We start from the raw sequence: 72,089 nt of genomic DNA, 5'->3' as shown, positions 1-72,089 counted from the left end.
GTCCAGTGTGAACCAAGCTCGGAAAAGGCTGCAGCTCCACACCAGAAGCATTGTTAGCCTAGCCATCCACGGCCAGCTCGGAGGTTGATGGTGAAGTGGATCTGCTCGGCACTGCTGCTGTCAAGTTCAGGAAATCCTCCACAAAAGTGGGCCATCCATGATTTTCAGTGTGGCAGGATAGAGTAGGAAAGATTCAACACTTTTAGCTCGTGCCATGGACATGGCCTGGGAGAAGACCAGGTGTCGCTTCACCATGCAGTTACTGTAGTTGGGGGTGAAGCAGACTGTTCTTCCATCAACGATGAGGAGCTCTTTCTTATTAGCTTGAAGAATGGCTTGGCATGTTCAATAACATAGAACACTGAAAATCAGAGTGTGATTTTCCCCTCGTTTAGTTACTGCGTTGCTGTAGATCCGGTGTGCAGAGAGGAGAGGCATTGGGGTATGGATCGTGAGAGGAACTGGATAGCATTGGCGCCCTCGTTACCCTCTCAGCCCAATAATACAGATGTTACATCTCCTGTTCAAATCTTCATAATCCGCTAGCTTAAGCTCCACTGACTGTAGGGCTTTTTCGTGTTTGCTAGGAGCACTGGATTTGCTCTTCAATCTCGACTCTAGCTTGTTGATTTTTGTGTTTATTATGTTGATGCTCATTGTTAGTGTGTCTAGATTCATCTGAATAGTGTTTAGCTTAGCATTTGTGTACCCTTTCATTTGCTGTATATGAGCGAGGTGTGGTTTAACCCTCTGCGGTCGACGGTGGTGCCGGCGCCACCACTTGCAGTTTTTAATGATAACAGCGAAAAGAACATAAAATGCTCCGTCTTTTTTGATCGTACACATAAGAGTAATACATCGTTTGAATCTGTAAAGGGTCTATTTTTATTTGTGTACACTCACAATATCAACAAATCATTGTGCTTTTGTAAAATAAAGAAAATATACAGGGTGTGCTTTCGGCCATCTCAGTCTCCGCGCATTTCTGTTTGAAACGCGTCACTAAAATGAACTGAAACTCAGCGAATACTTGACACACAGAGATGAGAAATATATCTATGGAAAGCTTGAGGTGTCTACTTTTAAATTAAGCGAGTCAAATCGAAAACAAATATTCTCAGTTTATGTAATCCATATGAAACCAAGGAGAGGTACAGTCTTTCCGTCTCACTTCGCTATTCAGGCGAGGAAGCTCGACGAACGGTTGCATTTTGAAGAGCGAATTGATCCAGTTGAGGATTTTCCTGCAAGTTGTTACGATGAGCAAGTCCTATATAATTCCTATTCTGATAATATAAAAGAGAAATCATTTTTCAGACTTTGTTTTGCCTAGTTTTGGCTAGCTTTTGGCAGCCTATGTGAAACATTGCCTTTCAATGTCAATTACAAATGTCCGCAAATATCTGCTCAAGTGTAAATTTTTGTAATGTGGTACGTTCTAAACATTATTATTTCTAATAGTAGCTTGCTTTTACAAATATCTGCTAAAGTGTAAATGTTTCATATATTTATACAAATTATGTCCGTTTGACGGCGTTCGCTAATGTCTCAGGCGTAAATGTTTGAGATGCACTACATACGTACAGTCTATGGCCCATCAACAGATATTTGTCACCTATCAACAGATATACATTGTGCGTTCAGTTTTCAGTGCGATCGAGAATCATACTGAGTAAGTGTACAGACATTATATTTTATAGATGTAATTTTGTTATATCATCATAATACAAAAAGTATATATACTTGCATGATATTACTAAAACTTGTGTCTTTATACATGGTCATTAGTGATTGATTGATGATAAAAACAAAATACAATAGTTTCTTTTATTGTGTTATCAGCATGCTCATGTCTTTTTTTTTTTTTTTTTTTTTAAACAACAGACATGACAGTGAAAATGATCAGCAACCTGTTTTAAAGAGAGCAAAGGCAAACAAACAGGCAAGATACAGGCAGTCCACCACGGCATGGAAAACACAGACTGATGATGACACAGTTCTACAGACTCTGCGATTCCTGCCCGCACGAGAACCTGGACCACAACTGAGGTCTGCTGACTCACATTCTCCCATGAGTCTATTCAAACTGTTTTTTTCAGAGAGTGCTGTATCAAATGTTTGCCACAACACCAATGCTCAGGCTGCCAAGGCAATTGCAAAGGGACACAAATATAAATTGACAGATGTAAACATCAGTGAGATGTACTGCTACATTGGCCTCATATTTTACATGGCCATGGTGAAGTTGAGCTCCATCAGGGACTACTGGTGACAGAGCAGTATTTTCACAGTACCTTTTCCAGCTACAGTTATGCCAAGGGATAGATACCAGACAATTTCATGGAACGTGCACATGAGTCACCCAGATGCAGACAAAGAGAATGACAGAAAGAGGGGCACATCTGAACATGATCGTCTGTTCAGGGTTAAACCTCTTATGGACACTATCCGTCAAGCTTGCAAAGCCATGTATCATCCTAAAAGAAATTTAGCTATGAGTGAGAGAATGGTGGCATGCAAAGCAAACACTGGAATGACACAGTACATGAAAGCCAAGCCAACTAAGTGGGGGTTCACGTTGTTTGTTCTTGCTGATTCCTCAAATGGATACACTATGGACATTTCTGTGTACACAGGAAAGAACAACTATCCCACAGGCCACAGACTGTCATATGATGCTGTGACATCTCTTTGGACTGTAATGTTTTAGGCTCTGGCTACCATGTGTACATGGACAATTTCTACACAAGTCCATGTGTAGAATGAACTTTGAGACAACAGGAAGGACTGCCCTCGGAATGCAGATAATTCACTCTCTAAAAAGTCTGCTAGGGGATCCATCAGGTGGATTCAGGATGGGCCTCTTGTATTTGTGAAGTGGATGGACACACGAGAGGTATCTGTCTGTTCTACCATCCATTCTGCGTATACAGGAGACACTGTGCAGAGGAGAGTGAAATCACAAGGTACATGGAGGACAAAGACATTTCCATGTCCTGCACCTGTGACTGCATACAACCAGCACATGGAGGGCATTGACCTGTCTGATCAGCTGCTACAGTACTACACTACACAGCACAAAACAATGAAGTGGTACAGAAAGATTTTTCTACACTTCTTGGACATTGCTGCCACCAATGCTTTCATTGTGCACAAAGAGCTATATAGTGACTTGTCCCATAAAGAGTTTATGGAACAACTTATCACAGAGCTTTGTGGTGTCTCACAGAAAGTAGCACCAAAACGGACCAGTAGTGACCATGTACCAGTTCCAGGAACTGACCTGACCTCAGATGCCAGGAATGTTGCCTCTGCTGGTCGCAAGAGCTGTGTGCATTGCAAAGCAGTGCATTGTAAGAAACAAAAAACACCATGGAAATGCCAGGCATGCGATGTGCACCTACAACTACATATTTCATGTGTAAATTCAAGTATAGTACATATCCTGGACATTTTCAGCGAGTAGGTTATGCATAGGGTGTAAGCGTGGGCTTTTACAAACCTTACACCCTTTTTTTTACCTTGCACTGTTTTACCCTGAATGTTTGTTTTTGCACAGTTTTGCCCTGAATGTATCTTCTGTACCACAGTTTCATGTGTAAATTCAAGTATATGTCTTAAGTTTTATGTAAAGTACATGTATAAGACAACTCTTTCAGTATGTTTGCTATGTGTAGGTTTATATACACTCCTGTGTTGTTTTTTTGTTTGTTTCTAATAAACTGTTTACATGCACTCACAAGTGAATCTCGAGTTATTTTGCCTGACAGTTAAATATATAATCTAAATAAACTACAAACAAAAAATATATTTCTTTTGTCCTCACATTCTTTCTTGTAGCACTTCCCTCTCAGTCGCATACCTGACTGAAAGGCTCATTATGCAGCTTAGGCGGGTCTTTGTCTTCTCAGGTGTGAATCACTGCATTATGCATGATCATTCACGCCTCCTTGCATATGGACTTTCTATACAAAAAGTGTCTTAGAAAATTTAAATCAATATATTGTTTTCTCTGAATGAGTGAGCAGGATGATTTTCACATCATTTTGAAGCAAAAACTCTAGGCTACAAGATCCACTTCTCAAAAGTCTTGGGGACAAATGTTTTGAATGAGTTTTATGGCCTTATTTCAGTAACTTTTTTTTTGTTTTTTCAATAACCACGCATAACTTTTATTTTCTCCAAAATACAAACTTGTACATATATGCTGCTCACATATTATTGTAGCCCAGTTTGTGCTGATTACAGTGTAATCAGACTTTACCCATTTATATTTTTATAAGCAAATGAAAAATGCACAAATGTCAGGGCATGTCAAAACTTCTCCAGGGCCCCGAAACACCCTCAGACCCCAGAGTGTGATTACACAGAGTGACACCTACACTTGAGCTTAATTAGAGCTATAATCTTTTATCCTGTTTCAGTGATGTGTCCAGTATACGTCATCAGCTGTCATGTTACCCACGCAGTCGTGAGTGTAATGAACATGACTGAGATGGATTATTTACTCTCTCATCATTTTTCTCTAGAATGTGTTTGGAGGAGAAACTAAACATTTGTTTCTAGATTGAGCACACATTGTCTAATCAAAGTATAAATTACACAAAAGGACAGATAACAGAACTGTAAGTTTAGTGTTTTTTAGTTTAAACAAAAGAGTTGACAGCTTTTCTGTTTACCTTATTTGCTATTCAGAGGAAACGCAGCATGAATCCAGTCAAGTATTACGGACACAAACCACTAAACATTATAAACCACTAATGAAGCTGCCCATCTAATTTAAGAGAGAAAGAGAGTGTGTGTGTGTATACCTCAGGATCTCCAGTGTACAGTGTGGATTCTCCAGTCCAGCAGAGAGCAGCTTCACTCCTGAATCCTGCAGTTTATTGACACTCAGGTCCAGTTCTCTCAGACTGGAGGAGTTTGAGCTGAGAACTGAGGACAGAACTCTACAGCTTTCCTCTGTCAGTTTACACTCACACAGGCTGGAAGAGAAATGATGAAATATCAGAACACTGATCTCAAACACACAAACACAGCCATAACACAGCTAAAGTTTAACATGTAACAGAAATGTCAGTGTGTTTCTCTCACACACAGAAATCAGAGGACAGGACACCACATCAGCACATTTACAGGAGCAGGGACGTCTTTCTGCACTCCACAATCTCTCAGCTACAATTTATTATAAGACCATTAGGTCACATACATATCACACACATGTGAGAGCCAGCAGCCTACAAACAATACACTCTGATCTGTGTTCAAGTTTCTACAACCAACACTGCAGATATAGTGCATTTTATTACAGAAAATAAAGAATTATAGAACTGTACACTACCAGTTAATAACATGCCAAAACTAGTCGCACTCTACAGTGAGTTATATGTTGAACTTCACAGAGACGTTACAACAGTTGGTGTGTGTTGTTCTCTGTGCTCATACAGTTACAAATCTGTCACCTCAAGACCTCTGATTTTACACAGACACTGGTTCAGGTGTTTGGTGTGGACTGTTCGTTTGATCTGTCCAAACAAAACAAATTAGGTGTGAAAGTGTTCTTATTCTCTCACGCGTCCCTCAAGTGCAGATAGGGCTATGTGAAATGATGATACATATCATAGGATGAGAAAACAGAATAATGAAAAATGTCTATTGATAGATATTTTCCTGTATCATCTGTATCAGCAATGTCATAAAAGCCACCTTTTGGCAGCTGATTTATGTCACTAAGGTCAGCACTAGGAGCTACTAGCAGTGTGCTAGTAAACAAAGGCTCCTGAGTGGCACAACAGAAAAGTGTTCAGCCTATTTTCCAGAAATTGTGAGTTCAAATATCGACAATGCCACAGACATCAGTGGCCTGGGAGTCCAAGTAGGAATCAGCCACGACTAAATTAGGGAGAAAAAACAAGCATGGAGGAGCAGGACAGAGTGAAACTCCCCACAACACTGTCACACAGAACAAAAGATGAGCAACTTGTACCTAAAAGGTACATGAAGGGAACTAGTGTTTTAATATTTACTTTTTACATTTTGTATTCATATTGTTATGTTTTTCATGTGTAGCCTGTGGGACCAGTGAGGGGAAGATTTGTCTTTTCTTGTTTCTTTTGTTTTGTCTCTCCTTTCATTTTCCCTTTTGCGCGTCACTAATTAGCCAGCCTATTGAATTGTCTGGAGCACAGAGGCAGGCATATGTATAGATTCCTTGGGCTCTGAAAAGGTCCTTTAGCCGCGTGTTTGTGTAGCAGCATTTGGTGTGTTGGGACCGGAGCCGAATGTTGGAAGGAGCTGTATGAGTGAGCTTGAACAGCTGTTGGGGCATGGCTAAATTTATTTAAATTTGCGAGTGACCTGACTGGCGTGAATATCCTGGGATTAGCACACTGATTTCCAGCTCAACCACCGCTGCGGGTATGTTTAAATTACTTAAGGGGTTATTTAATGTATGTGGCGTAGTTTTTTTATGCTATGTACTAGCTATTGAATGGACCTGTCATGCTGAGGTATTTCGCCTATTAGTTTTGTAGCTGCAAATTCCGTCTCTCTATATATAGCTATTTTATGCTTGTACTTTTATGCCCAGGCTGGTTTGGATGACGTGCACTTTTTACTCTGTGTGTGTGTGCGTGTGATGCATGCGGTAAATTGTGAAGTTTGTGTTTTGTTTTCTTCCTTTTTGTGTCCTTTCTAGATTGAAACAGCTTTTTTTCTCGTTGGCTGCTGCTCTCTGTACCCTCAGGTGTATATGTGAAGTTTTATTGGGGTGATGCTCTATAGATTTTATTGTTGAACTTCCTTCTAGTCTGTTGGCTATAGGTTGTATGAAGTATTTAGTATTAAGGAAGTGTGAGCCATTGGCCACAGGGTTTCATTTATTTTTTCAAATTTTTTTACTTTTCTTTGTCTTGTTTGGTAAACAGTCAGCGTAGGTGCTGGTTGGGCCAGGGGTCTGGGAGGTTACATAGTGGCTGGTCTTTTTGGAAGTGTATTCATGTGTGGCAAAAGCTTGCTGTGCAGGTTTCCTTTATATCACTAGTATGCTATATGTTCTGAGTGATGGGCAGTGTAGTATGTATCTGCAGCACTTATTTGTGTATTACGACCTTAGCTGCTGTTAACATTTCATTCCTTCTGGCTTTTCTGGCCCAAAGGTCCATGGTTATGTATTTGTGATTCTTGTATTTATTTATTCATTTATTTATTCATTGATCTATCTGTGACATAGACCCGAAAAGGGTACTCAATACAGATTGTATTTTTAAAATTTTTCTACAACCTTGCATCTGTCAGTGTCTGTTACAGAGCTCCCTTTGCTCTGGTCATCATCTAAGGGGTGGCGTAGTCACTTTGTAAGATGTAGCGGGTGCTACACATGTTCTCATTTGTGAAAGTTCTCTTCAATGTCACTTTCAAATAAAAGGAGAAAAGAAAAAGTGCCTTTCACTGGTGTTTAGTTCAGAAATGTGTTTACATTTACATTTATTCATTTAGCAGGTGCATTTATCCAAAGCGACTTACAAATGAGGAAATATAAGCAAAGCCAATTTTTTCTTTTATGATTGTTTTTTTTTCTTATAGTGGGGACAAGTTATGAGTTAGTTAAGTGTTCATGGAAGAGGTGGGTATTTAGCTTTTAGTTCTTAAATGCATATATATATATATATATATATATATATATATATATATATATATATATATATATATAGCCCAATCAACAATAGGTCCAAAATCATTGGTAGTGAGACGGTAAAAACTCTCCTGAATAGTGTCAGTGTTGTAGCACTCGCATCCTTCATCAGAGGTGCTATTCCTTTAAGAGCTTACATGCGATTTTGAAAGTAAGTTGGTTCATAACGTAAGCTGTTTTTGAATGTATTTTGTAACGTAATTTTGAAATGTGTATGCACTTTTGACTCGGTGGTTGTTCTTTTCTGGTAGGAAAAGCCACTACTGTTGTTTTGGTTCTGTTTATGTTTATGGTTATCCTGTCATAGGCCCCAAAGATTGTGCTGTATGGGGGTCACTTGTTACTGTTGGGAACTCCAAGTTTTAACTAAATTAATGCTAACTCCCACCCGGGTTAGTCGGGGAATAAAGACCCACAAAATTATAAGAGCATTGTGTGTGGTCCCTCTTTTAACACCTGGCTACATACAGTTAGGTCCGGAAGTATTTGGACAATGACAGAGTTTTAAGCAAAGTACTTCCATTTTCATGGGCTCAAAGGTATTTGGACAAAGTGACATAATTGTAAATATAACTCAAATTCTGTTTTTCCTTTACACCTCAGAATTCATCTTGCTACTTCTGTCAGCAGTCACATCATCAATAAACACCAGTGAGCCCGTTCCATTGGCAGCCATACATGCCCATGCCATAACACTGCCTCCACCATGTTTGACACATGATGTGGTATACTTTGGATCATGAGCTGTTACTTTCTTTCGCCATACTTTTCTCTTCCCATCATTCTGGTACAAGTTAATCTTGGTTTCATCAGTCCAAAGAATCTTATTCCAGAACATGGGATGCTTTTTTAGATGTTTTCTGGCAAAGTCTAATCTGGCTTTCCTGTTCTTGAATGTTAACAGTGGTTTGCAGCTTGTTGTAAACCCTCTGTATTTACATTCATGAAGACGTCTCTTGATTGTAGATTTTGACAATGATATGTCTACCTTCTCCAGAGTATTCCTGACTTCTGTTGATGTTGTGAAGGGGTTTTTCTTGACCAAGGAAAGGATTCTGCGATCATCCACTTTAGTTGTCTTCCGTGGTCTTCCAGGCCTTTTGGTGTTGTTGAGCTCACCAGTGCTTTCCTTCTTTTTAAGAATGTACCAAATTGTTGATTTGGCAACTCTTAAAGTTTTTTCTATCTCTCTAATAGGTCTCTTTTGTTTTTTCATCCTAATGATGGCCTCCTTCACTAGCATTGAGATCTCCTTGGACTTCATATTGGTAGCTCCAGTCAGACACCTGCCAAATGCCAACTCAATACCTGATATCAACTCCAGACCTTTTATCTGCTTCATTTGTCTTGAAGTAACGAGGGAATGGACCGCACTTGGTCAATTAACTTCTTGTCAGTCAATTGTCCAAATACCTTTGAGCCCCTGAAAATGGAAGTACTTTGCTGAAAATGGCTGTAATTCCTAAATGGTAAATGCCATATTTTTGTGGAACCTCTTAAAATAAAGCTCAAAGTCTACACTTCCATCACATCTTGATTGTTTTATTTCAAATCCATTGTGGTGGTGTATAAAGGCAAAATCACAAAAACTGTCATTGTCCAAATACTGCCAGACATAACTGTGTGTGTGTGTGTGTATATATATATATATATATATATATATATATATCTAATATATATATACACAAACTTTCAAGATGTGAAATTATCCATATCGTGATATAAGATTTTGTCCATATCACTCAGTCCTCAGTGCAGACATAATGTGTTAGTATAAAATTTGTTTATTTAAAGATGATTAAAGTAAAAGTATTAATCCAAACAGTGCAGCTCAGTGTTACATTAAAGTAACAAATCATGCAGTAATACATTTATAAATAAAAATACTCACACAGCTTTTCTGGAGGCTTTGACCACTGGCAGCAGCCTCAGAAGACATTCCTCTGATGGGTCATATTTCCTCAAATTAAACACATCCAGCTCCTGTTCTGAGTTCAGTAACACAAACACCAGAGCTGACCACTGAGCAGGAGAGAGTCTGGTTCCACTGAGACGACTGTAACCTCCTCTGTTCAGGTAAGTCTGTACTTCCTGCACTAGAGAATGATCATTCAGTTCATTCAGACAGTGGAACAGATTGATGGATTTCTCAGGAGATGGATTCTCCCTGATCTTCTCCTTGATGTACTTGACTGTTTTCTGTTTGCTGTGAGAGCTGCTTCCTGTCTGTGGCATTAAGCCTCGTAAGAGAATCTGATTGGACTCCAGTGAGAGACCCAGAAGGAAGCAGAGGAAGAGGTCCAGGTGTCCATTCTCACTCTGTAAGGCCTTGTCCACTGCACTACTGAGGAAATCAGACATGTTTGACTTTCTGAAAAGATCAGACAGACCAGTGGTTTGTTGTTCTGTTACATTTTTGCTGATGAAGGAGAGAAATGCGTATAAAGCAGCCAGAAACTCCTGAACACTCAGATGTACAAAGCTGAACACCTTCCCCAGGTGAAGCCCAATCTCCTCTCTGAAGATTTGGGTACACACTCCTGAGTACACTGACACTTCTATGACATCAATTCCACACTCTCTCAGGTCTTCCTCATAGAAGATCAGGTTTCCTTTCTCCAGCTGTTGGAAAGCCAGTTTTCCCAGTGCCAGGATACTCTCTCTGGTCTGCTGAGGATCAGGGTCACATTTCTGATGGTACTTTTGGTCCTTGTGTTTGATCTGAAAGATCAGGAAGTGTGTGAACATTTGAGTCAGAGTCTTGGGGATCTCTCCACTCTCTGTTTCACCCAACATTCTCTCTAGAACAGTGGCTGAAATCCAGCAGAAGACTGGGATGTGGCACATGATGTAGAGGCTTCTTGAAGACTTCATGTGTCTGATGATTTTATTGGCCAGGTGCTGATCACTGATCCTCTTCCTGAAGTACTCCTCTTTCTGAGCATCATTGAACCCTCGTACCTCTGTTACCTGGTCTACACACTCAGGAGGGATCTGATTGGCTGCTCCTGGTCGAGAGGTTATCCAGAGGAGAGCAGAGGGAAGCAGATTCCCCTTGATGAGGTTTGTCAGCAGCACATCCACTGAGGCTGACTCTGTCACATCACACAATCTCTCATTGTTCTGGAAATTTAGAGAAAGTCGACACTCATCCAGACCATCAAAGATCAACACCACTTTGTAGGAATCTATTAATTGTAGTTTTCTCATTTCTGGGAAAAAGTGATGAAGAAGATTCATCAGACTGAGATTTTGCTGCTTCATCAAATTCAACTCTCTAAAGGGAAGTGGAAACATGAAGGTGACATCCTGATTTGCTTTTCCTTCAGCCCAGTCCAGAATGAACTTCTGCACAGAGACTGTTTTTCCAATTCCAGCAACTCCTTTAGTCAGCACAGTTCTGATGGACTTGTCTTTAAAGAGGTCATTACATTTGATGGGTTTCTCCTGTGTTGCTGGTCTCCTGGACGCTGTCTCAATCTGTCTCACCTCATGTTCATTATTGACGTCTCCACTCCAACCCTCTGTGATGTAGAGCTCTGTGTAGATCTCATTCAGAAGTACTGAGCTTCCATGCTGTGAGATTCCTTCATTAATTCTTTTACACTTCTCTCTCAGGTTGGATTTCAACTTTGTCTGATACACAGAGGCCACAGACTCTAAACAAAGTAATAACATGTTTTAATGCAAAATCCCTGAACACAATATAAAATGTCAAATTCTTTCAAATGCTGCTGTTCATTCCTGATTGATCTACTAAATATTATTAAAGGAACAGGACCATTGTACAGAGTAACCACAAGCTGGACCACAAACAGAACAGAAAAGCACCAGATGTACATGATACTAAAATCAAACTTAAAAATAAAAGTGTTAATATCTAAAACAATTTCCTCTCTCTAAAGTCAACCTGATGGAATAAAGCCATGACTCAGAGCTCTTACTGTTCTGCAGTGTGTTAGCGAGATCTGTGTGGTTCATGTTCTTCAGGACGTGCAGTGTGATCTTCAGCGCTCCCTCTCTGACACTGTGCAGGTCCTCCTCATCCTCCACCTCCCTCTCAGTGCATACTGGGTAATCTGGACTCAGGAGCTTCCTAAACCTCTTCAGCTCATTCTTTATCAGAGTGATGACTTTGTGTTCCAGCTCCTGGTTAGAAACACACAGTAACAGATCTAAATATTATAATGTTACACAGAGAGAGATGCTTTTATTTTATGAAAAGGAAAAACTCTGTCTATTACCAGTTACAACTGTCTGATTACCCATAATTCTGCTGCACCTCGATAAAACAACACAAGTCACACACACCTTGAATATGGACTCCAGCTGATTTCTGCTGTTGTTTGATTTCTTCTTTTGTGGTCTGTGAACAAACAAAACACATCATGTAATATAGACCATATGATGATAATGATGATAGAATAACAGAATAGTGGGGAAATGCATAATAACGAGCAGTTGAGTAGTAAGAATAATAATACACAGCATAAATGTAAGACACTGCAGAATAATAAGGAAATGATGATGATAAAGTGAAAAGCTTCCTCCAACTGACTAGCTCGTTTTTCAATTTTTCTTTTTTGATTTTGTTGCACTTGACACCTCAATGCTGGACAACGCTGGAGCTCATCTGTGGTTCTCTTTTACAGCTAAAACACCTTCACTAGCTGTTAACAACAGTGACTAGCATGACTATTCTGGAAGAATTTTCTTAATCAAAGTATGATTTAAGTATGGTTATCATATAATCCATCAAGTATATTCAAGAGTTAAAATACTTAGAAATGATAAGAGATTCAGTGCATTTAGAGAGTGACTTTATGATTTTACAAGGATATTTCTGTGTATGTGAATCAAGAAACCTAAAACAAACTGGTGTGACTTTGCAGGTGGACTGTGCTTTTGGGAAAAACAATAAGCACGCAGTTCTCATTCATAAATTGTATCTTCTTCAGTCCAGATGTGCGCCGTCATATCTCATGGGAAGGTGTTTTTCTCTCTACCAGATGACTGAAGCGCATTGTTGAGGTTGTGATGAATGTTAACTTTTTTAAAAAATAAACTGACTGATCTCTCGCCACGGTTAAAACTAAGAGTGTCAGTGAAATAATTGTGGCAAGAGGCAGGCGTGTGATTAAAAGAAAAAAAAGAGAAGACTTCACTTAATAAGATCCTTGTTCTAGAAGTGTATAAAAGCATGAGCCACGACTATGTAAATCAGATGATCATCAAACTCTGATACAGTATTCAGCATCCAAAACCCTTTGACTTTGGAAAGTTATTTTTGTTATTCTGATCTGAAGAGTTTTGCCACGACACTATAGGCTAGTTTATATACAGGATGGCTGAGTGAATTATTGTCTAATCATGTTACACAGGTACTCTGCTTGTTACATCAGTGAGCTTCAGAGCTTCGTGTCTCCAGGTGGCTGATATTAGGATTTTAACATTTAGCTTTTGCTCACACAGCCAAAAGCAGCATGAAAGCCAAGTTATAGCCCTAGAAATAAGTGAAATTCTCATAGTGATTTATGAGGATGGTCAAGAGTGCTTTTATTGCACCATCGTTTATTTATAATGAGTTCTCAGTGTTTTTTCAGCTAAACCTATTGCTATTAGCATTGTTAGCATAGCTATTTTAGGATCTGAAGCGAACAGGCAAGGAAAGCAAAGAAGCCATAAAGCTAGGAATCCTGCTCCCAGACTTTGCAGACCCAAGTTAATTACCGCTTGTTTACTGATTGCTGGATTTCAACTGTCCTGTGAACAATCGGCAACTGATAAAACATCCTTGACCAGAGGACGAACCCTCTTAGCCAAGAAGAACCTCTGTAAAACTTATTGATCTAGACCATTGGCCAAGACCAGATGGCTCACCCAACATGATGGTAAAACTGATAACTACAGAAAGGGGGGAACTCACCCAAGGACCCTCATGGAATGAGACCTTTGTTCTCCCCAGAAACACAAAGTTCACCACCCTTCACACATTCCACAGAACCCAGCTTTAACAGACTACATAAGGCTACTTTACATCTCCTGTAAGGACAATGACTTTTAAGATGAAGCACCATAGTTTGAAAACTTGTTGCCTCTTTTGAGGTCATTTCGTATGTGTGTCATGCTTCTAGCCACCAGGTCATTATGATGCTTTTGACCATTTAACAGGTATCATAGTGTTTGTGAGTGTATCAATAACAGCAGGTATGTCGTGTTTGGTATGTGTGTGATCACTATTGAATTTCCTAAGGGTTGGTATAACGTGAAGTTGAGTACAATGTATTGCATGCATGTTACCAAATTCCTGACCAAAGTTGTAACTTAACCTTGTGCAAAGTTTGCAAAACACATAACTCAGAGACCAGAATGTTAATTAGTATCAGAGGAGGAGAATACAGTTTACACCCTGCCCCAAGATCCTGCTGATTGGAGCAAGCACTTTGGGGTTGGCCCAACTGGAAAGGGTTAAAACCCCCTGACACAAAGGAAACTCTGAGTCTCATCCAACACATCTTTGCAAGAGTCTCATCCAACACATCTTTGTGAGAGTCTGGTGGAATGAATGCCACTACCCTGGCCCGTCTCCAGTTGGTCCAAAATGCATCAGCAAGACTCTTAATGGGCCTACGTAAATTCACCCATATCACTCCTGTCCTAGCTTCTCTGCATTGGCTGCCTGTGCAGTTTAGAGTGGAGTTTAAAATCCTTGTTTTTGTTTTTAAGTCTTTAAACAACTTAGCTCCCTCATATTTATCTGAACTGCTTTCCTTACATAACCCTGCTCGAGCTCTTAGATCTAGTAGTCTTAGATTGCTCACTGTTCCTAGAGTAAGAAAAACTGTTCCTAAAGAAAAGGGGGGAACGTGCCTTCGCTGTTGTAGGCCCTAAACTCTGGAATAGCTTACCAGTTCATGTTAGATCTGCTCCTACTTTACAGGTTTTTAAATCTCTACTCAAAATGCATTACTTCTCCATCGCTTTCAATGTCCCTTGATGTTTCATCTCTGTTTTCGACTTGATGGCAATCCTGGTTCTATTTCTTATATTTTGTTATATTTTAAAATGTTGATGTAATTTGGTTTTTAGCTTTGATTTAATTGATTTTATCTATTTACTTTATGTTTTATTTACTAATTTATTTGATGCTGTAAAGCACATTGGTCAGCTGCTGCTGTTGTAAATGGTGCTATATAAATAAATTAAACTTGAACTTGAACTTGTAATAAAGTCTCGTCTGTTTTTTAAAGGCCAGTGTCTTGTGTCTCTGTGCTTCAAATTTACTGAATTAAACTGCCGATCTTGTTACTGTGCTCTTAATATAGTGTTTCACTTTAATTAGGATATTATTAGTATATATATTATTCCCATACACAATTAATAAATACACTCATTTCAACTTATTGCTGGATGAATAGTTGATCAACTATTAAAATATTAAGTTTACAAATTTCCCCTTCTGAGCTGATCTGCTAATCTCCTACATATTTTGGTGAAGAATACATCAGCTTAACCTAAATAGCTAATTTCCTTACACTATATACACTGCTCAAAAAAATTAAAGGAACACTTTTTAATCAGAGTATAGCATCAAGTCAATTAAACTCCTGGGATATTGATCTGGTCAGTTAAGTAGCAGAGGGGGCTGTTAATCATTTTCAGCTGCTTTGGTGTTAATGAAATTAACAACAGGTGCACTAGATGGGCAACAATGAGACCACCCCCAAAACAGGAATGGTTTTACAGGTGGAGGCCACTGACATTTTTTTCCCTACTCATCTTTTCTGACTTTATTTTCACTAGTTTTGCATTTGGCTAGGGTCAGTGTCACTACTGGTAGCATGAGGTGATACCTGGACCCTATAGAGGTTGCACAGGCAGTCCAACTCCTCCAGAATGGCACATTAATACATGCCATTGCCAGAAGGTTTGCTGTGTCTCCCAGCACAGTCTCAAGAGCATGGAGGAGATTCCAGGAGACAGGCAGTTACTCTGGGAGAGCTGGACAGGGCCGTAGAAGGTCCCTAACCCATCAGCAGGACCGGTATCTGCTCCTTTGTGCAAGGAGGAACAGGATGAGCACTTCCAGAGCCCTACAAAATGACCTCCAGAAGGCCACTGGTATGAATGTCTCTGACCAAACAATCAGAAACAGACTTCATGAGGGTGGCCTGAGGGCCCCACGTCCTCTAGTGGGCCCTGTGCTCACTGCCCGGCACCGTGGAGCTCGATCAGCATTTGCCGTTGAACACCAGAATTGGCAGGTCTGCCACTGGCGCCCTGTGCTTTTCACAGATGAGAGCAGGTTCACCCTGAGCACATGTGACAGACGTGAAAAGGGTCTGGAGAAGCCGTGGAGAACGTTATGCTGCCTGTAACATCGTTCAGCATGACCGGTTTGGTGGTGGGTGAGTGATGGTCTGGGGAGGCATATCCATGGAGGGACGCACAGATCTCTACAGGCTAGACAATGGCACCCTGACTGCCATTAGGTATCGGGATGAAATCCTTGGACCCATTGTCAGACCCTACGCTGGTGCAGTGGGTCCTGGGTTCCTCCTGGTGCACGACAATGCCCGGCCTCATGTGGCGAGAGTATGCAGGCAGTTCCTGGAGGATGAAGGAATTGATACCATTGAATGGCCCCCATGCTCGCCTGACCTAAATCCAATAGAACACCTCTGGGACATTATGTTTCGGTCCATCGCCGCCAGGTTGCACATCAGGCTAAGTGATGCCCTGGTTCAGATCTGGGAGGAAATACCCCAGGACACCATCTCTCGTCTCATTAGGAGCATGACACGATGTTGTCAGGCATGCATACAAGCACGTGGGGGCCATACAAACTACTGAGTACCATTTTGAGTTGCTGCAATGAAATTTCAGTAAAATGGACTAGCCTGCTGCATCATTGTTTCACTTTGATTTTCGGGGTGTCTTTGAATTCAGCCCTCTGTAGGTTGATAGTTTTCATTTCCATCAAACAATGTGGCATCCTTTCATTCCTAACACATTACCCAGTCCATATCAGTACAGATATCCAGCATGATATTTTTCCCCAGCTGATGTGTTTTCAAAGTGTTCCTTTAATTTTTTTGAGCAGTGTATTTACCTAACATTACAATATCAAGGTGTTTAAAAGCATTTATTTATTCCTTATCCATGATAAAAATCTATCTACTGGATTTGTTATGTAAAGCAGGTCACTGAAACAGTTCAAAGCTTACAGATTGTGTTTACAGACCCATCCAGGAGCAACATCACTAATTCCCTGTCCAGCTTCATTCCTTCATCAGTAATAAAATACTCCATCTTGGAAAAGCACTGCTAGCGTTTATCCTGGTGTTACTGCATTTCTTCAGTTTTTTTCCCCTGAAGCACAGTGTGTTTGCACAGTTCAGTGCAAATTAGCCTGATAAAATCCCATCTATTCTTTTATACTGAAAACTAAAATGATTAGATAGTTTTAATTGGTCATTTATAAATATTTTACTTTACATTCTATACATTGGTCACTTTACAATTTAAAAAGAATAAATTAATAACCATACAGTCTATCCAATATATTTTAATCCATGGATATATTTTAAGTATTTTACTTAAAAAAAAAACAGGGTCACCATGTCCTTTTTCTATTCAGTAATCCACACAGTGTTAAATCATTATTCTTCTATCAGTAAAAACACAACTGTAAATCCATAGAAGCAGGAAAATGGTTTAATGATATGTGCCAGTGAAAATCTCAGATAGACAGACAACCTGAAAGCATATCACTTATTTATGTATGTATTTATTTATTTATTTTGGGGAGGGGGTGTCCCTTATTTTTGCTCATTGAAGGTGGCAACCCTAGAGCTTACAGACTTTACTGATATTTCTTTGATCGCCAAACAAGCTGAGATGGGGGCGGAGTGAAGGGACATTGGGGAGTGTCTGTAAGATGATTGACACGAGGCCTGACCAAACACTTCCGGTCTGGAAGGCAGATTTCCAGACGGGTTTTATTTTTTCAGCCACATAATACACTTGTGCTGAAGCCAGTTTTTTTTTCATGTTCTGCAAATTTCTAGGTGATGTGTACATGTAAAAATCAATTACTGCACCTGTAACACTCTCCTTTTAACACAATACACTGATTTCAGGATTTCCTAACTGACACTAACATATTTAGAAACAAATGTTTGAAAGAATGAATGAATGAATGAATAAAATAGTTATACTGTCATTAATTTGCCGGGTGTAAATGTTCCTCTGTAGCACCACAGACCCTCCAGCTCAGGGACTGCAGGCTGAACTGAACTCTTACAGCAGTTTTCCTCACTGCCAGTCCGAGAGCTGCAGCACTGCACAGTTTAGTGTTTTACTGCTTCAACACCTGATAAAGCTCATGAAGGGCTTCATAATGAGACGAGTGAGTTTGATCAGGTGGAACACTGCTGTAAAACACCTCACTATACTGACCTCACATCAGTAGAACTGTCTCTGCCTCTGAAGGTAATTGGCTGTCCCATTGACCAGTCACTCTTCATGGACACACAGCTGGGTTCTGGTGAGTCTGATCTCTTTCCCTCCATCATTCTAGAACACAGATATGATTAGATCTAAAGATTTAACAAAAATATGCATGCTAATATAACATTATAGATGATTTTATATTGACTTTGAATTACTGTTGCATATGACACATTAAAATATCTGGCATATCCAGCAGTAAATCACATAAGACAGAGAAATAATGAAACAAAGCCAAGACAGAAAAATTGTGTGGAAAAAAGTGATTGTTAACATCTGCTTCACAATTTGTCGAAAAATTATATTCCATTGTTGAAAATTAAATGAGGATGTAATCCTGTAATGAGACAACGAACAAGACGTGCTATGACTCTCTGTCTCCAGAGCAGATTTTCATAAGGCAACATATAATGTGTGGCAGAATTACAACAGAAATATCAGGTGTCATGGATCACAAAGCTCTTCAGGCAATTGGATTGAGATTGGACGTACAAAGCTCTACCTCTCCTTACACACTAGGCTGCAGCAGAGGTAGTAGTGAGGGGGAAACCTAACTGCCTCAAAGCATGCTTACTTATTAGTCCAAAAAGTTAAGCTAATCATAAGGAAGCGTTACGGCACAAATCCTGCAGCCTCGTTTCATTTGGCCTGCATGAAGGGACATTGGGGATTGTCTAGGACCAAACAAACACTTCCGGTCTGGAAGGCAGATTTCCAAACAGATTTTTTTCAGCCACATAATACACTGGTCATTACCATTGTATTTTCTTATCATGTTCTTCAAATTTCTAGGTAATGTGTACCTGTAATAATCAGTAATTGCACCTTTAACAGTATCCTCTTAACACAGTACACTGATTTCAGGATTTCCTATCTGACACTAACATATTTAGTAACAAATTTTTGAATGAATGAATGAATAAAATATTTATATTGTCATTCATTTTCCAGGTATAAATGTTCTTCTGTAGCACCACAGCCCTCCAGCTCAGTATAGTAAGTGTTATTACCTAATAGTGCATACAGTTTCTGTTAGCCCTACTTTTCTGAGAATCATCCTTTTCTAATCTCAGAGTCTCCTCTGTCATCTCCTCTTTTAGTGTATCGTCTCATGCCTAGTCTTAGCAAGTTTAAACAATGTGTTCATCATTACACACAAATAATTCCATCTTTTTAATTCAGCTACAGTCTATCCAAAGTGTAGGATCTGAAGTGAACAGGCAAGGAAAGCAAAGAAGCCATAAAGCTAGGAATCCTGCTTCCAGACTTTGCAGACCCAAGTTAATTACCACTTGTTTACTGATTGCTGGATTTCAACTGCCCGGTGAACAATCAGCAACTGATAGGACATCCCTGACCAGAGGATGAACCCTCTTAGCCAAGAGGAACCTCTGTCAAACTTGTTGATCTAGATCGCTGGCCAAGACCAGATGGCTCACCCAACACGATGCTAAAACTGATAACTACAGAAGGGGGGGGGGGGGGGGGGGGCACTCACCCAAGGACCCTCATGGAATGAGACCTTTGTTCTCCCCAGGAACACAAAGTTCACCATCCTTCACACATTCCACAGAACCCAGCTTTAACAGACTGCATAAGACTACTTTACATCTCCTATAAGGACAATGACTTTTAAGATGATGCACCATAGTTTGGAAACTTGTTGCCTCTTTTAATGTCATTCCGTATGTGTGTCATGCTTATAGCCACCAGGTCATTATGATGCTTTTTTATTGTTTAACACGGACCATAGTGTTCGTGTGTGTATCAATAACACCAGGTATGTCATGTTTGTTATGTGTGTGATCACTATTGAATTTCCTAAGGGTTGGTATAATGTAAAGTTGAGTACGATGTATTACATGCATGTTACCAAATTCCTTAACAAAGTTCTAACTTAACCTTATGCAAAGTTTGTAAAGCACATAACTCAGAGACCAGAATGTTAATTAGTGTCAGAGGAGGAGAATACAGTTTACACCCTGCCCCAAGATCCTGCTGATTGGAGCAAACACTTTGGGGTCAGCCCAACTGGAAAGGGTTAAAACCCCCTGACACAAAGGAAACTCTGAGTCTCATCCAACACACCTCTGCAAGAGTCTCATCCAATCCATCTTCCAAGAGTCTCATCCACTACATCTCTGCAAGAGTCTCCATCCACATCTGAAGGAAGTCTCATCAACCAAGAGCTTTAGAAGTTCATCACGAGGAGATCACGCTTGCTCCGAGACTCTGCATCCAGACTGGTTCTTGCAAAGCCTCCAACTCTCGCCTTCGCACCGCTGTGAACCATTCTTCAAAGTTTTGCAGACTATGAGACTCTGCCGGGTTCGCGCCTCACTCTGTTTATCTTCCTCATTGGTCTTTCGAGACGCTACATAAGGCCAACCAGACCGCCGACCAATCAACATCGCCGGAAAATCCTTCCAAACAACAACGCAACGAGGGAATCCCTGGCAACACAAACGCAAGTATAGTACCTCCAGATTCTCGCTGAAGTGGTGCATTTAATACAAGTTTAAAGCCCTTCTAAACGAAGCGAATGTTAAAATAACTGATAAGTTGATGGTTCATTCAGGTCATGGTCTGAGAAACTGCTTAAAACTTGGAATTTCATTCACTCTCTTTTCAAAGCCATTTTCACCCCTGTTTATGTGTGTGTGTGTGTGTGTGTGTGTGTGTGTTTGTGTTAGATTAGTTTCTGTGTTGTTAGAATAGTAATAAAGTCTTGTCTGCTTTTATAAAGGCCAGTGTCTTGTGTCTCTGTGCTTCAAATTTATTGCCTTAAACTGCCGATCTTGTTACTGTGCTCTCAATATAGTGTTTCACTATATTTAAGATATTATTGCCGGTGGCCACGGAGGTAATATCCCATGCACAATTAATAAATACACTTGTTTCAACTTATCGCTGGACGAATAGTTGATCAGCTATTAAAATATTAAGTTTACAAATTTCCCCTTTTGAGCTGATCTGCTCATGTCCTACTTATTTTGGTGGAGAATACATCAGCTTAACCTAAACAGCTAATTTCCTTACAAAAGTTTTCATTATAAAACGACATTCTTATTTCAGAGGCTTTTATATTTATTAAATAATTATTCTGTCAGTTCAGAGGTTTCTATCGACATGCAAACCTAGACCTTTCCTATTTATTTATCAGAGGTTTTATTTAAACTTGCAAGTATTAGCCTCTTATATTGGCTTGTCAGAGGTTGCTTTCAAACATTTCTAACATACCAAAATTTTATCTAGGAAACTATTTCTAATAACCGTACTAATCATACTAGGCATGGACTCTTAATGAAACATATTTTCATACAGAAGAACTACTGAGTATTTGGAGATAAAGTAATGAATGGGTTTATTGTACAAAACACTAATGCACAATATACAAAGAATAAAAATGAAGAGAACTTACAGAGTCAAAGGGCAGAGTTGCGGGCATAGGAGGCTTGATGGTAAAGCATCCCTCTGATGGAAGAGCCTCCCATTACATTGTATAATGCACACATTTTTATACCCCTGAGCCTCTTTGAATTGAACAATGACCAGAGTACCAAATGGAAGAGACACCATGTATTTTATGGCAGGATGGACCCCCTGCCAGGTAGCTCACCCTAGTGAACTGTATGTTAATTAGTTTCCTGATTGTTATATCTTTATATGTTTTTGTAGATGAATAATGAGACGACATGGACACCAGGGCTGTAACCAGGAGGTTCAGACTCTTTACTGAAATTGACTGTTGATGAAGTCACCATGTACGGGTAGCACACTCACACAAAATACATGACATCCCTTCTCTTAAGTTTAGAACTATCCAGCTTTTAAGTATTATTGCTCAACAGCAATCTATAAACAATTTTTTTTTGTAAACAACTATAGGTATAAACTCTATCACACAGTATTCTTAATTAAACAATTATACTTACTAAATAGAACTTTTTAAACAAATTATTCAAAAGAAAAACAAAACTCAGGTTGGTGCAATAAAGATTTGTAGTGTCAACCACTGTTCAGTCTTTGTACCTTGAGGGCATATTCACTTGTCTACCTGACCTGGTAATGCATCCATGTGACTGCGACTCCGGTAATTCAGTGTTTTGTGTTTCTTTGTCCATTGTAGATGATTTATTGTCAGTGACATGCGAGTCCATCACACTATTAGTGTCATTGACTGTGTTGTCTGTTGCTGTTGAGAAACCTTTCTCTCCAGTCTTGAGAAGATGTTTTCTGTTCCTCCTGTATGTTCTTCCATCTGGAGTTTGTATGATGAAGGATCTTGGTTGTTCATGTTTTTTGATGATTACTGCAGGTTGCCAGACATCTCCTCATTGTACTCTCACACTTTCTCCTATGTGAGAGACTGGAAGCAGTCTTGTTTGTCTGTCATAGTAAGCCTTTTGCTTGTCCTGTCTTTTTTTCAGATTGTCTTGGATCTGTATGTTGCAGTGGTGGACAGTAACGAAGTAAATGTAATTCGTTACTGTACTTAAGTAGCTTTTTCGCGTATCTGTACTTTACTGAAGTATTTCCATTTGGGGAGACTTTTTACTTTAACTTCACTACATTTCAAAGTCAAATATCTTACTTTTTACTCAACTACATTTAGCGAAATCAGTCGTTCCTTTATATTTATGAGAGGATAAAAACTTAACTGGTCGAGCACACGGCAAGCCGCCAAACAGGGTACAGCGCGCACTCTGTTTTGAACTTGTTTTTGTTGCCGCTTGGTGGTATCTACTTAGCGTGAATACAGTTCAGCATTAGTGCAACAGCATAACATTTTGAGAGTGCCAGTGCCTTCATAAATGATGGAAGAAACTCCTGACTCTAACTTGCCACAACACCCGTGGCCTTATTTGCGCTATTTTTTTGAAGTCGTTGAAAAGAAGAAAGAGTCCTTCATTTTCAGTTGCCTTCTCTGCCTGCCTCGGCCCTGTAAAATTTCTTCTTACAAGAATTCTCCTTCAAATCTAAGGAAACACGTAGAGGTAAGCCATTTTCATTCTGGTGGTCATTTTTAATTGAGTAATCTACCAGTAGCTTGCAGAAAACGGTTTCATTGTGTATGTTAAGTTAGTTGTTTTTACCGAAGTTTGCAGTTGTTGAAGCTGAGTTGAATGTTAATACTTTATGTTGGAATATAAATTCTATTCTGACCTAGTTTTGAATGCAGCATATGATGCTTAAACAGTTGGCAGGTGGAGTGGAGTGCTCCTTATTAACCGAGATTGTTATTTTTTCAAATGTTCAGCTTCCAAAGACTGTGATCTAAGCCTGTGCTGAAAATATTGTACTATGTTGCTTACATCTATGACTAGAACCACATTATATATATATATATATATATATATATATATATATATATATATATATATATATATATATATATATATATATATATATATACACATTAGTTTATATTTATCAAGTTATTTTATTTACCAAGCATCACCAGGTCATCACATTCCGCCTGACTTTGTGGAGAAATGCATGACTGAAAGAGTTTTGTACACATATGCAGCTGTGACTGGCAAGTGTGTTTCTTCTGATACAAAAACTAGTTCCTGTTACAGTAAATCTGATATGGCCAGTTTATATTTATGCACAGAGACATTCAGATACAATACAGTAAAAGAAAACTCATGTGAACCTGTGTTTAATACAAGTTTTTATTAAACTTAAACTTGCAACTATGTTACAAATAAACTGAAAACTTAAATTGAAACTGCCTGCTCTGAAATCCTGTTATTTCATTTGATTCTAAAGAAAATTGATTAGCTTCAAGGTTTTGAGCTCATGATAATTTTAATAGACATAAGTGTCTGACTAGTTAATATCATTCTATTAATAGATCGGTGTGCTAAGAGTAACATTAGAGTCTTTTCACATATTGTTGATTAAGCAAGAGTCTTGTGACAAAAATGATAAGATATTATAGCCATAATAAATCATAGAACTTTGGATACTTAAGTACATTTGAAGGCAAATACTTTTGTACTTTTACTCAAGTGAAAGTGTAAAGGGAGCACTTTTACTTCTACTGGAGTAATATTTTACCTAGTGTATCTCTACTTTAACTCAAGTACTTGGTTTGTGTACTTCGTCCACCACTGGTATGTTGTTTTCGGGTGACAATAAAGTGACTGAGGTAGGTATCTTGGATTTCAACCGACGTCCCATTAGTAACTGTGCCGGCGAGTACCCAATGCCATCCAATGGTGTGTCTCGGTATTCCAACAAAGCAATGTAAGGGTCACTTTTGCCACTCAGATTTATTTAACAGGTTTTTTATGGTTTGGACTGCTCGTTCAGCTTGTCCGTTCGACTGTGCGTGTCCTTGGCTTGACGTCACATGTTCAAATTCCCATACTTTCGCAAAGTTACTGAACTCTGTGCTGGCATACAGTGACTACAGTATCTGGTATCCCATGCCTCATGAACATGGACTTCATGGCCACAATTACACTCTGAGCAGTTGTATCAGACAGTTTGCTGATTTCTGGGAATTTAGAGTAATAATCTACAGACAGTAAGTATCCATTGAAATGGAACAGATCTGTGCCAATTGGCTCTCCTGGATTGCTATTCTTGTGTGTATTGCACACAGGACATTGAGAAACAAACTCTTCAATTTGGGTTGACATGTTCGGCCAATACAGAACATCCCTGGCTCTTTCTTTACATTTCACAACTCCTAGATGTGATTCATGAATTATCATCAGCATTTCTTATCTCAATTGGCTTGGAACAATGAGCTTTGCTCAATGAGAAGTCCTGATGTGAAGCTTATTTCTTCTTTGAATGTCCAGTAAGCCTGAATCTGTTTTGGAACCTCACTTCTTTCTTTAGGCCATCCATCCATGGTCATTTTGCACAGTAGTTGCATCTCTTGATCAGTAGCTGTTGCCTTGCGAAAAACACTCAGCTTTTCCTCAGATACAGGTAGATATGTCGTTATCCAGCACAGCTCAAGCTCTTGACCAAGCAAGTCTTCTGTATGCTCATTCAGGTATGCACGACTTAGTGCATCAGCCATGTGCATCTCTTTACCTGGTTTGTAAATCACCTTTAGGCTGTATCTTTGAAGTCTGAGAAGCATGCGCTGTAATCTGTGGAGCTTGGTGCAGTGATTTCTTGAAGATACTTACCAGTGGTTTATGATCACTTTCAACTTCCACCTCCTTGTTGTAGACGTATTCGTGAAATTTTTCTCATCCATAGACTATGGCAGGCAGCTCTTTTTCAATTTGCGCATATTTCTTTTGAGCATCCGTTAGCGCACGTGATCCATAAGCCACTTGCTTTTTATCTTGCAGAATGACTGCTCCGATCCCTTCTCAGCTGGCATCAACTGAAATTGTCACTGGTTTCTGTACATCAAAGAATTTCAGTGTTGGCGCATTTGCTAGTAAATTTTTCATTTTTGTGAAGCTTTTTTGTTGCTCTTCCTCCCAGTGCCACTGAACATCATCTTCTAACAGCTTTCGAAGAGGAGCACTGATGTCGGATAGATTTGGAATGAATTTGGACAGGTATTGTACCATACCCATGAATCTCACGAGTGCTTGTCTGTTTTCAGGCGGTGGCATTTGCAAGATTGCTCTCACCTTTTCATCATCTGGCTTGAAACCATCTTCTGAGATGATGTGTCCTTAGATATCTTATCTTTGACATTCTTGTCTGGCATTTGCTCTTGTTTAGTTTTAGATTCCATTCTCTTCCTCTTTCCAGCAGCTTGATGAGTCTGTGATCATGTTCTTCGGTTGTTTGTCCCCATACTAGGATGTCATCTATGACGTTTATCACACCTTCAAGACCTTCTAACATCTGTGCGATTGGCTGAAGACACACCAAACAGTAAGTGAAGAAATCTATACCTTCCTATTGGCGTTTTAAATGTGCAGAGTTTCGAACTCTCATCATCTAGTTTTATTTGCCAGAATCCCTGATTAGCATCCAGGACAGAGAATATCTTTGCATTTGGCATGCTGGATACCACTTCTTCCATTGTCAGTAGAGGGTAATGTTCACGCTTTATTGCTTTATTAAGGTCTTGTGGATCCATACATACAGTCAGGTCCATAAATATTGGGACAGTGACACAGTTTTGGTAATTTTGCCTCTGTACACCACCACAGTGGATTTGAAATGAAGCAGTGAAATGAAGATGTGACTGAAGTGTAGACTTTCAGCTTTAATTCAAGGGGTTTAACAAAAATATTGCATTAACCGTTTAGGAGTTACAGCCATTTTTTACAGAGTTCCTCCATTTTCACAGGCTCAAAAGTAATGGGACAATTGACTGATAAGCAGTTTCATGGCCAGCTGTGGCCTGTTTCCTCGTTATATCATGATAAATTAAGGAGATAAAAGGTCTGGAGCTGATTCCAAGTGTTGAATTTGTTGATGCAAGTGAAGGAGGCCATCATTAGGCTGAAAAACCAAAACAGACCTATCAGAGAGATAGCAGAAACTTTAGGAGGGCCAAATCAACAATTTGGTACATTCTTAAAAAGAAGGAATGCACTGGCGAGCTCAGCAACACCAAAAGGCCTGGGAGAACACAGAAAACAACTAAAGTGGATGATTGCAGAATTCTTTTCTTATTGAAGAACAACCCCTTCACAACATCTAGCCAAGTCAGGAACACTCTGGAGGAGGTAGGCCTATCATTGTCAAAGTCTACAATCAAGAGCCACCTTCATGAATGTAAATACAGACGGTTTACCTCAAGATGCAAACCGCTGGTAACACTCAAGAACACAAAGGCCAGATTAGACTTTGCTAAAAAACCTCTAAAAAAAGCCTGACCAGTTCTGATGCAAGATTAACTTGTACCAGAATGATGGGAAGAGAAAAGTATGGAGAAGGAAAGGAAGGGCTCATGATCCAAAGCATACCACATCATCTGTCAAACATGTGGAGGCAGTGTTATGGCATGGGCATGTTTGGCTGCCAGTGGAACTGGGTCACTGGGGTTTATTGATAATGTGACTGTTGATAGAAGTAGCAGGATGAATTCTGAAGTGTACAGAGCTATACTTTCTGCTCAGATTCAGTCAAATGCTGCAAAACTGATAGGACAGCGCTTCACAGTACAGATGGATAACAACCCAAAACATACTGTGAAAGCAGCCCAAGAGCTTGGAAATTAAATGTTCTTAAATGGCCGAGTCAGTCACCTGACCTCAACCCAACTGAGCTGCTTTTCACTTACTGAAGGCAAATCTGAAGGCAGAATGACCCACAAACAAGCAGCAACTGAAGATGGCTGCAGTAAAGACCTGGCAAATCATCTCAAGGGAGGAAACTCAGCATTTGGTGATGTCCATGGGGTCCAGACTTCAGGTAGTCATTGACTGCAAAGGATTTACCTCCAAGTAATAAAAATAATCCTAATATTTATGATTATATTAGTTTGTCCCATTACTTTTGAGCCTGTGAAAATGGAGGAACTCTGTAAAAAATGGCTGTAATTCCTAAACGGTTAATGCAATATTTTTGTTAAACCCCTTGAATTAAAGCTGAAAGTCTACGCTTCAGTCACATCTTGACTGCTTCATTTCAAATCCACTGTGGTGGTGTACAGAGGCAAAATTACCAAAACTGTGTCACTGTCCCAATATTTATGGACCTGACTGTATATGTATCTTGTTCGGTTTCACTACTGTTACCATCTGTTTGCTTTGCTATTACTCCCATACTTTCCATCTTGTGTAGCTCTTCAACTATTTTGTCCTTGAGGGCTACAGGAACCTGGTGACACATTGGGGTCTGTTTTAATGTGATGCTCAATTGGTAAGCAACCAAGGCCAGAAAACAGGTCATCAAAGTCTTTCAGGGGGTCATCTTCAGCCTTTATTTCATATATTCTTCTCACCATCCCTAACGTTTCACAGGTTATGCGTCCAAGAATTGCAGGTGCGTTGCTGTCGACTACTTGAAATTGGATGTTGTGCTTTTGTTTTCTGTAGGTGAAGGTAAGTTGTACTTGTCCCACAGGCGACATCTTGTTGCCAGAATATGTAATTAAGTGACAGGTGGATTTTTTTAGTTTTCTTTGTGTTTCCAGTGACTTGAACACATTGTGGGGTATTATATTACATTATGTGGCCCCTGTATCTAGTTTAAACATGACACTCTTGTTGTTCATTCTCAGGCTTTCAGTCCATTTGTCCTTTTGACTTTGTGTTTCAGTGGTGACCGTGTGCACATTTTTCATTGTTTGAGTTGTTTGCACCTCAATGGTTCCTACAAAGAAGTCATCTTGTTCATCACTTTGTTCACCTTGATCTATTGCCTGTATTTTTTTTGTAGAGACTTGCATTTTGCACATTTTTGCAAAGTGGTTTCTTTTATTACAGGCTTTGCAAGTTTGTCCATAAGCTGGGCACTTTTTGTATTCATGTTGATAACCACATCTCGAACATTTCGCGTGTGCCTTGTGTTGACTTTCCATTGTGGGCAGTTTACTTTTCTGTTCACGTTGCACTGTTTTGCCTCCTCTTTTATTTGTGTTTCTGACACTGCTTATCTTGACGTCATCTTCTTCAGCTAGCATTTTCATTTGATTTGACGTTATCTCGTTGGCCTTGCAGGTGTCTATCGCTTTTTCCAACGTAAGGTCTGCCTCACGCAACAGTCTTGCACAAACATTGTCGTCTTTTATCCCGCATACGATTCTACCCCTGATAAGCGAATTAGTCAAATCTCCGAATTCACAGTCTTTCGCCTTGTGTTTAAGATCTGTGTCATATGCATCAATTGTTTCTCCTGAGCCTTGCACTCTCGTGAAAAACATATGGCGAATATATGGTAGATTCTTTCTGGGCTCGCGATATTCTTTGAATTTCTTTTTTAGTTCCTCGATTTTATTCACGTCTCGCTCCGTGAACTGGAATGTGTTGTACACTTTAATGGCTTCTTCACCCGCAATATGAAGAAAGGTAGCACACTGCACTGTTTCTGGTTTCTCTGCCACGCCGCTAGCAATGAGGTACACTTCGAATTTCTGAACCAGACCTTCCAATTCTCTGCCAAGTTGCCTTGAAGAGACAAAACCGATGGTGGTTGCAGTAATGACATCTTTTCAGTTGTGCTTTTTGTTTCTTCTATCCCTTTTCTGACACCATGTTATATCTTTATGTGTTTTTGTAGATGAATAATGAGAAGACATGGACACCAGGGCTGTAACCAGGAGGTTCAGACTCTTTACTGAAATCGACTGTTGATGATGTCACCATGTACGGGTAGCACACTCATACAAAATACATGACACTGATAATCTAGTCTAAGATTCCTTAGTCTGTGAGAACAAAGGCAAAAGGTCTCCCATGCAGACCAGGTGGTCTCAGAATATGTATGTGTGAGTGTAGGTGTGTGTGTGTGGGCACACATTGCTGTAAACATATACTGTAAATGTTGTGTCCTAAACCTATATGATATTTACAATGTCAACACACTGTTCACTATGAAATATGGATTAGATTGTTACCAAACATGCTCTGGGGAATATTGTAGTGAAGCATATTTTAGATGACCAGGTTTAGATCACATGGTCTCTCTGACACACATTCCTGATCACTTTAAACTTAAGCAAATTACTACCACAGTTTATAAATCTACTACAACCACACTGACTCAAAGCTATGCTGCTCTTATGCTACACATTACACAATCCTTTTTACTCTTCTCTCAGGGAATGATTTCTCTAAACTGTTCTTACATCAGATCAGTGATATATTCACTGCTATTAAACACCTTAAAGCAAAGTTTAGTTCCTCTGTTAATTAGTGAGTGTTTAGAGATACAGATCTGTTCCCATGAGATGGTGTGTATTTATTGCTGGTGAATGGAAAAGTAACTCACCTCTCATATTTTTTTATGTCCAGTTTTCCAGGCACTCTCAAGTTGGAGGTCATGTTTCCTTCTCTAGATTACAGCAGGACACACGTTTACTTCACTCCAACATCGGTGTGTTAAATCAAACCCTGTATCAGCACAGAGTTCACTTACAGGAAATAGTCACGGTATCAAGTCCTAAAACAACCTGTGTACATTAAACCTTCAGTACAAACCCACAAAACTCTTCTGCATCTAGTGTCACTTCAGTGTGTTTATATATTATAGCTTTAGATGTAGATACTCACTGTGTTTATATATTATAGCTTTAGATTTAGATACTCACTGTGTTTTTTCTCCTGAAATGGTTTATTTTCCCCTCGACACAAAATGGAGCTGCTGAGTTACACTTTCACTTCACTTTTCACTTTAACTGTTTATTCTGCAGAGGGGAAGTGTGTGTGTGTGTGTGTGTGTGTGTGTGTGTGTGTGTGTGAGCGTGTGAGCAATGTTTATGTAAATGAACAATATTTAATGGTGGATTTTTAAGTGATTCTAGTAAAATAGTAAACAGTAAAAACTGATTAGTGCATTTTCACATGTTATGAAACTTGTTTTATATTCAAAGTGGACTCTCTCCAATCTTTCTGTTTTGTAATTACAGCATAGAACATGTATTAATTAAGCTATCCAATTTCCATATTCCAATATTTTACAAAAATAATGGAAAGCAATAAGATTTCCTTCCCTGTATATCTTTTTTCCTATATTGTCAAACATGTATTTATTTTTGTGTTTTGTTATTTCTCAAAACTCTTTTTTCCACCAAATGAGTGTGTGTATCAGGATTCACAAATAAAGGTGTTCAGTTGATGTCTGACGGTCTCACGAGCCTGGATTTACCTGCCTGTGTCAAATCTCTGAATCAGTGCTGTTTGCTTAAACACACTTATGGAATAAAATCCTGATCTAACCCTTACAATATGTGTATAGTTGCATGCAGGCTACACACTTATTCTGCATATAAAAAGTTACATTATATAGTTAGACTGTAAGCAGAATTGTTTCATGCTAAATACAAGATTAGCCAGATATAAATTCATAGAATAAAAATGTAGCATATGCAATTCTCAACCTGTAGTTTTAATTCTTTTAGTCTTTTTGTCCTAAAAAAGTAGACATGTGGTCATGTGTTACACTTTCTCATTGTTTATTACTGAAGGTGCAAGAAATCTCGATCCTGTGCCCTACAGTGCTAAGTACATGGGGCATAAAATCCATTTGGATCAAAATGAAACGCTTGGGATGTTTGGGGTGACCCACAGAATGTGGCCAGAAGTAAATAATCTGCTTAATTACCCAATCAAGGAGGCCTTAATTCAGTTAATAGACAGAGATGAATTGAACATGGAAGATATTGCTTGTCCAACCTGTCTTGCCATGTAGCCCATCTTGGACTCACTGGAGTAGTTCAGGCATGAAATGCACGTAGTGAACAATACATACAGTATGGAACAGTGAACATACTTATGTATTTTCTATTCTGTTGAAGTTCAACCCAACCCTATCCTACAGTTATGTTTATGTGTTTATGTTTGTTAGCTACACATACCTTGTACTTACACTCACTGAGCATTACATTTGTTGCCTATAAGGTGGATTATCTGATTTAAAAAAAAAAGGGCCAGGGATGTAGGTACAAAGTGAATGTATCTAATAAACTGACAATTCTGTATATGTGTGTACATGTGAGGCTTGTAGTTTAATCAGCGGTTCATAAATTCACACTAAATAATACTAACTGTAGAGTTTTCAAAAATAAATAAAGCTGTACAAACTGTACTATACTTTACTGAACTGTACTTTCATTGTAAAGTAATAATTTTGGATAGAAAAACTCATGGCAAGTTTTTGCTCAATATAGCATAAAGAACATAACCTTAACATGACAGAACAAATTTCAGCGTTTTTTTTTTTTTTTTTTGTTATGTCGTCAAACATAAACTGTGTCTTATTGTACACTCAAGACTTCAGAGAGCCCAGCAACCCTATGCACATTAGTGTTGAAAGAAACTCCTCGGCACCTCATGCACTGGTCAGAAGTCTCCTGCCTCTGCTCTACACACACTTTGCACCCAAGGAGGCTGCTGCAGCATGTAGCAAACATAGACTCTACCATGAGACCTGAATAAAACAAATAACAGACAAAATGCCAGCAAAGTACACAAAATCAAGATAAACATGTTTTTATAACAAGAACACATACTTGACATGGCCACAGGTAAGTAAGTACATATATACAACCACAGGAAAAGATTCTCGGATGTACAGCCACCTGAGAAACTCATATTTAAAGCTACTTACAATGGATATGAAAAATCTACACACCCCTGTTAAAATGGCAGGTTTTGTTATGTAAAAAAATTAAACCAAAATAAATCATATCAGAACTTTTTCCACACGATGGTAATTACCATCAGAAACATTTTAGGGAAAAATAGGAAAAATAAAAGTTACAGTAATCTGGTTGCATAATCGGGGTGTGGCTGTGTTCAGAATGAACCAATCACATTCAACCTCATGTTCAAAAGTAATTATCATACAGCTGTCATCAATGAAATTATTCTGATTAAACCCCAAATAAAGACCAACATGCATTCATACATTTAATTTATTAAATCATTTCATTATTTGAACCAAATTATTTACTGCAAATGCAGAGAGTCAAGTTTGGAAATGTGGCCACATGAGAGTAACCAAGATCCATCCAGCACAACACACTTCACTAACTACACAAAAAGTCTGTTTACCTTATAGAATGGAATATTATTAATCATAGTGACTAGTATAATACTACCTGCAATTTGCCACAATCATTATTCTGATATTAAGTGTTTTACAGAGGTGTTTATAAGTCTAAATACTCCTTGTATTATTGGGTTGTTTTTTATCTTGTGTAAAAGTGGACTAATTGTGATAATATAAAGTGCTGGGCTTAAAGGACAGCCTTGTTTTACACCTCTGTGTTTTTCAAAAGCATCAGTTAAACATCCACTGATATTAATTTGTACTTTTGATTTTTTTATACAGAGTTTTAAGCACACCAGTAAGTTTTTGGGAAACCTGTAGTGGTCCATTACACTCCATAAATATTCCAGTGAGATAAAGTCAGATGCTTTTTTTGATCCAAGCCTGTATAAGTTGTCGGGAGACATGTTTTAAAAGTAGGGGAAAGTGGAATGGGTAAGATAAAACTATACTAGTGTAGCGGATATTGTAGTGGCCTGGATATGGGGCATTGCACTGATCTTTTTCCCCAGTTATTGTATCACGCCCTGAGTGTTTGGGTGTCCAATCATGGGCTGCGTCATTTCCGCAGGAGCGCCTGTTCCGGGTTCCCCCTTTTCCGCTTTGAGGTTTTGGCTGATGCAGAAAGATTGTTGATGTGGTCCGCTGGTGCAGCCGTTTCCCGGCGTTTCCCTTCCGGGTTTCAGGGTGTTACTGGCAGGCTGAAGCTGTGTGTGTGTGTGTGTGTTAGCGGCTTGGAGCGCTAGTAGAGGCGCGGGTGTAGTGTCCACATGAAGGAGAATAATCCGGGTTAAAGGAAGTGCAGTGATTCTGCAGGGCGCCATTTTCCGCACTGCTGCTTTGTTTTGTCCGCTTTGTGCGGCTGACTGCTGCTTGTGCTACTGGCCTGGTTTTATTTAGTTTTGTTGGTTTGCTTTTCTTTGGTTTGGTCTTGTACATTCTGCTCGGTTCCTTTTATTTATTTGTCTCGGTTCCTTCATGACCTGCTTATTCTGTGTTCTGTATTTGAGTTATGTGAATAAGAAGGTGGAGAGGAGCCTGAGGATCTTCTCCTGATTTATTCACAGGGTTATTGTGGGTGTTATTTTATTATTTTAGGATTATTTCTGTCTTATCCTCATTTGTACTTGGTAATATTTTTGAATGTTTTCTCGCCTGCCGCGGGAATTTTTATTTTTTCTTAATTTTTTTTGTAGTTGTGTTCTTTTTTTGAGGTCCTTTTCTTAAAATTGTTGCCAGTTTTTACAGATATTAATTCGAGAGTACTGAAGCCCCTTTGTCAACATTTTTACCGCGTGTGTGTGAAAAACACGTAAAGAACAAAGCATTGAACTAAGAGACACGTATAGGATGCAATGGAACTTTGGAATTCTCCCATAATGCACCTCGGCAACAAAAACAAAACATTAAAAACATAATTTCTCATTAGGTATTGTAGTAAATATGAAACAATAATTACTGAATATAGTGAAATATTCATTACTACATGTCTTTCTTTTAGCTTGTTCAGTTGTTTAGAAGAGGTTTTATTCTACTTTTTACTATTATTTATTTTTTTAATCTACCATGATCGAGAAGTGTAGTGATTATCTGCTCCATAAATAGCTTCTGTTTTCTTTTGTCTCTCTGTGTTTGATTAAGGCAGCGCAAAGTGGTCTCTCCTGAAATGGGCAAGTGCCACGCCTTACCAAGCACCCATGCCCTGCGAATAGTCCCAGCTTGGCATGTCCCTTCCCCCTTTTACTTTTTCTGTTTGTTTGTTTGTTTTCTACTTGCGTTTCACAGGATTTTTTCACAGTAACTATTGTTATTATTTATTTTATTTCTAGAGCTCTTTAGTAAACCCTCACAGCACTTCATAAACCTCATAAACCACAATCCTTCACATCACTTACAGCTTTACACATGAGGAGAAAAACAGGCTCCTGCTAAGAGTTATTAACATCAGCATTGTCTACATGGCTTTTTAACAAGTTTCTTCAGTATATTATTAAATAAATGAATCCATAAATAAAACAGATCTATTCAAGGCTTTGTACAAATCTAATACACTAATGTGTACATTTTTACATCATTACAAGAGTTAAGAGTGTTGTCTTATTGACAAACTACATTTCTTCTGTGAAGCATCCGACACTTTAGTGTAAAATTCTACCAATACATACTGATTTTACTTCCAAGCAGAAAAAAGAGAAAACAAAAAGAAAAAAGAGCACAAATAAGCTCTCTGTGTTATATGAGTTATTAAATTTCAGAGTCATCTACAGGAAAATGCACAAGTTCTCCATCTAACTGAACGTTTGGATGAAAAGTGAAGCCTTTGAGTGAACTTTGTGTTTTTACTGCCATCTACAGGAAACGCGACGGTGCTGTGCGCGTGCACGTGAAGGGGTGTAGGATCCAGCCGGGAAGTCGGATTTACACACAACACCTGACTTTCCCCATCGTTTATAAGTAAGTTGAGTAAGGGGTGTTCCTAATAAAGTGGCGTGTATGTATAACATCAGCATTAACAAGGCTTTAAGAGAAACAGCATGAAGCTCAGTTAGTGCAGGAAACATCTGGAAAAATGTCCATCAGCTTGTAAGCGTAGAAAAGAAAGAGTTGCAGTGTTTGAATGGTTTACAGAAGTGGAGCAGATTACATGTGCTGTGAATCTGCAGATTTTCACCAGATCAATGAAATCCTCCAGGAGATGAGCCCAGAAAAGCCATTATTGACATGGAGACAAGTTCAGTACGGATCCACTCCACAGTAACAGCGTTTTACTGCCATTAACATGCTGTACGCTACACTCACCGGCCACTTTATTAGGAACACCTGCTCATTCATGTCATTATCCAATCAGCCAATCACGTGTCAGCAGAAAAGAGCCTAATTTAACACCACTAGGTAACCCAATTAACACTGATGAAATAATTCCAGCAGAGTCACAACTGAATGATGGGAAAAGCCCGGGACCTGATGGCTTACAGTCAGTTTTACAAAGTGTGTATTAGTGAAAGAGCAGATTTACTAGCAGCTCTATATACAAAGAAGGTCTGCAAACAGGTGCAACCTGTAATCAAACTAACTCCAAAGCTGTGTCCTCTAAATCCTGTGTGTAAAGCCCAGTTTCCCAGCCCTTATCTAACACATGGCAGTGTTTTATCTGCTTTCTCTACAACCCCCGCCTCAGCTCGTGCAGGCCGCTTTGCTTCATTCCAGCTGATGGCTGGAATCAGGGGAGTTTGGGGCAGCTTCTGATTGAACATCCTCGGGAGTCTAATGAGGCCTCTCTAGAATAGCTTTCTTACCAGTTCAACTCCAACTTCATCAGCACCCTAATAAAGCACTGCATGTTAGTTTTGTTCAGGGTCACTATCTAAACTGAGAGTCTATTCACAAGCACTAGCACTACTACACTTCACATTCAATATTTCCTTCTCTAATGTTTAGGGCTCCTAATAAAACTGCCATATTCAATCATGAGCACCAAAAGTCATGTTCAGTCTCATCACTGCTTCAGTGGAACTTCATATGTTCCGTACGTGGCCTCAGCTATTTCACTCGACAATCTCCACAACTAGGGAAGAAGATTACACAGATAAAGCCAATATATACCTTATTACAGTAAAACATAAAGGGAAAAAGGGAGGGGAGGAGGCGAGAGCATTCACTAACATTTCTCTAATATTTCTCTAACAGTTCTCTCCACTCTCCCCCGGCTAACTACTACAAGTGTAGACTTATGCCTAGTTCACACTGCACGATTTTCAAAGTCGTCGGATCATCGTGGTTTTCACACTGCACGACTAACTGGGGTAGCATTCAGTCGCTGCTGTGTTCACACTGCACTATGGATCGGCGACAGGAGGTTACACACTGCATGACTTTACAATAGAAAGAATCACCGACAACTCTGTCTGGCTCGCAAACTACATTTCACAACCAAACGCACGCGAGAAGTGATAAGGAAATAACGCAAGATCACACGGTCACCACAAATGGTCTGTGCGCTGATTTGCAGCGAAAGGGCAAAAAAGAAAAAAAGATTATGGAGGAGGAAATGGTTGGGGAGATGTGGGGAACAAGGATTGTGCATTCTGCAAAGAGATTTGGAGGTAAATGAATAATTTTGCAATGTGCTGCTGCTGATGCGGCTGGTCAAGCAAATGTTTCTGCTTTGTTTCGGTTTGATGTAATTGTAAAGCGTATTTATTCTGATATAAATCTATTTAAGACATTTTTTCAGATAAAAAGCTATTAACTCTATTAAAATATAATATTGTGCTCACCATACAAATAGATAAACGATAAGACTGGATTCAGGAAGCTTCTTCAGATGACAGCAGAGTAGTTTGACATCCTGCTGGGGATGGTTGGACCTGTCATAACCAAGCAGCACACACAGATGAGACGGGCAATATCCCCAAATTAGTGCCTAGCTGTGACCATACAGTTTTTGGCAACAGGTGGGTCTGGCAGAGCAATATTTGATTTAACAAGTCTTCATTTTAAGTGTGTACTGCTGTATATTTTATAGTTATTTTATTTCTTGTGCAGGCGAAACGTTCAGTTTCCTCAGTTTCCAATACAGGGTTGGGGTAAGCACTATTTCTAACATCGTTATGGAGACCTGTGCTGCTCTCTACCGAGTCATGAAAAAAGACTTCCTCAAGGTACTTACTGATTCCCAGCATTTACTGAAATGCTGTACTTAAAGAACACACTTAGTACATTAGTAAAAATAACTTTTAGTAAGATTTGCTTAAAAGTCAACATCTGTGTCAGTAAAATGCAGCATACACATGAGTGCATCTGCATCAGTTATTTGTGATGATGTCTGTGAAATCCAGCCTACAGTGTCAATCTTCATATGAAGTTAGGAGCATCAAAGTTTTGTTTCAATCAATCATTTCATAATGATTTCAGTCTTTTACATGGCCTTACTCAATATTTAAGATATCAAGGTTATATTTTTACAGAATGTTCTTTACATTGTGTAGGATTATTTTATGTACAAAACAGTCACCAGTAAAATGACTTTATCTGGGTTTTCACAGTCACATATTACTCATAACTGAAAAGTAATTTTAATAAAAGTATAGTTTCAATAAAAGTATACATATCTCACTCACTCGGGTGAGTGAGATATGTATAGTTTTTAAAGGATCTGAATGCATCTTCCACCACTGATTACCAGTCATGTACGCAAAACAACATTATTTGTATTTTTAAGGTCACTGCTTTTTGTATTTTAATGTTTATTCTGTAGTCAATGAAGCTTTAAGTAATGAATCCATATTTATAGTGCTTCAGAAGTGTTTTATTTTTATTCTGTGTGACAAAGAAATAATGTTCAAATCTTTCCTTCTGTTCTTTTGCTAGACACCCACAACAGAGGCAGAATGGCAGAAAATAGCACATGACTTTCAATCTAAATGGCAATTCCCACATTGCTTAGGTGCGCTTGATGGTAAACACATCTGTATACAGCCTCCAGCAAAAAGTGGTAGTCTTTACCATAATTACAAGTCCAGCTTCTCTATAATAATGATGGCTGCTGTGGATGCCAATTACAAGTTCAGCCTTTGCTGACTGGGAGAACAATGACCACAGCATAGTTGAGGGATCCTGGAGGAATCAAGGGATCGGGTCTTTCCAAACAATGGATCATTGAAGGGAACGCAATGCATCTGTTGTGGCAAAAATGCAACGAAACCTTCTGCATGAGTACTTCATCTCACGTGCCGGATGTGTTCCTTGGCAGGAGAAACACATTTAGTGTTGTAAGGATGTCAGAGTGTAACTTTTTGTAGTGGAGAAAACACTTTGTTTTTTATTATGATATCTCATACTGTAGCACATTGTCATTTTTTTATTTTGAAGAAGAAGAAAAGTGCCTTTCTTAAAAAGCATGGTGCTTCTGTTATTGATGTTAGCCTTTTAGGCACAGAATACTATTTATATACTGTATCTTCAGACCATACAACTTGGGTGTACTTTAAAATCATTGTTTCAAATAGCATGTAAAACTTTTTTACTTTGTCAAACATTTATTTATAAAGTGCATACCATAAACGTACTATGGTTTCCAATAAAGTCCTGAAAGAATGACTTCATATCTTACAACATTTTTTTTAACAATGCAACAGTAACATTACTAACAGTAATGTTAATAAACAGTAAAATAAAAATGTGTTCACACAAAGCAGCAGCAGAGTAACACTTTTACTGTAAAGGAAAAGTAAAATAATCTGAATAAAAACAAGTAAATCAAAATAACAGCTTTTCAGAAACTTTCACTGACATCGTAGTGTGGCAATTTTTGCAAAAAGCCTTGAGGTCGAGAACCCTGAGGTGGCATATGTTGTGGGTAGGACTGTACCGGTGGCAAAGGTGTAACAATAGGATGGAATGTGTATGGTGCTGATGGTGAATGTGAGGAAGACGATATATTTCTTTCAGCATCTTGAGCATCATATATCATGTTCATAATGTTCCTTTTCAGTCTGGTTACATTAGCTGCATCTTGTAGTAGCCTTAATTCAGATGCTACCTGGTTTCCAAATGTAGTGAAAGCATCGGGTGTTGGGTCGGCCTCAATTTTTGCTGCAGCTCAACATCAGGTACTGATCTGGCTTTGCGCTTTATTCCCCTTGTGCTTGACTCCACTGCATTTGTGCTGGCAGTTGATGGGGAATCTAAACATTCAACAGGGGAGGAGGTACGTGACGTAGGTGTTGGTGTACTAGGTGTAGACAGTGTTGTCTGCAGGTCATTGAGTGATTCTGTACTATCATCAAGATCACCGTCATCCTGGTCTTCTATGTTATCCTGCTCATTGGGTGGCAAATCAAGCTGGAAGAAAGGTAAAACAACAGTGGTAGCAGTGAATATTACGGTTGTATACAAATAGCAAATAATTAATTGTCCATTGTCACAATCATTACTCATTACAGCATACCTTAATATTTCATAATTATTGTAATCATTCTTAATAATAATATTAAGACTTCTGAAACTTTTATACGTCATGGAGTTACTTTTTAATATGGGGTGCACCCTACTGTTACATGTACACATTTCATAGTACTGAATTTTTCTTGAATTTTTAGATTAGGTATTTAGGTATGTAGGTTCTTGCTCACAATAAAAACTGGTGGTATTTCATGTATTAAAAGTACAGATCAAGAAGGTAAATGAAACATACTGTATATTTAGTAAAATAGGAATGTTTTCAATCTGTACATTGTGTATACAGCAAAACGTGTTTGTACAGTAAACTTACAGTGGTCTCACATGGATGTTTCTTTATAAAATCCATGATCCTGAGGAGCCACCTCTGCCTAGGTGTGAGGGGTTTGTTGGCACTCCCACTAGGTTTTGGTTTAATTAACCAAGTTTTTACTACAGTAAACTGTAGTGTATTGTAGTATAATATACCCTATAGTTGTAGAAAACGTAGTACGGTATTGGGTAAAGTAATTTGTTTATATTACTATAGTTATATTACTACAGCAACTATAGAATTACCACAAAAAATTCATTCAAATACTTTACTATAGTATGGTTCAAAAACACTATAGTATTTACTATAAATTTCTATAGTTTTTTTTCACGAATGAATGAATGAATGAATAAACAAAGAATTCAAAAAAACAAAGACAGAAAGCAAATTATTTAACCCTCCGGAATATGTGTATACATATTTGTAAAGGCATCACGTAGTATATCTTTGGTTATTAACTACAATATAATAAAGTAGTCAGTACTGGAATAAAAAAAAAATCAATCAATAAATAACGTTTTTTGCTCACCTGACTGTTGAAGGGAATGAGCAATTTCTCTCCAACTTTTTTCTTTCTCGACCCTGTTGTGGTACAGCTCATTCTATAAGGCAAACAGAGTTTTTGTGTAGTGAGTGAAGTGTGTTGTGTAGTGAGTGAAGTGTGTTTTGCTGGATGGATCTTGGTTACTCTCGTGTGGCCACATTTCCAAACTTGACTCTCTGCATTTGCAGTAAATAACTTGGTTTAAATAATGAAATGATTTAATAAATTAAATGTATGAATGCATGTTGGTCTTTATTTGGGGTTTAATCAGAATAATTTCATTGATGACAGCTGTATGATAATTACTTTTGAACATGTGGTTGAATGTGATTGGTTCATTCTGAACACAGCCACACCCCCAATTATGCAAACAGGTTACTGTAACTTTTTATTTTTCCCTGAAATGTTTCTGATGGTTTTTCACCTATTTAATTTTTAATTTATCACAACCTGGGAAGAAATATTTCTGTTTTCAAAGAATCATTGCCTCTGGCTCCAGGTTCAGTTGAAGCAGATGTTCTGATTTGCTCAGCTTTATGTCACTCATATTCATCTTGTGTTGATTGGTTGAAGTGTTGACAGTGGGCGGGGCATGAACTCACACAGGCCAGTCACATGGGCTTCAGATTAGTTAGTTAATTGTCTAAATGTCTTAATTGTCAGAGAAAGTGCTGCAATAAGCTGAAAACACAATGAAATGGTTTACAACAAAATGGAAAAGTTTCAGAACAATGCATGAAAAAAGCTGAACTCATAAGCTGAGTAAGAGTTATCACATTAGCTAAGTTATTCATCTTATTCACCAGTGTGTTTATCTTAGCCTCCTTCATCACTTTTATTCTAAGTAACATTAAACATTCATATAAAAACTACTTACACAGTAATCCTCACTAAGATCAGGATACTCGTTCTCATTAAGATAAAACCAGAAAAAAAATATTTTACTGTAAAAACGTAAGTAAACTTATGCAGCTTATGAGTTCTGCTTGCTTTTCTAATTTTTCTAATTCTTTCTTTCTTTTTGTAATTTGTCTTTTAAACTGAGCTTTTATATCTGCTGAATATTTCCAGTACTTCCTGTTATGTTACATTTTTTATGTTTATGACAGTTACTTGTGCGCAATTTAATGAAGCTACGAGATACTAAATCAAGGTCATGAAATCTTAATGTCTGTGATGTAGGAGGTTTTACAACCCTTTTCATTCTCTATTCTCTGTATTTCCAGATGTTTTCAGAAATTGTATAACATTGACCTGATCAAGGACTTCAAATGAATCCTGATCACTAAACTTGTAAAAGGTAAAGAGCTCACTTTGTTTTTTATTTACGTGATTTTATTTAGACCAGCTTTATCGTGGCTTTTGCTCCATGGATCAGATAACAATCTGATAACAATCCATATTCGTGTGTGTGTGTGTTTATTACCCTACCTCACTGCCCTTTGCCCTCTGCAGAATAAGCCAGTTCGAGTGTCAGTGAAAGTAAAACGCAGCAGCTCCATTTTGTGTCGAGGGGAAAATAAACCATTTCAGGAGTAAAAACACAGTGAGTATCTAAATCTAAAGCTATAATATATAAACACACTGAAGTGACACTAGATGCAGAAGAGTTTTGTGGGTTTGTACTGAAGGTTTAATGTACACAGGTTGTTTTAGGACTTGATACCGTGACTATTTCCTGTAAGTGAACTCTGTGCTGATACAGGGTTTGATTTAACACACCGATGTAGGAGTGAAGTAAACGTGTGTCCTGCTGTAATCTGGAGAAGGAGACATGACCTCCAACATGAGTGTGTCTGGAAAACAGGACTTAAAGAAAGACGAGAGGTGAGTTACTTTTCCATTCACCAGCAATAAATACACATCGTCTCATAGGAACAGATCTGTATCTCTAAACACTCACTAGTTAACAGAGGAACTAAACTTTGCTTTAAGGTGTTTAATAGCAGTGAATATATCACTGATCTGATGTAAGAACAGTTTAGAGAAATCATTCACTGAGAGAAGAGTAAAAAGGACTGTGTAATGTGTAGCATAAGAGCAGCATAGCTTTGAGTCAGTGAACTCTACAGGCTTTAAGACCCAGCTGAGTCAGTTAGCTGTGATTGGGACTCCTGACATCAGAGTAATTCCTGAGGTATGAGGCGAGTCTCCTGTTTGAATAAGTGTGCAGACTGTAGCTGAATTAAAAAGATGGAATTATTGCTGTTTAATGATGAACACATTGTTTAACAGTGCTGAGACAGCAGAGTATTAATTATTGCTGATATTTCTGTTGTAATTCTAGAATGATGGAGGGAAAGAGATCAGACTCACCAGAACCCAGCTGTGTGTCCATGAAGAGTGACTGGTCAGTGGGATTTCCGCTTAACTTCAGAGACAGAGACAGTTCTACTGATGTGAGGTCAGTATAGTGAGGTGTTTTACAGCAGTGTTCCACCTGATCAAACTCACTCGTCTCATTATGAAGCCCTTCATGAGCTTTATCAGATGTTGAAGCAGTAAAACACTAAACTGTGCAGTGCTGCAGCTCTCGGACTGGCAGTGAGGAAAACTGCTTTAAGAGTTCAGTTCAGCCTGCAGTTCCTGAGCTGGAGGGTCTGTGGTGCTACAGAGGAACATTTACACCTGGGAAATTAATGACAATATAACTTTTTTATTCATTCATTCAAACGTTTGTTTCTAAATATGTTAGTGTCAGTTAGGAAATACTGAAATCAGTGTATTGTGTTAAGAGGAGAGTGTTAAAGGTGCAATAATTGATTTTTACATGTACACATCACCTAGAAATTTGCAGAACATAAAAAAACAATGGTCATGGCCTCAGGACAAGTGTATTAGGTGACTAAAAAAAAAAACCTTAAAGACTGCCTTCCAGACTGGAAGTGTTTGGTCCAGCCTTGTGTCAATCATCTTGCAGACAAGAAATGCACTAACACCAGGATAAACACTAGCAGTTCTTTTCCAAGATGGAGTATTTTATTACTGATGAAGGAATGAAGCTGGACAGGGAATTAGTGCTGTTGGTCCTGGACGGGTCTGTAAACACAATCTGTAAGCTTTGAACTGTTTCAGTGGCCTGATTTACATAACAAATCCAGTAGATAAGGAATAAATAAATGCTTTGGATTAAGCACCTTGATATTGTAATGTTAGATAACTATATAAATATGATTACAATGTTAGGTTTAGCTGAAAAATCACTGAGAACTCATTATAAATAAACAATGGTGCAATAAAAGCACTCTTGACCATCCTCATAAATTTCACTTATTTCTAGTGCTATAACTGGGCTTTCATGCTGCTTTTGGCTCTGTGAGCAAAAGCTAAATGCTAAAATCTTAATATCAGCCACCTGGCACACTGGAGACACGAAGCTCTGAAGCTCACTGATGTAACAAGCAGAGGATCTGTGTAACATGATTAGACAATAATTCACTCAGCTATCCTGTATATAAACTAGCCTATAGCCATGCTAGGCACTGTTGTTAATAGCTAGTGAATAGCTGTGAAAGAGAACCACAGATGTGCTCCAGCGTTGTCCAACATTGAGGCGTCGAATGGAACAAAATCAAAGAAAAAAAAAAAAGAAAAACGAGCTAGTCAGTTGGAGGAAGATTTTCACTTTATCACCTACTTCTGTATAAGAGCTGTGTGCTGGGTAAATTATAAAGCATAATTAATTAAAGTCACTTGTTGTATAGAGAGAGAGCTCCATACATCAGTTCCTTATTATTCTGCAGTGTCTTACATTTATGCTGTGTATTATTATTCTTACTACTCCACTGTTCATTATTATACATTTCCCCACTATTCTGTTATTCTATCATCATTATTCTGTAGTTAGGGATTTTTATCACCTATACCTAAATAACAAAGTAAAGCAATGCCCTTAATAAATAAACTGCTTCCTTCATTACTTGAAAGTGATGTCATGAAGTTTATTTGATAGTTGGTACTCTAGCTGAACTTTACAAGCCACCATAGATCCTGGTCGTGGTGTTTTGTGAACATGGCCGGGAATTGGGGGCGGACTTAAGGAGAAAAAATCATAAATGTCGAACCACATACTTAACTGTTAGAGACCTAAACTTTAAAAAAAATTTACTTATCTCATGCAACTTTAAATATCTTCATCTTTGTCTTTAATAGTGTGTGTTGTGCAGCTATGACTACATGTAGTCCATATTACATGGGTTTTTTTTTTGTTCACAGACCACAAAAAAAGAAATCAAACATCAGCAGAAATCAGTTGGAGTCCATATTCAAGGTGTGTGTGACTTGTGTTGTTTTATCAATGTGCAGCAGCATTATGGGTAATCAGACAGTTGTAACTGTGGTAATAGACAGAGTTTTTTTTCTTTTCATAAAATATCACTGTGTAACATTATAATATTTAGATCTGTTACTGTGTGTTTCTAACCAGGAGCTGGAACACAAAGTCATCACTCTGATAAAGAATGAGCTGAAGAGGTTTAGGAAGCTCCTGAGTCCAGATTACCCAGCATGTACTGAGAGGGAGGTGGAGGATGAGGAGGATCTGCACAGTGTCAGAGAGGGAGCGCTGAAGATCACACTGCACGTCCTGAAGAACATGAACCACACAGATCTCGCTAACACACTGCACAACAGTAAGAGCTCTGAGTCATGGCTTTATTCCATCAGGTTCACTTTAGAAAGAGGAAATTGTTTTAGATATTAACACTTTTAGTTTTAAGTTTGATTTTAGTATCATGTACATCTGGTGCTTTTCTGTTGTGTTGTGGTCCAGCTTGTGGTTACTCTGTACAATGGTCCTGTTCCTTCAATAATATTTAGTACATGAATCAGGAATGAACAGCAGCATTTGAAAGAATTTTACATTTTTTATTGTGCTTAGTGATTTTTGCATTAAAACATGTTATTACTTTGTTTATTAGAGTTTGTGGCCTCTGTGTATAAGCCAAAGTTGAAATCCAACCTGAGAGAGAAGTTTAAAAGAATTAATGAAGGAATCTCACAGCATGGAAGCTCAGCTCTTCTGAATGAGATCTACACAGAGCTCTACATCACAGAGGGTTGGAGTGGAGACGTCAATAATGAACATGAGGTGAGACAGATCGAGACAGCGTCCAGGAGACCAGCAACACAAGAGACACCCATCAAATGTAATGACCTCTTTAAAGACAAGTCCATCAGAACTGTGCTGACTAAAGGAGTTGCTGGAATTGGAAAAACAGTCTCTGTGCAGAAGTTCATTCTGGACTGGGCTGAAGGAAAAGCAAATCAGGACGTCACCTTCATGTTTCCACTTCCCTATAGAGAGCTGAATTTGATGAAGCAGCAAAATCTCAGTCTGATGAATCTTCTTCATCACTTTTTCCCAGAAATGAGAAAACTACAATTAATAGACTCCTACAAAGTGGTGTTGATCTTTGATGGTCTGGATGAGTGTCGACTTCCTCTAAATTTCCAGAACAATGAGAGATTGTGTGATGTGACGGAGTCAGCCTCAGTGGATGTGCTGCTGACAAACCTCATCAAGGGGAATCTGCTTCCCTCTGCTCTCCTCTGGATAACCTCTCGACCCGGAGCAGCCAATCAGATCCCTCCTGAGTGTGTAGAGCAGGTAACAGAGGTACGAGGCTTCAGTGATCCTCAAAAAGAGGAGTACTTCAGGAAGAGGATAAATAATCAGAGACTTGCCAATAAAATCTTCAAGAAGCCTCTACATCATGTGCCACATCCCAGTCTTCTGCTGGATTTCAGCCACTGTTCTAGAGAGAATGTTGGGTGAAGCAGAGAGTGGAGATATCCCCAAGACTCTGACTCAAATGTTCACACACTTCCTGATCTTTCAGATCAAACACAAAGATGAAAAGTACCATCAGAAATGTGACCCTGATCCTCAGCAGATCAGAGACAGTATCCTGGCACTGGGAAAACTGGCTTTCCACCAGCTGGAGAAAGGAAACTTGATCTTCTATGAGGAAGACTTGAGAGAGTGTGGCATTGATGTCAGAGAAGTGTCCGTGTACTCAGGAGTGTGCACCCAAATCTTCAGAGAGGAGTTTGGGCTTCACCTGGGGAAGGTGTTCAGCTTTGTACATCTGAGTGTTCAGGAGTTTCTGGCTGCTTTATATGCATTTCTCTCCTTCATCAGCAGAAATGTACCCAATCAACAAACCACTGATCTGTCTGATCTTTTCAGAAAGTCAAACATGTCCAATTTCCTCAGGAGTGCAGTGGACAAGGCCTTACAGAGTGAGAATGGACACCTGGATCTGTTCCTCCGCTTCCTTCTGGGTCTCTCCCTGGAGTCCAATCAGACTCTCTTACGAGGCTTAATGCCACAGACAGGAAGCAGCTCTCACAGCAAACAGGAAACAGCCGAATACATCAAGGAGAAGATCAGGGAGAATCCATCTCCAGAGAAATCCATCAATCTGTTCCACTGTCTGAATGAACTGAATGATCATTCTCTAGTGCAGGAAGTACAAACTTACCTAAACAGAGGAGGTTACAGTCGTCTCAGTGGAACCAGACTCTCTCCTGCTCAGTGGTCAGCTCTGGTGTTTGTGTTACTGAACTCAGAACAACAGCTGGACGTGTTTAATTGAAGTAAATATTACCCATCAGAGGAATGTCTTTTGAGGCTGCTGCCAGTGGTCAAAGCCTCCAGAAAAGCTGAGTGAGTATTTTTATTAATAAATGTATTACTGCATGGTTTGTTATTTTAATGCAACACTGAACTGCACTGTTTGGATTAATGCTTGTTAATTGTTACTTTAATCATCTTTAAATTAACACATTTAATACTAACACATTATGTCTGTACTGAGGACTGAGTGATATGGACAAAATCTTGTATCACGATATGGATCATTTCACACCTTGAAAATTTGTTTATATATATGTAGCCAGGTGTTAAAGGAGGGACCACACACAACACTCTTATCATTTTGTGGGTTTTTATTCCCCGACTAACCCGGGTGGGAGTTAGCATTAATTTAGTTAAAACTTGGAGTTCCCAACAGTAACAAGTGACCCCCATACAGCACAATCTTTGGGGCCTATGACAGGATAACCATAAACATAAACAGAACCAAAACAACAGTAGTGGCTTTTCCCACCAGACAAGAACAACCACTGAGTCAAAAGTGCATACACATTTCAAAATTACGTTACAAAATACATTCAAAAACAGCTTACGTTATGAACCAACTTACTTTCAAAATGGCGACTCGCCAACACGGGTCATCACTCACACTCAATGGCTCATGTACAAATGCTTTTCTCTCCTCTTGAGACAGACAAAAGTGCAAAAATAAACAAAACCTTTTACATAAACTGTCAAATAAACAAATATGAAAGCGCATACAATATAATCGGACACTCGCGCCGTCCCGCGGCCCCATGCTTCCTTCAGCGCGGCGACAGTATCACAGAGGTAATCACAGTCAGGCCTTCAACTTAGCACACACGTTTGCACGTGTCGGACCCGGAGCTTTGGCGCCGTTGCGAGTGTGTGACGTCATACATTAGCGACTACTCCGTCTCGAGTGTAAGCTCTTAAAGGAATGGCGCCTCTGACGAAGGATGCGACTGCTACAACACTGACACTATTCAGGAGAGTTTTTACCATCTCACTGCCAGTGATTTTGGACCTATTGTTGACCTGGCTACATATATATATATATATATATATATATATTCATTTTATATATAGACATTATTCATTTTTCTATTTTCTCATCCTATGATATGTATCACCATATCACACAGCCCTATTTTGCACTGAGGAACATGAGAGAGAGAATAAGGACGCTTTCACACCTAATTTGTTTGGTTTGGACAGATCAAACTTTCTCTTTAGTTTGGATTTGTTTGGATGTATGTGACTCCACCTGTACTCGGGTCCACACCAAACACCTGATCCAGTGTGTGTGTAAAATCAGTAGTCTCATTGTGACAGATTTATAACAGTACGAGCACAGAGAACAACACACACCAACTGTTTTACCGTCTCTGTGAAATTCAACATATAACTGTCACACTCCGCTCCGACACCACACCTGCACTTCCGCATCCACATCCGCTGGAGTTTCCCCACACCTCCACCTGACACTGACACACCTAACTCACTGTAAAGTACCACTGGTACTGGCATGTTATTAACTGGTAGTGTACAATTCTATAATTCTTTATTTTCTGTAAAAAAAATGCACTATATCTGCAGTGTTGGTTGTAGAAACCTGAACACAGATCAGAGTGTTTTGTTGGTAGGCTGCTCGCTCTCACGTGTGTGTGTTATGTACATGACCTAATGGTCTTATAATAAATTGTAGCTGAGAGATTGTGGAGTGCAGAAAGATGTCCCTGCTCCTGTAAATGTGCTGATGTGGTGTCCTGTCCTCTGATTTGTGTGTTCAACTTTAGCTGTATTATGGCTGTGTTTGTGTGTTTGAGATCAGTGTTCTGATATTTCATCATTTCTCTTCCAGGCTGCGTGAGTGTAATCTGACAGAGGAAAGCTGTAGAGTTCTGTCCTCAGTTCTCAGCTCAAACTCCTCCAGTCTGAGAGAACTGAACCTGAGTAATAATAACCTGCAGGATTCAGGAGTGAAGCTGCTCTCTGCTGGACTGGAGAATCCCCACTGTACACCGGAGATACTGAGGTACACACACACACACACACACACACACACGCATGTAAAGTAGATAGGGAGCTTCATTAATGGTTTATAATTTTTTATGGTTTAAGTCCGTAATGCTCGACTGGGTTCATGCTGCGTTTCCTCTGAATAGCAAACACAGTAAACAGAAAAGCCATAACTCTTTAGTTTAAACTAAAAAACTTACAGTTCTGTCATCTGTCCTCTTGTGTAATTTGTACTTTGATTAGACAATGTGTACTCAATCTAGAAAAAAAACTTTTCTTCTCCAAACACATTTTAGGACAAAATAAGAGTAAATAATCCTCCTCAGTCACATTCATTACACTCGCGACTGCGTCTGTAACACGACTGCTGATGACGTATACCAGACACATCACTGAAATGGGATAAAAGATTATAGCCCTAATTAAGCTCAAATATAGGAGGCCTGTCACTCCTTGTAATCACAGAGACAACCTTAAACCACACCTCGCTCAGATACAGCAGATGGGATGATACATGAATGCTAAGTTAAACGCTATCCAGGTGAAGCTAGTCACGCTAACAATGAGCATCAACTCAATAAACTCAACAATCAACAAGCTAGAGTCGGGTGTGAAGAGCAATTCCAGTGCTCCTAGCAGACACGAAAAACCCTACAGTCAGTGGAGCTTAAACTAGTGGATTATGAAGATAAGACCAGGAGATGTAAAATCTGTATTATTGGGCTGAGAGGGTAACGAGAGCACCAGTGCTATCCAGTTCCTCTCACGATCCATACCCCAATGCCTCTCCTCTCTGCGCACCGGATCTACAGCAACGCAGTAACCAAACGAGGTGAAAATCACACTCTGATTTTCAGTGTTCATTGTACAACTCTCCAAGCCATTCTTCATGCTGCTAAGAGCCTCATCATTGATGGAAGAACAGTCTGCTTCACCCCTGACTACAGTAACTACATGATGAAGCGAAGCCTGGTCTTCTCCCAGGCCATGTCTACGTCATGAGCTATAAGTGTTGAGTTTTTCCTACTCTATCCTGCCACACTGAAAATCACAGATGGCCCACTTTTGCAGAGGATTTCCTGAACTCAGCAGCAGCAGCGCTTAGCAGAGCCGCTTCACCATCAACCACCGAGCTGGCCGTGGATGGCTAGGCTAACAATGCTTCTGGTGTGGAGCTGCAGCCTTTTTCCGAACTTTGTTCTTACTGGACTTGTTTAAGCTAGCCAGGCTAACGGTGCTACAGAAACTGATAAACGTTTCCGTTTCATACTTCATATTGCAGTAAATTAGCGTTTCTTTCTGGGCTTCTTCTTAAGTTCACATTTTTGTAATTTCTTTTGAGTTTGTGTCTCATGTTCTGACATGTCTTTCGTGTTATCTTTGTGTATGTGTTGTCTAGTGTGTGGCTGGAGCTTGTTCTGTCTACTGGGTTTTTGCAAAGTTGGTAACTCCAGAGTTTGAGAGTGGGACTCTCATCTACAAAGTTGAAAACAGGCATCAGTGTAACACGCTGTGGTTGTGGTAGCGGGTATTGTTTATTTTTCCAGTATTGCAATATTTGTATTGGATAATGAGTCGACTTAATATTTTGGTTTGGAACTGTGGCAGATTGAACGCTCCCCACAAACGAATCAGTACTTTAAATCTACTTAATCAGAAAAAAGATAGATATTGCTCTATTATAGGAGACGCATCCAGTGAGTTTGTCATCTAGCCAATAGGTTTTATCATACAATAAAATTTTCATCATTTGACACAAAAAAACAAAGGAGTAGCTGTTGTAGCTACACACAATCTTAAAATAAAAGTCCTGGAAACGTGGACAGACCTTACAGTTAGGATAATAATTTTCTAAGATAGAACTCAACAGCAGGAAAATTGCTCTTATCTCTGCATATGCACCAAACACATTTGATAAAACCTTCTATGATACAATTACCCAGAAAATACTAGCATTACCTGGTTATTCCTTAATAGTCGGTGGTGACTTTAACACGATATGGGACCCGGTGCTCAATAGTTCCAGCTTATCGAGGGTCAGAGAAAGGGAGCTCGCTACAGCTCTGCATTCCTGGGCTAGAAGCTTATACATATCACAATTTATCACAGAATTTAAGGAATTTATGAGCTTTAACAACAGCTTGGTGGAGGACCCTAGCATATTATGGGATGCATTCAAAGGCTTCATAAGGAGTAACACCACACGTTTTCGTTCTAATCTGCATAAAGCTACGTCTGCTGAACTACAAGCCTTGAGGAAAATTTTAAAAGTCTAGACTCGGTTACAACCTGGCTTCTCAGAACAAGTGGCACTGCAGAGAAATATAGTCAAAAAAGAAATAATGATAGTCTAAGACAGCTTTCAGAGTTTCAGGTTCATAGGACTAGACAGCGCTACTACAGTATTTCCAATGTGCCAGTCCTAGTCATCTATTGAGAATTAGAACTAGTGAGCAGTTTGCAGACTTTCCTGCCATTAAGACTTCACATGGGAATATTACCACTGATCCTGAAGAGATAAATGATAGTTTCCAATCTTTTTATTCCAGCTTATACAGATCAGATATATTACTAGATCAGGATAGATGTCACAATATCATAAGTAAGTAAAACCTCCCTCAGCTCTCTAGCTTGGACTCAAGGGATTTGGATAACCCTGTTTCCTTGGAGGAATTGAAAGAGGCTGCCCTCGATATGCAAAGAGGTAAATCGCATGGAATCCTCTGGAATTTTATGTCACCTTCTAGGATCAAATAGGCTCATTTCTCCTGAACATCATTAAGTACTCCATTGAAGAGGGCAGTTTTTTAAGGGGCATTAATACAGCCCTAATGTCCTTAATCTTAGAAAAAGATCCAGTTGATTTTGCCAGTTACTGACCTCTCAGTCTTCTGAATTCTGTCCTTAACATCTACACCAAACTACTCACCCGTCACCTTCAGCACCATATGCCAACATTAGTAAACTGTGATCAGACAGGATTTATTAAATCTAGACTATCATCAGATAATGTCAGATGTCTTCTTCACATAATCAGTGGTGTAGCACATATTAATGCTCCTGTAACAGCACTTGATGCTATGAAAGGTTTTGGCAGGTTGGAATGGTCATTCTTATGGTCAGTCCTTCAGGGAAGGTTTTATCCAGGTTAACTGCTCAAAATCTTTTACCATTAAATGAACCTGCCGTAGCATCATTTATTCCAGACACTATTTGCATTGTTCCACACTTCAAGTACTTAGGAATTTAAATTTTCCTGTCTCTCAGATTGCTAAACACAATTACTCCTTAGCTTTTACCAAGGTGCAAGACTCTCTAGCCCTCTGATGCATGAATTATGAAAGGCTGAGTCAAGATTTTTTTCTTAAGTGTTTTTATTCTTCTTAGGGCATCAAAAAATCAAATTCAAAATAATTTTTCAAAAATAGTAATTTTTCAGAAAGTTACAGACATGTCCAATCCAGTGGACAACATGGGCTTGATCACTCAACATAAAGAGTATGATCGTAATGTAAAAATGAACTTATTTGTTTTTTATGGTAAATCCATGAATAAGTATTTCTTTTTATGCTTTTTAAAAAATACATTAACATATTTTCACATATTTTAACAGTGCATAGGCCTATTGTTTAGACCTGAACAAGAAAACAAACAACTGTTAAGCTTACACCTAACCATCTCCGAACACTTGTGTTGAAATAAATCTCAGTAATATGCTCAGTTCATCATACCTAGACTGTATGAAAGTTAGCAAAGCATCCAGGGCACACTGGCACAGAGCATTGCATGCAGATGCATTTGGTCTTCCGTGTGCACGCAGCATCGTGGCATCTGTTTGCATTTTTCACCTGGGTGAGTTGGGGCCAGTGATTTCCTGTGCCAAACCTGACCTCACGGGATACTTTGGTGACTGCTCTGCGCTTCACCGGAGGTCGGGTGCCACTGGGTCTTCCTCTTCTGCTTTGCTGGAGGGAGCCAGCATTTATAAGTGCACGGGCCACAGAAGCTTTGAATTGGAGGAGTGTTTTGTCATCACAAAGGCGCATCACTACATCTCCAGCCATTCCTAACCCACTGATGTGACCACTACTTGCAGGGCCCTGATACACTTCAAATCTATACATATAGCCTGAGGTCCCTGCCCTCACCCACACTTTCAATCCCCAGGGTTTGGGTTTTTTTGGTATGTATTGCTTGATGGATAGTAGGCCTTTGAAGGGAATGATCTGCTCATCAACTGACTGAAATTCTTCAGGGTCTGCTGCTGCCTTGAATGTTTCCTGAAGTGCACTTAGCACTGGTTTTATTTTGAAGAGCCTATCAGTGTTGGCTGGCTGGTCAGTATAGTTATCCACAAAGTGCAGGTAACTTAGGATTTGCTCATATCTATTTACAGACATGGCATTGCAATTATTCCAAGGCGAAGACCATCCTCACTAGACCAGTACATTCGTGCCCTAGGATACCGAATGTACCCCATGACCATATTGATTGTATTTGCTGCCTCAAAATTTTCTATTTTCTGTCACAAAGGGTATCTGAGTTGATTATATGTATTTCCACTAGATGGCGCTTGTGTACTTAAGCACTCAATCAGTTCACTAACTTTTGATTAGTTTAATTTGTATAATTTTATATTTTGGTTATTTTATAGTGCTTATTGTGATTTCTACACTCAACTGTTGTTTATTTGAGAAGATTTATTCTTTCTAAGAGTTTTAGTTGTTTTATTTTATTCCCATCTTGCTTCGTACGAAACTTCCTGTTTTACCATCCACATGCAATAATGCGATGATATTATCACAAGGATTAAGTTGTTTCTCTTCATGAATATGAGCCATCCAAGAAAGAAACTTCAAGATGTAAATCCCTCTCTTAGTTCACAAGCAGGCAAAAGTGGTATGTGGATGTATTTTTTTGTTCATTCACGAGTTTAAAGTCGTATGCGTGTTACATGTAACTCAGTGTGTGACTGATGTTAGTTATATTTGTCCTGTTTTAGTTCTACGGTGTTGGTGTTGGTGTTGGTGTTAGCGTCTATGTCTATGTCGATGGGTGCATTAAACATCTGTGAACGGAACCTCAGCCTTCGCGTTGTGACTAAGGGCGGCATAGTAGAACACTTCACAGCGTCGGTGAAGGCCAAGAGCATCAGATGGTAAAGGCTGCCCACGGAAGTCGGCCAGCAAGAGGCAACAGATGTTGGATAAGGGAAATACAATGTTCAAAAACGACCGTTATTGATTGACTGAGCAGCAGTGGACAAGTAAAGGCTGAACAAAGCAAGCACTTTTAAGTTAGTGTCTTGGAAGCAGCGCAAGGTTTGTGAACTGTTGCTGAAGTTTCAATTGTGCTGGTATTTCCATCGTCCTCATTCTAAGATAAAAGTGGACATTTTCCAATAATCGTTGGCTTATTAAGAAACTATAAGGACTGAACAGACAAACAAATGTGTTGTATGTATTATTGAGAAAGACTGAAGTTGAAATTTTCCATGTGTTTATCTTTTTGTATACTTTATAATTTGGAATATTAACATTTCACAACTTGTATTCATGCTTCTGCTACTTCACAGTTCTATAGTTTACAATTTACATGGTTGAATCACACAAGTCTAGCTGAGGTAGTTGCTTACACTAGAACTTTAGACTGTCCTTCTTGAATATCACATTATTGTGCAATACAGAATTGTCATGTCAGATACAAGTGAAAATACAGTGCTGTCCACTAAAGAAGCTATCTGTACAGATCCTACAGCACAAGAAGTTGACGATGCAGAGCAGGTTATCCTACCACCGCAGTCTGATATAGCTGAGCATGTTGAAGTGGCTGCACAAGTACAACAGCCTCAGGTGGGCGCAGATAATACACAGTCCCCAGATGTTAGAAGAAGCCAGCGTGTACGCATGCTCACCTAAAAGGGTAAAACATTGCAAGACGCTAGACTGAACAATCTGAAAAGAAGCTCTGAACAGAAGTATAGAAGATGGAAGTATCACATCAACGGTTTGAAAAGACCCATGAAGAACAATGATGATGCAGATTTGATTTTTGAGGTCGTGAGCACCATTAATGCCATTCAGTCTGAGGTCGACCATATTTATGGTGACATAAGAAGCCTCACAAGCCCTGAGCCAGAACTTCGGAGAAAAAAATGACACTTGTCTTGCCATTACTAGCACTGCAAATGAAAGGGCTCAATACTTTCTCAGTGGAGATCCTGAGAACATACCCTGGCCCGATTCAGATTCAGTGTTTGAAGCCACTGTGTCCAGCATCATCTCAGCAACTTCCAGTAAGTCAAGGTCTGTTTCTAAGATGTCCAGTCAGTCTTCCCATGATTCCTTGCAGAAAAGACAAGAAGCAGCAGCTGAAGTAGCAGCTACACAAGAAGTGATTCAAAGAATGAAGACACAGCATCAATATTAAGAGGAAATCAGGAAACTTGAGGCAGAGGATAAAAGGTTAACAGCCGAGAGAGAAGCTCAAGAAAGGGAAATAGAAGCGGAGAATGCAAGAAAAAGAGCTCAGTTTATCTCAAAGTTCTATCAGGAAAGTAAAGTTGGAAGAGAAAAAAAAGGAAGTGGAAAGATTGGAAGAACTAAAAAGACATAACGCAGCACAAGCAAGGCTACAAGTTTATGCTGAAAGTATTGAAGATGATGAGGGGAAAATGCGTTCTGCTCCTCCTCTTCAACGAAAACAAGACTATCTCTCTCAACCAAGCATTCCTATTTCTCTGTCTCAGTTAAATTTCTCTCAACCAAACCAACCCTCTCATTCTCCTCAAAGGTTTCCAGTCACTCAAGCTCATGTATCTCAGTCAGATGCATTAGCTGCTTCCAATGAAGCCTCTAATGACCTTGTGAAGGCACTCGCTGAAGCTATCACAGCCAATAGGATTCCAATTCCAGAACCTGCTGTTTTCTCAGGAGAACCTCTGAAGTATATAAACTGTCTTTCCAGACATTAATTGGCCGCAAGAACTTGCCAGCCCAAGAAAAGCTCTTCTTTCTACGCAAGTATGTATGTGGTCCAGCCAAGAAAGCTATTGAAGGACACTTCCTGGTTGGAATAGAAGCGGCTTACATGGCTGCCTGGAACATACTTGAAGACAGGTTTGGCCATCCATTTGTAGTTGGCAAGACATACCGTGACAAAATACAGTCATGGCACAAGATTGCTACCAAAGATAGCAAAGACCTCCAGGAATTTGTAGATTTCCTGAGCAGCGTTGAATCAGCCATGCCTTATGTTCAAGGTTTACAAGCTCTGAATGACTGTGTTGAAAATCAAAGGATATCAGCTAAATTGCCAGAGTGATTGAGTTCAAGTTGGAATAGAGCAGTTACTAAATTCCAAGATGAATACAAAAGATTCCCTGATTTCACATACTTCGTTGAATTTCTCAACAAGGAAGCTAGAATCGCATGTAATCCTATCACCTCACTGCAAGCAATAAAGCCAGTAGAGCAAGAGAGATTCAAGCAACCTGATCAAGATCACTCCAAGTTTCAACGGAATCACAACTCCAGCGCTAAGACATTCACTACTAGTTCCAGTGAAAAGACTAGCATCATGTGTGTCTTTTGTAAGAGACATGGCCACACTCTTCATAAGTGTTGCAAGATTATGGAAAGACCAGTTGAAGAAAGATTGAAATTTGTACAGTCGGAGAAATTGTGCTTTGGCTGTCTTAAGGCTGGTCATAACTCTAAGGGATGCACCTCTAGGAGTGTGTGTGAAAAATGTGAAAGGTATCATCCAACGTGCTTACATCAGGATCGGGTAAATAAAGGCTCAGGACAAAGAGCTAGAAACAATCAAGATCAGTCAAGGGCTAATCAAGACAGAACAACTGAATCACAGAGAATACAAGAGTCTACGCTTGTGACTTCAAACAGAGTGGTTCAAGAAAAGAATGGCACTTATACTTCATCCATCGTTCCAGTATATGTTTCAACTATAGCTGCACCAAGGAAGGAGATTTTAGTGTACACCTTGCTTGATACCCAAAGTGACACCACTTTCATTTTAAAGGACACAGCTGAGACACTTGATACTAAAAAGGAACCAGTCAAACTCAGGATTTCTGCAATAACTTTCAAGACAAACACTGTGTCCAGTCACAAATTGAATGGACTACAAATGGTGAACTATGATGGTGACTACGAAGATGGGGCGTGAGTCATGGCGTGAGTCATAGGATTATTATGAAGCAAGTTCTACCAGCTGGCGAACCTTCTCACAAGCTCAAGTCTGAAGTCTGCTTTATACACAGGAACAAGGTTAAGGAGATGATCACTCCAGCAGAGATATTGAAGGTTTTTGAGTCAGACTTTGCTGAAAGAAATAATGAGGAAGCTTCTGCATCGCAAGAAGACCTACGGTTTCTGGCAAAGTTATATGAAGGCATTAAGCAACTGCAAGATGGGCACTATGAGATGCCATTGCCTTTTAAAGGCGAGAGACCGGACTTGCCGAACAATAAAGCATGTGCAGAGCATCGACTCAAATCCTTAGAGAAGCGTTTGAAGAGGGATGAACAATACTTCAAGGACTACCTAGCTTTCATGAAGGACATAATAGCAAGAGGTGACGCTGAAAGGGTCCCAAAGATGGAGTTAAGCAATCAACCAGCATGGTATATCCCTCACCATGGGGTTTATAACCCACAGAAGCCAGGCAAGATTTGCATCGTCTTTGATTGCTCTGCAAGATTTCAGAATGCTTCTCTGAATGAGCATCTGCTGACTGGGCCTGACCTCACAGATACCCTTGTTGGAGTCTTGTGTCGCTTCAGGAAAGGGCAGGTAGCCATCATGTGTGATGTGGAGCATATGTTCCATCAGTTTTATGTTTCCCCAAAGGATCGGGACTATCTCAGGTTCTTGTGGTGGGAAGAAGGCAACATGGAAGCTCCACCATCAGGTCCACTTGTTCGGAGCTGCCTCCTCGCCTGGATGTGCAAACTTCGGGCTCAAGTACCTCGCCTCACAAGGAGAAGGCAAGTTTAAGTAAGCCACAGTGAAGTTTATACAGTGTAATTTTTATGTTGACGGTGGCTTGGCAAGTGTGGATACGCAAGCAGAGGCTATCCAGCTGGTGAAGGAAGCCAGGGATCTCTGCAATACCGGGAAGCTCCACTTGCATAAATTCATCACCAACAGCAAAAGGGTAATCACCACAATCCCGAAGGAGGAATGTACCGAAGGTGTAACTGACTTTGACTTGGCCCTAGGAGAACCTAAAATAGAAAGGGCGCTTGGAGTCCATTGGTGCGTAGCTTCAGATGAGTTCCATTTCAGAGTACTAGTAAAGGAAAATCCTTTCACTACAAGAAGTGTGCTGTCTACAGTTGCTTCCATTTTTGATCTTCTTGGATTCGTCGCTCCCTTCATTCTGGTTGGGAAGAGAACTTTACAAAGGATGTGTAATGACAAGATAGGCTGGGACGAACCACTTCCTGATGACCTCAGGCCACATTGGGAAACTTGGCTACGAGACCTTTATAATCTGTCCTCAGTAAAGATACTGCGTTGTTATGTGCCATCAGCATTCAGAGATGTCCAGCAATATGAGTTACACCATTTTGCTGATGCCAGCGCGTCGGGCTATGGAGCTTGTTCATACCTCATAACTGTGACCAAGTCTGGTGAAGTCCACTACACTCTCATTATGGGTAAAGCAAGAGTTGCCCCAACAAAGGTAACAACAATTCCAAGATTGGAGCTCTCAGCTGCAGTTGTAGCCACAAGAACTGGTGATCTGCTCAAAAGAGAACTAGAATTGCATGGTGTCTGTGAATACTACTGGACTGATTCCAAGGTCGTCCTTGGTTATATTAACAATGATGCAAGAAGGTTCCACGTATTTGTAGCCAACCGAATTCAGCAGATCAGGACAAGTACTGAGCCTAGTCAGTGGAGATATGTTGCTTCAGATCAAAACCCAGCTGACCATGCCTCTCGTGGGCTCACTGTGAAGGAACTCACAGGATCTAACTGGTTTACTGGTCCAAGTTTCCTCTGGCAAAGGAAACTCCCTAAGGAAGACATTAAGGTAGGAGAGGTGGATGAGGGAGACCCAGAACTTAAGAGGGTGCATGTTCTTACAACCAAGGCAAAGGAAGAGATGTCTCTGTCAGATCGCTTGCAAAGGTTTTCTGATTGGAAGAGGGTAGTGAAAGCCATAGCTAGACTCAAACGTTGTGTGAGGAGTGTGAAGGGTTTAGTAGAAAGATCCAATGAAGCCACAACACTTGAAGAAAGAAAGGATGCTGAGCAATTCATAATTTGTACAGTACAAGAGGGAGTGTTCGGTGATGAAATCAAATCTCTAAGACAAGGGAAGGAAGTTAATTCAAATCAGTTCAATAAGCTGTACAAGTTAAGTCTGTTTATTGATGATTATGATATCTTACGGGTGGGAGGAAGACTGACTCAGGCTGAGCTTCACCCTCATGTCAAGCATCCGGCCATTCTTCCTAAAGGTCATCATGTATCTCGTCTACTCATAAAACACTTCCATGAGAAAGTGCAACATCAAGGTCGAGGTATGACTTTGAATGAAATTCGCTCCAATGGTATTTGGATTTTGGGATGCAGTAGTGAAGTGTCATCTCTTATCTACAAATGCATAAAGTGTAGGAAGTTACGGAAATGCAAGCAGGAGCAAAAGATGGCTGATCTGCCACTGGAAAGGATGGAAACTACCCCTCCTTTTACCTATAGTGGCATGGACTGCTTCGGACCATTCTATGTTAAAGAGGGTAGGAGAGAACTGAAGAGATATGGACTCCTGTTCACCTGCATGTGTTCGCGAGCCATTCATCTTGAGGTACTGGTTGATCTGAGCACTGATGCTTTTCTTAATGCACTGTGTTGTTTGATTGCGATACGTGGCAATGTAAGTCAGCTGCATAGTGATCAAGGTCCCCACTTTATCAGTGCAAAGGGAGAGTTCCTAGAGTTGATGAAGGGAATGGACCGAGAACGTGTGAAAGAGTTAGGCTGTACCTTCGTCATGAACCCGCCTGCTTCCAGTCACATGGGTGGTGTTTGGGAGAGACAGATCCGGACTGTAAGGAGTGTAATGATGTCCATCCTAGACCAGTCTGCAATGAGACTGGATACTTCTTCTTTAAGAACGTTCATGTATGAAGTAATGGCGATCGTCAATAGTCGACCATTGTCCTTAGAACACATCAATGATCCTGTGGGACCAGAAACCATTGACGCCAAATCATATACTAACAATGAAGTCAACTATCATTGCACCTCCTCCTGGAGAGTTTGTAAGGGAAGATCTCTATCTTCAGAAGAGATGGAAGAGAGTTCAGTGGAATAAGAGCAGGAGAAACACTAAGATAAATGATATTGTTCTGCTCCAAGATGACTTAGCACCATGAAATTAGTGGAAGCTAGCCAAAGTGGTAGAAGTCTTCCCAGGGACTGATAGAAGAGTGAGAAGACTTAAACTCCTTGTTAGTGATGCAACACTGGATAGCAAGGGTGCACACACAAGCAAGTCAGTCTATCTAGAAAGACCCATACACAAAACAGTGTTATTACTCGAAGCTGATTAAAGAGTTAAGTTTGATGAGAGTGATTTCACTGTGTATGCTTAATGTGTACAAAATACCCTTTGAATGTTAAGTTCATGATGAGTTACTTGATTACTCATAATTTCTATTAAGAATCACACATAGTGTGATGGTAGGAGTGTATTTGCTGCCTCAACGTTTTCTATTTTCTGTCACAAAGTGTATCTGAGTTGATTATATGTATTTCCACTAGATGGCGCTTGTGTACTTAAGCACTCAATCAGTTCACTAACTTTTGATTAGTTTAATTTGTATAATTTTATATTTTGGTTATTTTATAATGTTATTGTGATTTCTACACTCAACTGTTGTTTATTTGAGAAGATTTATTCTTTCTAAGAGTTTTAGTTGTTTTATTTTATTCCCATCTTGCTTCGTACGTAACTTCCTGTTTTACCATCCACATGCAATAATGCGATGATATTATCACAAGGATTAAGTTGTTTCTCTTCATGAATATGAGCCATCCAAGAAAGAAACTTCAAGATGTAAATCCCTCTCTTAGTTCACAAGCAGGCAAAAGTGGTATGTGGATGTATTTTTTGTTCATTCACGAGTTTAAAGTCGTATGCGCGTTACATGTAACTCAGTGTGTGACTGATGTTAGTTATATTTGTCCTGTTTTAGTTCTACAGTGTTGGTGTTGGTGTTGGTGTTAGCGTCTATGTCTATGGGTGCATTAAACATCTGTGAACGGAACCTCAGCTTTCGCGTTGTGACTAAGGGCGGCATATCCCTAAAATGATGATCCCTAAAAATATCTGCATTTCTTCCCTTGTCACTGCCAGATTTTCCTTCCCTTTCTGGAGAGCATACCAGTTGGTGTTGTGCACTATACTATCAATGAGATCTATGGGAAACAGATGCCTAAAGAAATCTATGGGATCTCTTCCCTCCACATTCACTTTCCAGTCTCCTAGAAAAGGAGGCAACTCTCCATTAAAGTTGTTGTCTTGGAATTTCCAGACATTTTTGTGAGCTTGAATGTGTCCAGGTACCATGTGCACATCTTCCACAGTTCCCTCATCATCCTGCCCCTCATCATCTTCACTGCCATTATCCTGACTTTCTGCATCCTGACTGTCTCCAATGTCTCTATTGTTCTCTGGCAGCCACTCATCATCATTGTTGTCACTAATCTCATCATCACTGGAGTCAGAGGGAACTTCCTGGACTATTCTATAGGCCTTCCTATTCTTTGCTGCGCTAGCAGTCTACAAAATATGACAAAATAATAATTGTTACTTCCACAAACTATACCTAATCTGCTCAAACTGCATACTTCTCAATGAATACCATATAAATATAACAAATACACACTGATTTACAACTAAAACAATCACAACAATAGAAGCATTTGCATGGTTTGCGTTGAAAATATACTCGCGAATGCATGATGTCCATGATGTGGTTAATTGTAATTTACTCATTATTTGAAATACAATTTTCAAAAATAAAAGAATAATACTATTACTTAGATGTTACTGTATATCACCATAGTTTTTTTTACCTCTAGGGTCCTTCTGGAATAGAAGGATTGACAGGATATGCCAGCTGTGGTCGACATGTGTGGCTGTCTGTCAACCATCTTGGATCCAAAGGAAATTTACTTGCAGTTACAAAAACTGAACACTGAATTAACCTCAATGGAAGGGGGCAGCAGAGAGCACTCTAGAGGCTGATATGCAGCTTCACCATATAAACCATTGCATTTAGGAGAAAACTACTTTCAAATAACTGTCCACTGCAGTGACCACTATGCGCCAGAGGGCTAGATAGATGGACTTAACATTCTGCCCAAAACACATTTTATTAGCACCATGGTGCTTCTCCATTTATCCTCCCTCCAGCCCACAACTTCTGGAACAAAAAAATTTACATTCTGTTGTGTCAACATTCAAATGGAGGATCAAATGTCCCCATCTTCAACTCTCCACTCTGCAGAGGAGAAGGGAATTTATCTATATGTTCCAAGAGAGTCCAGTGGCAGCATCCAAACTATATCCAAACTATATCCAAACTATAGAATTTGATATCCATGACGCTGCCTGCAACTGTATTGGTCCAGATCCTAAATGATTTGTCTGCACTTAACATTTCTAAAATAAGAAAAAGAATAGTTCCTTCATGACTCACTGCTGCCAAGAAAAAGCTTGCAGTCCACTGGAAACCTCCTCACTCTCTCCATTAGAGCATGGACTTTGTCCTTTATAGATATAATCTACATGGATCTCTCAACAGCTCGAATTATTGGTGTTAATGTTAATGGTTTTAATGTGGTCACATTTCTGAAGGTCCCCGGAGGACTAGTGTCACTGGGGTTGTGTGCAACAGTGCGCTCTCTGTGCTGGTCCCAAGCCCGGATAAAATTGGGGAGGGTTACGTCAGGAAGGGCATCCAGCATGACAACTGTGCCAAATCAAATACGCAGACCAATGATCCACTGTGGCGACCCCTAACAGGAGCAGCCGAAAGAGGAGCAATGTGGTCTGTCATTCTTGTACACTGCCCTGTACTGCATTGTGTTATGATGTTGATCTGGTTGTTCAGAGCGAATGAATAAATAAATAAAAATTGCATCACAAAAAAATCCAAAACAATCCTCTTCTTTTTTTTTTCACTTGTTTTTTGTTTTATTTGTATCTTTGAAAGACAGCGGGCTTAGCCCTGCTATTGACGCGAACTTCCCTGCATGTTATTACCTGGTAGTGTCCAGTTCTATAATTCTTTGTGTTCTGTAATAAAATGGACTATATCTGCAGTGTTGGTTGTAGAAACTTGAACACAGATCAGAGTGTATTGTTTGTAGGCTGCTTGCTCTCACATGTGTGTGTTATGTACATGACCTAATGGTCTTATAATAAATTGTAGCTGAGAGATTGTGGAGTGCAGAAAGATGTCCCTGCTCCTGTAAATGTGCTGATGTGGTGTCCTGTCCTCTGATTTGTGTGTGTGAGAGAAACACACTGACATTTCTGTTACATGTTAAACTTTATCTGTATTATGGCTGTGTTTGTGTGTTTGAGATCAGTGTTCTGATATTTCATCATTTCTCTTCTAGGCTGTGGGAGTGTAATCTGACAGAGGAAAGCTGTAGAGTTCTGTCCTCAGTTCTCAGCTCTAACTCCTCCAGTCTGAGAGAACTGGACCTGAGTGACAATAAACTGCAGCATTCAGGAGTGAAGCTGCTCTCTGCTGGACTGGAAAATCCACATTGTACACTGGAGATACTGAGGTACACACACAGACACACACAAACATTAAGTATGTTAATAAATGTCAATTCCTAATAATAATGCTACACAACCTGAAAATAAAATATTAAAAGCTAAAAAGTCATTAAGAAATAAATACATGTAATCAAACAAAGTATTAAGTAGATCATTAAGAGATAAATAGTGGTTTTAAGCATTAAAATCAAGAGGACTAATTAAAAGGCAAGGTAATATATAAATATTAATATACATTTTTAAATATATTTAGTGCAGGTGTCTGATGGATATATGCTGGGAGTGAGTTCCACATCCTGGGAGCAGCGACACTAAAAGCAGTTTCACCGAGCTGCTTCTTATTAAAATTGACCTTAAGGAAGCCAGCATTTGTTGATGTTAAAAATGATTTGGGGTGAAATCCATCAGGCATTCTGCTAAATACACAGGTGCAATGCCATTAAGAGTTTTAAAAACTAATAAGAGCACTTTAAAATCGATTCTGGATGTCACAGGTAACCAGTGCAGTTCCTGCACAATAGGAGTAATATGGTCTCTCTTTAGTTTGTGTTAGAAGCTGAGCAGCTGCATTTTTTACTAACTGAAATGAATAAATAGTAGATAATAGTAGTTGCATTAACTCTATTTATGGATGCGTTATTCTGCATCATCTTTAGATAAAAATGGAAGAACTTTTGCAATGTTCCTCAAATGATAAAAAGCGACCTTAGAGATATTATTGATGTGAAGAACAAAGCTGAGATCTGAGTCGACTGTTACACCCAGATTTCTAACCTGTAACCAGCTCATTTTTCAATAAGTATTCTCTTTTCTGTTTATCTCCTGCAATTAATGTCTCCATTTTATTATTTTTAAAGTTCTGTAACATGCAGTCAGATATTTCATTCAAGCATGTAATCAGTTTGTTAATTGGCTCTTGATTACTCAGTGACACTGATATATAAAGCTGTGTGTCATCTGCGTAACTATGAAAACTGATTTCATGCTTTTGAATGAGTCTACCAAGAGGTAACATGTAGAAGGAGAAAAACAAGTGTACGAAAATAGATCCTTATGGAACTCCAAATGAAATATCATATTGTCTTGATGAGTGACTTCCCAGTTTAACATTCAACTGTCTACCACACAAGTATGATCTGAACCAGCTTAGTACTGCTCCTGAGAGACCTACCCAATGTTCAAGTCTGTGTAGAAGAATGTCATGGTCTACAGTATTGAAAGCTGCACTCAGGTCAAGAAGAACAAGAATGGAAATGTGATCAGAACTGGCTCTTAGCCACTGATCATTTAAAACCCTGACCAAATGCGTGCACACCACAGCTCATTTGTAAGAAAGCGGCTTGACATGAAAGGTGAGAAAAAGAGATCTACACTGTACGCAGGTGATCATGGACACCGAGCATCACACAGAGAAACTGCTGTGTTTAAATAGTTTAAAGTGTCTCAGTAACTGTTGGTCAGAAATCTCTCACACTGATGCGATCTTCAGCCTCTCACGCTACAATCAGTCACTTCTCTCTGTTTGAAATGTGACAATAACAAGAAATCCAAGCACTGATAAACTTGGACATGCACAGGAATGGCACAAGGTTGTTGTGTTGGTTAAATTAGTGCTGGCTCTGAAGTGTTGAACAGCATTTAAAGAAGATGCTGTGATGAACAGAAGTGATTTATAAACCAGCTTTCATCCTCCAGAACAATCATACTGGCCTCTAAATATCTAAATATCTCTAACAGTGTGCTCTAAATCTTCTGTCAGCTTATGGCTATACACAGACAGACCGGCCCTTCCTCCTTTATACAGACACATTTCTTTTGTCTTAACTGAATGACCCGTTCTCCTTTCTTTTGGCTTGCATTTTAAATATTTTGTTTCCTATTAATGCCATTAATATGAAACTGGGGTTAGAGTTTCTGTGTTTCACAAAGGTTTTGTTAAATTGGTGTGTAACTGAAATAAATACTGTTAGTGAGTTAAATCTGGATAAAAAATTACAGTAACTCACTGAGATTTATATTATTTGAAGCTGATCATTCAAGCTTCACCTTATTTAGTCTTGTTTTATGTGTAAATTGCCACAAACTCAGGAGCTCTTGTCCCCAGTGAGACCCCTAGCACACAGGAACAGGAGTCCAGTGTTGATGCTATTTCCCCAAGCTCCAGCTCAGTCCAGAGCTCCTCCATAAGTGCCTGATGAATGTGAAAGTAGAGGACAGTGAGGTGTTGGTGGAGAAGCACTGGGTTGAGGGTCAGAATAAAGACCAGATAAAGCAGCTATGCACATACATAAAGAGCTAGCTCTTGTGCTGAGTGGCCAAGCCCATTTAACTCTGATTCCAACACCTCATCAACCTTTTCTCTCAACATCTTGTAGATGTTCCACAACATTACATTTTTAATTTACACATTAAAGATTTCCTGTGTAAATGCTCCTACACACGGTTTATGAATAAATAAATTCATTTGTATCCAGTGTGATAAATGAGGCCCAGTGTTTTATATGAGTAAAAAAAATTGAAGTGTGTATTTTTATAAGGTGTAGATTAGCATTGTTTCTGATGTTGAGCTTTGTGTGTGTGTGTGTGTGTGTGTGTGTGTGTATTGGGGTGTTATGTGATTCGTATCTGTGTGTGAAAGTTATAAGATTAAGGTCCAATGAACAATGAACATCAACTGTTTTACCGTCTCTGTGAAATTCAACTTTGTGTTAATACTGAAATATCTACATCACTTCTCACATCAGAACAAAGTACATTTATTTCTACAGTGTGTAGATCAGTGTACATTACACACGCATTTACTTTAATAACATGCCAGTACTAGTCGTACTTTACAGTGAGGTCAATAAGCCAATTTCTCTGATGTTATCTGTCCTCATGGAGCTGTTACCATTTTATAGACCTGTTTCTATTGTTCTATGTGAGCAAAAATATTCCAGAAAATGTTTGTAATGGAAAGTAAATGTGTGTATAATGTACACTGATCTACACACTGAACACACTGTAATGAAGCAGTAAAGGACAGTGTGTAAATGTTCTCCAGCAGAACTTTCCCCAGAGCTGCTGAACACACTGTATGAAAAACTCTCTGCTAGAAATAGAGACGTGTTTGTTCAGAGTGGCCTCTCTGTTATTATTTTGTTTCAGAAAGTTACAGTCAGGTCCATAAACATTGGGACATCGACACAATTCTAACATATTTGGCTCTATACACCACCACAATGGATTTCAAATGAAACGAACAAGATGTGCTTTAACTGCAGACTGTCAGCTTTAATTTGAGGGTATTTACATCCAAATCAGGTGAACGGTGTAGGAATTACAACAGTTTGCATATGTGCCTCCCACTTGTTAAGGGACCAAAAGTAATGGGACAATTGGCTTTTCAGCTGTTCCATGGCCAGGTGTGTGTTATTCTCTCATTATCCCAATTACAATGAGCAGATAAAAGGTCCAGAGTTCATTTCAAGTGTGCTATTTGCATTTGGAATCTGTTGCTGTCAACTCTCAAGATAAGATCCAAAGAGCTGTCACTATCAGTAAAGCAAGCCATCATTAGGCTGAAAAACAAAACAAACCCATCAGAGAGATAGCAAAAACATTAGGCATGGCCAAAACAACTGTTTGGAACATTCTTAAAAAGAAGGAACGCACCGGTGAGCTCAGCAACACCAAAAGACCCGGAAGACCACGGAAAACAACTGTGGTGGATGACCGAAGAATTCTTTCCCTGGTGAAGAAAACACCCTTCACAACAGTTGGCCAGATCAAGAACACTCTCCAGGAGGTAGGTATATGTGTGTCAAAGTCAACAATCAAGAGAAGACTTCACCAGAGTGAATACAGAGGGTTCACCACAAGATGTAAACCATTGGTGAGCCTCAAAAACAGGAAGGCCAGATTAGAGTTTGCCAAACGACAACCAAAAAAGCCTTCACAGTTCTGGAACATCATCCTATGGACAGATGAGACCAAGATCAACTTGTACCAGAGTGATGGGAAGAGAAGAGTATGGAGAAGGAAAGGAACTGCTCATGATTCTAAGCATACCACCTCATCAGTGAAGCATGGTGGTAGTAGTGTCATGGCGTGGGCATGTATGTAGAGTTCTGTCCTCAGTTCTCAGCTCAAACCCCTCCAGTCTGAGAGAATTGAACCTGAGTAGAAATAAACTGCAGGATTCAGGAGTGAAGTTGCTCTCTGCTGGACTGGAGAATCCACACTGTACACTGGAGATACTGAGGTAACACACACACACACACACACACACACTGAACTAGAGATAGTAGTCTAGGAGCATCAATTTATCACTAAATATTGCATACAATAATTGTATGTGTGAGAGAGGGAGATATACAAGTGGGCGTGGTCTGTACCAGAGGATCTTGTGTCTCTGCTAGAGGTGTAACACAATGCTACTATCTGTCTCTGTTTAGTGCACAAACTGTTTTTGTATTCGGATTTAAACCGGAAGTGGGCGTGGTCTGTTCCAGAGGGTTTTTCATGAGATCACTATGCCCTGAAAAACAGTGAAAAAAAAAAAATCACAAAGTATGCATAAAAATCAATTCACCCTCAAAAACAGAGCACGGAGCCTCATTACAACACCAAATACATTCAAAAGTGACAAAATCATCAGTAGACTTATAATAAAGAAAATCAACCAAAACTCTTGACTTCACCAAGTTAGAAAACAAGGCTACTATGTTCTGATTTAAGTTTTGTTCTATTTTCCTTTTCCTACTTGTATAAATGACCAGTTTTGCTTGGCCTAAGACAAAATTCAGAAGTTGACAGACAAATCTTTTCTTCCTCACATATTTGTACCCTAAAATAAAAGTCTCGAGAGAAAAGGTCTCATTACTACTCCTGAAAACATTACCTTCAACTAGAAATAAAGGTTGCAATCTACAACAATTCATAAAAGCATGAAAGATGGTTTCTCTGTCAGAACAGAAAGGACATGTAGAAGTAACCTCAGGGTTTAGAACTGAGATAAAAGCATTGACCGCGACAGCACCATGAAGAATTCTCCATTGCAAATCACCTGTTCTCTTGGTCAACGGTGGTTTATACAAGGATCTCCACTCAGATTTTGTGTTTTGATCCAATTTAAAAACATCATGCCAGGGAGTATCAACTTTCCCATTTAAAACCTTTTTGCTAAAAACCAAAACACAAAGACCTGTACAAAGATTTACCAGTACTTAAAAAGAAGTCTTTACACAGAGATGCAACATTTTCAATGAAAGGTGTAATCCCTTCAACATTTACAGACAGTAGTAGACAAGGAAAAGAGTCTTTGGGATCAGGAACTCGCGAACCAGCACAATACTCTGTTAGCAAGTCCATTTCAGTTGTCTTAAACACCGCTTTCCATTTCATGAGCAACTGGGTAACCAGACGAATAGACCTGATTCCCAAATGTTGAGCTAATGCTGCTTCGTTCTTGAAATCCGGCCCTACAATGTTCAGTAGCTGACTCAGAGTAATAATGTTGTGTTCAATCAGCAACCTACTAAGACCAGGAAAAAAGGAACTGTCTGTTAGATCCAACCAGGAGCCACAGATTAAAGGCTCCTCCAGTAACCAATGAAGAGAATGTGAGTTTTCTGGTCGTTGAACAGCAAAGAGACTCCAAACTTTAAAAATGTTCTTGTAAAAAATTGGCAACGTGGAGGTGTCCAGTTTTAGGGGATCCATCAAAAAAAGTGCTTTGTCCAGCCCCAAACCTGCAAAACTACGTAAAATCAGGCATGAAACAGCACGCCAGCTAAAACTTGATGGTCCATCCAACAGTCTTTGCACAAACTGCAGACGAAAGGTTGCAATTCTGCTCTGGAGATGAATTAGTCCTTGACCACCTTCCTCCTTGGGCAAAAACAGAAATTTTGTGAGACCCAATGTAATTTATCCCAAAAAAAGTCCACCAGGGTAGCCTGGATTTTTTATAGCAGCTGCAAAGGAGGATCTACACAGGCAAACTTATGCCATAAGGAAGATGCCACCAAATTATTAACAACTAAAATGTGTCCTCTGTATGGCAATTTTGGAGACAAAGACTTCCATTTTTCTAGGCGTCCTTTGACTTTTTCTATTAAACCTTCCCAGTTTTTCTGCACTGTTGTGTCATTGCCTAAAAAGACCCTCAAGTATTTAAAACCTTCTTTTCCCCAATGTAAACCAGCAGGAAGTTTCAGTTTTCCACTTTTCCAGCTTCCTATCAGTAGTGCTTCACTTTTATTCCAATTTATATTAGCAGAGGATAAAACTTTAAATTTTCCAAGCAATTCAGATAAAACCTGTGGGCGTGGTCTGTACCAGAGGGTTTTTCATGAGAACCCTATCACTATGCCCTGAAAAACAGTGGAAAAAAAAATCAGGGCTGCTGCAAAAGAAAACATTTTTCATTGACAAATTATAACACATTTATTTATTTACTTACTTACTTACTTATTTAATTTAAGTATATAACTTGATTCAACTTATTCCTGAACCAGACATCCTGTGGAACTTTTTGGAAAGTTTTCTATCTTCTATCTAATGTGAATGAGTAAAAAAAGCTAACTGTGTTTCAAAACAACAACGTCTTTCCCAAATCAAGAAACTGTTATTTACTGTTGACAACAGCAGCCACCTAATAATATTTGATCAGATTTACTTTAGCTTTTGTGTTTGTTACATTCCAGAAAGATCAGAAAAGTTCACTGGACTCGCTATCAGAATCTGATTTTGTTGGTTCCTAAATTATGGTAGATGAAGGAATATGATCTCTTGGACTCTTACTTGTAGCTTACTGTATTTCAGTGTCATTGAGGGAAACTTACTGCTAGAAGTAAATGCCTCGTTTTGCTATCTATACTTGTGCCAGTATATAAAATACAACAAATTCACTGAATATTCACCAACCAAAATGTTTACTTGCTAAATGAAGACAAAATAAATTAAAATAACTCAACTGTATAAAATAGTTACTTTCTCATACAGTAATCCCGAATCATATTAAGTTAATAACAAACCAAGCAACCAATATGTCGTACTGGCTAACAGTTAATTATTTACTCAAGCGCGCTATCCTTAGCCCTCGCTCTCACTCAGACTGGCAAATTGAAAATGCATAAACAAAACAAAAGCTGCAGGGCTGTGAGGTGGCTGGGGTGCGGTGTGGCCCAGACTGAAATGGCCTCTTCACTCTAAGAAGAGCAATGACTCTACTGACTGCAAAGGTACCTGGTCTTTACGGCTTTCTGGGCTTTTACGTGCTCGACGTTTCTGAAGTTAGCACCTGCATCGCTCCGTGTTACTCGTCCACAGGCGTTTATCCAGCGGTGCCAGAGGAACCCTGAGCGTTACCCGGTAGCTCACAGTGCTATCTGGTTCTCCTCAGCGACTCCCAGGGGAAAACAGGTGAACAGCAGACAATAGTGTGTAGCTGTGTGAGCTGAACAACAGGCTAGCAGTTCGACTAGCTAACTAGGCTAGTCAGCTAGGTAATACACTGTGTGCAAACTTCATGTAGAAACAGCAGCTCCCTCCTTCTAATCATTTCGTAACTAGTAAGTTCTCACGCTTAGATTATTGTTTTAACTTGGTCACCGTTCATTAGTTATTCAGAAATCCTAGTTTTTTTCACGGAGAGAAAACTTCTCTCCTTTTCCCCTTTTTTCTTTTCCTGTTCTCCTCGCTGATTAACCCCTATCCAAATAACCAATCAGAATCACGCACGTTGCTAGTCAACCCCCCTTTTATCCACTCTCTTTTTAAACAATGCAATGAAGTTATCTTAAAACGAATGAAAGTTTTTATCCCGACCGACTTTCATGAACTAAACCTTACTTACAAACTGCGTTATGTGTACGAGCGTGTTTCCAAGTGCGTATAAGGTTGTGCTGCTCTGGCTTCAGCTCTGAGGTCAAACTCATCATCACACCTG

At 39.3% G+C, this 72,089-nt stretch overlaps 1 protein-coding gene and 4 long non-coding RNA genes across 5 annotated transcripts; all 5 read left to right on the top strand.

The window, feature by feature from the left end:
- The first annotated feature begins 18,190 nt into the window (after positions 1 to 18,190).
- Positions 18,191 to 19,650, top strand: LOC128318897 (uncharacterized). The gene is made up of 3 exons (XR_008302325.1): positions 18,191 to 18,242; positions 19,157 to 19,201; positions 19,388 to 19,650. It is a non-coding gene; the product is annotated as an uncharacterized LOC128318897 (long non-coding RNA).
- A 66-nt stretch (positions 19,651 to 19,716) lies between these two features.
- Positions 19,717 to 30,932, top strand: LOC128318888 (uncharacterized). Its single transcript, XR_008302315.1, has 5 exons — positions 19,717 to 20,676; positions 21,884 to 21,969; positions 25,997 to 26,071; positions 29,372 to 29,457; positions 30,106 to 30,932. It is a non-coding gene; the product is annotated as an uncharacterized LOC128318888 (long non-coding RNA).
- A 2,392-nt stretch (positions 30,933 to 33,324) lies between these two features.
- Positions 33,325 to 39,445, top strand: LOC117597986 (uncharacterized). The gene is made up of 4 exons (XR_008302317.1): positions 33,325 to 35,317; positions 37,152 to 37,317; positions 37,409 to 37,524; positions 38,234 to 39,445. It is a non-coding gene; the product is annotated as an uncharacterized LOC117597986 (long non-coding RNA).
- A 2,692-nt stretch (positions 39,446 to 42,137) lies between these two features.
- On the top strand, positions 42,138 to 43,040 carry LOC128318893 (uncharacterized). The gene is made up of 3 exons (XR_008302321.1): positions 42,138 to 42,226; positions 42,386 to 42,507; positions 42,968 to 43,040. It is a non-coding gene; the product is annotated as an uncharacterized LOC128318893 (long non-coding RNA).
- A 1,859-nt stretch (positions 43,041 to 44,899) lies between these two features.
- On the top strand, positions 44,900 to 67,667 carry LOC128318883 (NLR family CARD domain-containing protein 3-like). The gene is made up of 5 exons (XM_053237006.1): positions 44,900 to 44,950; positions 45,107 to 45,311; positions 45,600 to 47,350; positions 49,164 to 49,337; positions 63,988 to 67,667. Exons 2-3 carry the CDS (start codon positions 45,275 to 45,277, stop codon positions 46,454 to 46,456), a joined length of 894 nt encoding a protein of 297 aa, XP_053092981.1. The 5' UTR covers positions 44,900 to 44,950; positions 45,107 to 45,274; the 3' UTR covers positions 46,457 to 47,350; positions 49,164 to 49,337; positions 63,988 to 67,667.
- The last annotated feature ends 4,422 nt before the right edge of the window (positions 67,668 to 72,089 follow it).

This window comes from Pangasianodon hypophthalmus, chromosome 9 (genome assembly GCF_027358585.1).
Source record: "Pangasianodon hypophthalmus isolate fPanHyp1 chromosome 9, fPanHyp1.pri, whole genome shotgun sequence".
Taxonomy (NCBI): domain Eukaryota; kingdom Metazoa; phylum Chordata; class Actinopteri; order Siluriformes; family Pangasiidae; genus Pangasianodon; species Pangasianodon hypophthalmus.
The sequence above is the reverse complement of the archived record's forward strand: the minus strand, read 5'-3'. Positions and strand labels throughout refer to the sequence as shown.

Bases quoted from the DNA above. Each gene is read 5' to 3' on its own strand.
- LOC128318883 (XM_053237006.1), top strand. From the start codon at position 45,275: ATGAACCACACAGATCTCGCTAACACACTGCACAACA. The intron at 45,312-45,599 runs GTAAGAGCTCTG...TTTGTTTATTAG, and splicing joins CGCTAACACACTGCACAACA to AGTTTGTGGCCTCTGTGTAT.